This window comes from Hyperolius riggenbachi, chromosome 12 (genome assembly GCF_040937935.1).
Source record: "Hyperolius riggenbachi isolate aHypRig1 chromosome 12, aHypRig1.pri, whole genome shotgun sequence".
Classification (NCBI taxonomy): domain Eukaryota; kingdom Metazoa; phylum Chordata; class Amphibia; order Anura; family Hyperoliidae; genus Hyperolius; species Hyperolius riggenbachi.
Genome location: NC_090657.1, coordinates 222,941,663 through 223,013,751, shown reverse-complemented (window position 1 = coordinate 223,013,751; position 72,089 = coordinate 222,941,663). Strand labels below are relative to the sequence as shown.

General features: G+C 47.8%; 2 protein-coding genes across 2 annotated transcripts; one reads left to right on the top strand and one right to left on the bottom strand.

Annotated features, from left to right (window-relative positions):
• Nucleotides 1-22,358: 22,358 nt before the first annotated feature.
• On the bottom strand, nucleotides 22,359-44,311 carry LOC137540766 (manganese-dependent ADP-ribose/CDP-alcohol diphosphatase-like). Its single transcript, XM_068261916.1, has 4 exons — nucleotides 44,269-44,311; nucleotides 28,251-28,852; nucleotides 26,055-26,171; nucleotides 22,359-24,233 (listed from the first exon to the last, which is right to left on the bottom strand). Exons 2-4 carry the CDS (start codon nucleotides 28,849-28,851, stop codon nucleotides 23,905-23,907), a joined length of 1,047 nt encoding a protein of 348 aa, XP_068118017.1. The 5' UTR covers nucleotide 28,852; nucleotides 44,269-44,311; the 3' UTR covers nucleotides 22,359-23,904.
• A 15,261-nt stretch (nucleotides 44,312-59,572) lies between these two features.
• On the top strand, nucleotides 59,573-61,200 carry LOC137541369 (E3 ubiquitin/ISG15 ligase TRIM25-like). Its single transcript, XM_068262639.1, has one exon. It carries the CDS (start codon nucleotides 59,583-59,585, stop codon nucleotides 61,140-61,142), a length of 1,560 nt encoding a protein of 519 aa, XP_068118740.1. The 5' UTR covers nucleotides 59,573-59,582; the 3' UTR covers nucleotides 61,143-61,200.
• The last annotated feature ends 10,889 nt before the right edge of the window (nucleotides 61,201-72,089 follow it).

Sequence of the window (72,089 nt, the reverse complement as noted above, 5' to 3'; positions counted from 1 at the left end):
TGCTAGTGCGCTGCGTGAATTGTGGCGTGCCAAAAAATGGGCAGGTCCATGACCACGGTGGAGAAATGGGCATGTCCATGACATGGTGTGGGCGGAGCGAACTGTAATGCAACTCTGAGGGAGTGGGCCAGAGTTTCCTCCCGAAACCCAGATAGGCAATGTGACCCTAAAGGTAATTAGGCAATGTTCCCCAAACACACAAGAAAGCAGTGTTCCACAATGATGTAATGAAATGGGAGATTTGCATCATGGATGTCAGTCCATGACATGACTACATAGTCATGTCATGGACTGACATCCACTCTGCAAAGTGCTGCAGAAGATGCAAGTACTACATAAATACATGTACACATAATAATGATATGGCGGGACATTAGACTTTGACGATGGCCGGGATTAGATTGTGAGCTCCGCCAAGGACATGACTACATTCTCTGTAAAGTGCTGCCTTAGATGCCAGTGCTATATAAATACATAATAATATCATAGGACATTGGACTATGACTACGGTGGGGTTAGATTGTGCGCAAAATCTGCAGAAGCTGCTGATGCTACAGTATTAGCATACCATTTAATAATTATGAGCCCCCAAAATGCCAAATGCTGCAACAATAACCCCAAAGTAGCAAATGCAGTCTCATCAAATAATAACTGCAGCAACTGTTACCTCTGACTAGAGATGTGGCGAACGGTTCCCGAACCGTTCACCGGCGAACATCTCTGAATCCCGGGGGGGGTTTACTACTTCCGGGTCGCTCTGACCCGGAGTAGTACACCTGCGCTGCCCGGCGGAGCGCATCCTAGATCGCGCTCCTGTTGCCGGGCACTTTCTGCGCATGTGTGTGACATCAACGATCTAGGACGCGCTCCGCCGGGCAGCGCAGGCGTACTACTCCGGGTCAGAGCGACCCGGAAGTAGTAAACCCCCCAGAGATGTTCGCCCGGCGAACTGTTCGCCACATCTCTACCTGACACATGAACTGCAATAACCGTTACCTCCGACAAATGAAATGCAGCAACCGTTACCTCTGACTAGTGTTGGGCGAACAGTGTTCGCCACTGTTCGGGTTCTGCAGAACATCACCCTGTTCGGGTGATGTTCGAGTTCGACCGAACACCTGATGGTGTTCGGCCAAACCGTTCGGCCATATGGCCGAACTAAGAGCGCATGGCCGAACGTTCCCCGAACGTTCGGCTAGCGCTGTGATTGGCCGAACGGGTCACGTGGTTCGGACCCGAACGCGCTCTGATTGGCCGATCGGGTCACGTGGTTTGGACCCGAACGCGCTCTGATTGGCCGAACGGGTCACGTGGTTCGGGTAAACAAATACCCGATCCACGTCATTTCTCCGCCATTTGTCTGTGGGTTTAGCTTTGGGTAGGCAGGCAGGGTAGTTCTCTCTCCAGCCAGGCTAGCCAGGGTCCCCCCAGTCATTGTGTCGCTGCTGGGAACAGTAGTACACCGCTCACCCACACTATATAGCATTGTGTTTACTGCCACTCTGTGTACACCGCTCACCCACCACTGTATAGCATTGTGTTTACTGCCACTCTGTGTCTCTGCTGGGAACAGTAGTACACCGCTCACCCGCCACTGTATAGCATTGTGCTCTGTGTCGCTGCTGGAAATAGTAGTACACCGCTCACCCACCACTGTATAGCAATGTGCTCTGTGTCGCTGCTGGGAACAGTAGTACACCGCTCACCCACCACTGTATAGCACTGTGCTCTGTGTCGCTGCTGGGAATAGTAGTACACCGCTCACCCGCCACTGTATAGCATTGTGCTCTGTGTCGCTGCTGGGAACAGTAGTACACCGCTCACCCACCACTGTATAGCATTGTGATCTGTGTCGCTGCTGGGAACAGTAGTACACCGCTCACCCACCACTGTATAGCATTGTGCTCTGTGTCGCTGCTGGGAACAGTAGTACACCGCTCACCCACCACTGTGTATAGCATTGTGCTCTGTGTCGCTGCTGGAAATAGTAGTACACCGCTCACCCACCACTGTATAGCATTGTGCTCTGTGTCGCTGCTGGGAATAGTAGTACACCGCTCACCCACCACTGTATAGCATTTCTGTACTGCCACTGTACTGCTGCCAGTCAGCGTGTACTTTAAGGATAAGTGAAATGAAGAAGAAATCCTGTGAAAGAGGGAGGGGCAAGGGAAGAGGTGTTTCCCCTGACGGTTCACGTACAGGCCACAGTGGAGCACCGAAGAAAACCCACTCAATACCGCCCATGTTGTCCAGGAAATCAACCCTCACAAATCCAAAAGAACAGGACCAGATAATTAATTGAATGACCTCTCAAGCGTCCAGCAGTGGGTTAAGCAGAACCAGCACATCACGCACGAGGTCCGAGTCCTCAGCCAGTTACAAGGAGCCAGTGGGCACAAAGCTGACACAACCGGCAGCGACACCACGCACACAACTGCCAAATAACAAGTCCGAAGAATTTCCTCAGGACACAATGGGGTATTCGCAGGAGCTATTCCCAGCCCAACAAACTTCCACCTTCCAAAGGTCAATGGAACAGCCAGAAATGTTGTGCCCGGATTCACAACCATTTACTGTGGGAAATGCACCACGCACTGAAATGCAAGGCGAGTCCGAGGACTTTGAAACCCAAATCCCAGAGCAAGTTGGGCAGGTGGGGTTTCAATTGCAGGAGGTCGGCCGAGAAGATCTGGAAGACGACGTTGGAGTGAGCTGCGCAGAGGTTGTTCTGGGGAGCTCTACTCCACGGCGGCGGCCCACAATCACATATGACGAGTTTGAGGAGATGGAAGAGGAGGAGGGTATGGACAATGTGGACACAGACCCAGATTTTGTATGTGAAGGAGAACATCGCCGTCGTAGCAGCACAGATGAGTCTGTTGAAGAACCCACTGCACGAGTTCGCATTGTGCCACAAGGTAGGCGGCGCGAAATTTCAGGCACCACAAGCGTGGACGTTCAAGTGAGACGCAAAAGAGGCGCAAACAGAAATCGCCAGCAAGGCAGGTGCTCCAAAGTCTGGCCTTTCTTTGAAGACTGCAGTGAGGATGGTACCATGGTGATTTGCAAGGTGTGCAAGACCCGCCTGAGCAGGGGGAAAAATATTAACAACCTCTCCACCACCAGCATGACCCGCCACATGGTATCCAAACATCCCTCTCTGTGGGCAAACGTGGCAGGACAGGGTACCAGCAACACTGCCTCCCTTGGGGTCACCAGACTCACCACCAGACCCGCCTCAGCAGCAGCAGTAGCCCAGCCATTGCGTGGTTCACAACAACATTCACAAACATCAGACGACGCTGACACTGTCACTTTCCGGAATAGTGCTCTTGAGGTCTCCCAGTCTTCATCAAACACAACAACCAACAGCCCTTCAGTGTGCAGCCCTACGGTTCAGTTGTCTGTCTCGGAGATGTTTGAGCGCAAGAGGAAATTGCCAGCAAATGACCCCCGGGCTGTGGCACTAACAGCCAGCATAGCCAAGCTTCTGGCCTGCGAAATGCTGCCATATCGAGTGGTGGAGACAAACAGCTTCAAGGGCATGATGTCAGTGGCCATCCCACGTTACGTGGTTCCCAGCCGCTACCACTTTGCGTGCTCTGCAGTGCCTGAGTTGCATGAGCACGTGGTCAGCAAAATAACCTGAAGCTTGAAGAATGCCGTTGCCTGCAAGGTCCACCTCACCACTGACACCTGGACGAGTGCGTTCAGACAGGGTCGATACATCTCCCTTACCGCGCACTGGGTGAACCTTGTGGAGCCTGGCAGCGATTCCTCACCTGCTACGGCGCGGGTGTTGCCCACGCCGCAAACAGCTGCACCGCCGTCCCTCCCACTGGATAACAACAGCAGCACCTACCTCTCTGACTCCTTCTCCTCCAACGCATCTCAAAGCTGTACCTCATCCAGAAACGCTAACCCAGCAGCAGTAGGATCGTGGAAGCAGTGCAGCACAGCTGTTGGCATGCGTTAGCAAGCGTTGCTGAAGCTGATCTGCCTTAGGGATAAGCAGCACACAGGGGAGGAAATTTGGAGGGGAATAAAGGAACAGACGGATTTGTGGCTGGCACCGCTGGACCTGAAACCGGGCATGGTTGTGTGTGATAATGGGAGTAATCTCATTCGCGCTTTAAGGTTGGCTAAGCTGACACACATCCCTTGCCTGGCGCACGTGATGAACCTAGTAGTTCAGCGGTTCCTGAGGACATACCCAGGCGTGGCCGATCTTCTGTTGAAGGTGCGACGAGTGGCCAAACATTGTAGAAATTCCAGTACTGCTTCGGGGGCACTCGCCAAGATGCAGGAGCGCTTCAATCTCCCCCACCATCGCTTGCTGTGTGATGTCCCTACGCGCTGGAATTCTACGCTGCACATGCTAGCCCGCTTTTGCGAGCAGAAGAGTGCAGTGGTCCAGTACATGACGGCGCTGTACCGAGGCGCATCCGGACAGCTGCCAAGCTTCTGTGGATCCGATTGGGCCAACATGTTGGACCTCTGCCAAGTCCTCCAAAATTTTGAGCAATCCACGTTGCTTGTGAGCAGTGACAACTCTTCAGTCAGCATTACCATACCACTGCTGTGTTTACTGAAGAAGTCAATGTTGAAAATCAAGGAAACAGCTGTCATGATGCAACTGGGGGAATCTGAAGGAGAAAACGATCAGCGTGATGATACCAACATCAGGCCATCTGCCTCAGGAAACGCTGGCCCCAGCAGCTATGACGAAGAAGAGGAGGAGGAACAGCTGGAGTTGGAGCAGGAATTTCATGCCACCACTGACGAGGGTCAGAGCGGTGCACGTTGGACTTCCACAATTCAGCGCGAATGGTCAGCAGAAGCAGACCAGGAGGAAGGTGACGACTATGATGCATCACAACTATCGCAACGCTCACAAGAGGATGATGAGGATTCTGGCAGGACTCTGGCACACATGGCTCAATTCATGCTAGACTGCATTGAACGCGACCCACGCATTGTGCGCATTCTGGACAACACCAATTACTGGGTTTATACCCTTCTGGATCCACGGTACAAACACAATGTTCCAAAACTGCTTGAAGAAAGAGTCAGACAGGTCAAAATGGAAGAATACCAGCAGGCCCTTGTGGAGACTTTAGAGAGGAGACTGACATCCTCCCCCTCCTCTAGCCAGTTGTACGCCGACAGACTGACTTCCGCAAACCCAGGACGACCAGGAGGGCAGCAAACAACACAAGCCGCAGCTAGTGCTTAAAAGGGAATGGTATCGGCAGTGTCCTTGGAGTGGGAACATTTTCTGACACCCATGCAGCAGCCCACAGAACAGCAAGCGTGCAGATCCACCTCCAACACCGATCGCCTGGAGAAGATGGTCAAGGACTACATGTCAGATGGCGTAGCTGTGTTGAACAATCCATCTGCACCATTCAACTATTTGGTATCGAAGCTAGACACCTGGCATGAACTGGCAATGTACGCAATAGAGGTGCTGGCTTGCCCGGCAGCCAGCGTTATGTCGGAACGCTGTTTCAGTGCTGCCGGAGGCATCGTCACAGATCGGCGTATCCGCCTCTCCACAGAAAATGCAGACCGTCTGACTCAAATTAAAATGAATCAATCCTGGATTGGAAACGACTACGCAACACTCCCGGACCCCAACCAAGTAACATGAACAATGACCATCTGTGATGGGTTAGCGTTTCCGGTCCCTGTTTATTGAAACCTCTCATCTGTATTACATTTATGACTGCATGGCGACAAAATGCATTGCTATCCGCACGCTTCTTGTCCTCATGCAAGGCCTGGGTTGTTGTGTCTCAAAGCGTGGCCTTCTCCTCCTGCGCCGCCCTCCTCCTGTTCCATCACGTGTGCTGCTGCTGGGTTAGCGTTACCGGTCCCTTTTCCTGGAACCTCTTATATGTATTACATTTATGACTGCATGCCGACAAAAAGCATGTTACCTGTGCAAAGAAACATGACATTTTCCGCATTTAAAAGACATTTTTTCCTTTGAAACTTTACAATCAATTTTCTCAAAAACTATAAGCTCTTTTTCAAATATTTTTTTTCCTCTTGTACCCACTCCCAAGGTGCACATACCCTGTAAATTTGGGGTATGTAGCCTGTAAGGAAGCTTTACAAAGCACGAAAGTTCGGGTCCCCATTGACTTCCATTATGTTCGGAGTTCGGCGCGAACATCGCGGCCATGTTCGGCGAACGTTCGCGAACCCGAACATCCAGGTGTTCGCCCAACACTACCTCTGACACATGAAATACAGCAGAAAATTATTACTCCAACTCTGCAAATGGTAAATGAGGCAAACATTACCTCATGTGGCCACAGAGTCTCATGCCTGGGACACCCAGCGGGCAAAAGTGGGACATTACCTGGGACACATTGCAGCCTGGGACAGGGGACCCTGAACCTGGGACGTGTCCCAGGTAAAACGGGACGTCTGGTCAGGATACCTATGAGGAGATGGACTGGGCCAAAACCTGTCGGTTCTGTCAGATTTTAGCTGCATACTTTTTTCGCGATATTGGTTCTTAATGGCGGCTAGCTCAAACACTCTTTTGTGCACATTGGCCTCAGAGGAAGCTGAGTTTGCGAAATGGGCGTCCCCTGGTGCTCACTGCCATCATATTGTAGTACATGGACTGTTGGTAAGTTTGCATTTGAATGTAACTATCAGGGGTGTAACTAGAGGGGGCAGCACCTGCGATTGCAGGGGGGACCCAAGCTGTGGGGGCCCCTAGCTACTAGCCTGCCCTTCCTCCGATACAGGGCACTGTACGTCTGATCAGGTGTTTTGTGGCTACACTTGTTATGGGTGTAGAGATTATAATGGCCACACCTGTCATATGACTCTTGCAAGACCTTGTCTGTGAGGATCTCCAGGGGGAGGCAAGGGAAGGGGTGTGAACATTGGGGGGGGGCATCAATGTTTCGCTGGGGATTTATAGTTTTGCCCATGTATCCATGTCTGCTATGCTATATGTAGCAGCACTTTGCCTGGATAATAAATAGCTTTTATCCCTACGTCCTCCAGGATGGCCCTTAGTTGAGAGTACCCTGGCCACTCCCTACAAATGAAACACAGGCTCAGCATTAGATTAATTTGAGGAGGAATATAGGTCATGTGCTCCCCATTACACACCAGTTTTCACTGTGTTTCCTTCCTGCAAGGTTTCACAGGCTCTGAAGGGCTAGGGACCATGTGTGGAAGTCGTTGTGGTCTCTATGTCTTTATGTCCCTATGCCTTCCCCACCGACCATGTGACCCTGTACGGACTGTGGGCATGGTGGTGCCTGCAGTTGGACTAGGGGAATAAGGCTCTGAAGTGAGGAGCGGAGGAGAGTGCCTTACCTGGTCCGAAGATGGCGGGCGGCTGGGGCTGTCTGTGGTCCTCGCGCGGGAGCCAGGAGAAGGGTGTCTTTTACCCGGTGGCTGTCCGTGGGCTTGTGCAGGCGGGAGTCGGGGCAGCACGCTGTGCGGAGACGGGGACCAGAAGCTTGGCTGGCGTCCGGAAACCCGCCGCGTTAGGCCACGCCCCTTCATATCGGAGTTCCGCTTTCGGAGGGGGTCGGCACATAGCTTCCCCGCAAGTGTCCGGAGGCTGGGTCTGCGCGCAGACCATTACTGCCGCAGGACAGTTGCGGCTTGTGGACAAAGGGGGGGTCACTGGAGGCAGCCAGGCCTCGCATATAACCCCCTCAATGATGGGTAAGGAGGTAGGCTCTCCTTGCCATGTTCATAGATGGCGCTAGCAGCTCCTGGTAGCCAGGGGCGGAGCCACCAGCGGCCTCTTAAGGAGCTGAATCAGTTGGAAGCTGGCTCTCAGTCAGCATGGAGCAACCAGTTACTGCTGCGGTAGAGCCGGCAAGGAAGACAGATCCTTCTAACCAAGTGTCTGCAGGACAGGTATGAGATTAATTTTAGGTTTCTTTTCTGGCTAAGTCCTGTTTGGATACTTATGAGGGGGTTGTGTGTTTATCTTTTGATCCTTAGGCAAAAGACAATGGAAAGACATCCCTTAAACATAAATATAAGTCTAGAAGATGTAATAATTGTAACACAAAACTGCCTGACACTTGGCTAAAAAATTTATGTCAAAAATGCCTGGAGGATTCCGAAGAGCAGGAATCCTCCAAAGTAATTAAAAAGTGTCTTGCTTCTTTTACTTTAGAGATGCAAACTACTTTTCAAACGCTCAGGGCAGCTATGTCCGAGCAGACACAATCTGCCAAGTCCTCCCATACTATTACTACTACTTCTAAGGCGGTCCCTGTTCAGGACAGCCTGATTACTCCTCAGTGGAGGAAATTGAGGAGATGGAGGAGGATCCTTCTGAGACTGAATCAGGAGATGCTCATGTACTTACCAGAGCCTCTAAGTACCTGTTTAGCGCAGATGAGACGCCAGAATTACTCAAAGCTATTTACGAGCAGATTACAGTGACTGAACAAGCGACTTCTATACAGGATGAGATCTATAAAGGACTCCAGGTTCCTGTGGGCAGAGTTTTCCCAATTCATAAAGCTCTTGACTCTATTATTGATGACCAGTGGGAGGCACCAGAGAGGAGGCTTGTCATCCCTAAATCTTTTAAAAGAAGGTTCCCTTTTAAAGAGTAAGAGGTTGAGAGATGGGCAAAGTGTCCGAAGTTGGACGCTAGCCTATCTCAGTACTCGAAGGATGCAGATCTGTCCTTCGAAGATACTGGGGCCCTAAAAGACCCAATGGACAAAAAGGTGGAGGTTTTGGCCAAACGTGCTTGGGAAGCCATCTCCTTTTTGTGCAGACCCACCATTTCTTCTGTTTGTGTCTCCAGGAATCTAATCACCTGGATAGATGAACTGCAGAATCACTTGGTGTCAGGAACCCCTCACTTGGAGATTATAGAGTCTTTGCCAGTCATAGCGAGAGCTCTAGCTTTTCTGGCGGATGCTCTGGTAGAGTCCCTAAGGCCCCATTCACCCTTGCGTTTCTGTGCCAAACGGACCGGACCAGGATCGGAACCGTATGGTTCCGATCCGGATCCGGTTCGGTTGCATCAGGTATGTATACGGCTGCGATCCGGATCCGTTCGGTAAAAGTTATAAATAAAACTATATAATTGTTGGGGTCTGGGAGGTCAGCAGATGGTGCACCTGTAGAATCAGGCCCTCCGCTGTTTAGGCCTCACCTCCACCTCCGACATACTGCCAAACAGCTCCAGCACGTTGGGTCACTGCTGCTCCACTCCAGAGATGCTTGGCCCATGTGTCCCCATCCAAAATGGCTGTTAGAATACGCATAGGAAGTGGGGTAGAACGTCAGGTGTTTGTAGCCAGTGTGTTCTGTGCTTTCCGTTTCCCATTGGTTTCTATTTCCGGATGGTGCAGTCAGGCTCCGGTCCGGGTGCGTGGGCCGGATGATCTGGACCCGAAAAATAGCGCATGTTGGAAAAGTGTCCGGAGTCCGGATCCGATCCGGCTCCGTTCTGTACGGAACGGACGCATGTGAACGTCCGCAAAGACTTTGCATTGCTATGCGGAACGTACGTTCTGTTTGTACAGTATACGGTCCGGATCCGATCAGGCGAATCCGGACAGCGAACGCTAATGTGAACCAGGCCTAAGAGCGGCGGCTAAAGCTCTAGGCCTGGTAAATGCAATTAGGAGAGCCACCTGGCTCAAGACCTGGGAAGGTGATGTAACCTCCAAAACCCGACTTTGTGCGATGAAGTTTCAAGGAAGTCTGCTATTTGGGAAGGACTTGGACGAGGTACTTACTCGTTCTACAGATAAAAGGAAAAAATTCCCTGATAAAAGAAAAAGGGGACAGTTGAGAAGGTATTTTCGTGGGAGAGGGTCAAGTAATTCCAGAGGCAGGACCCAAGATCCCAAAAGGAACTGGTCTTATGCCAGAGGAAGGGGTAGAGGAACCTCTACGTCGCAGAGGCCCACTGCCCCTGGCAACAAAGACAACAAGTGACACGGTAAGGGTGGGGGGGGAGACTACTGTGTTTTCTAGACCAGTGGAGCACAGTATCACAAAGCCAATTTATTTTAAACGTCATAAAGGTGGGCTACAGACTAGAGTTCACGACCCCCCACCCCCCAAACAAGTTTTATGTAACCGGTCTGCCCAAGGATCAGTTAAAAGCAAAAGCATTAAAGGAAGCAGTGACTTCCCTCATACACCAGAGGGTGATCTCGGTAGTTGCAAAAGACCAACAAGGGAAAGGGTTTTATTCCCATGTGTTTGTGGTCAGAAAGCCGTCGGGAAAGTACCGCATGATCATCAACTTAAGGGGACTGAATGTTTTCCTTCGAGAGAAAAAAATTCAAAATGGAAAGCATTTATTCCGTAAGAAATGTCCTTACCCCGGGTATCTTTATGTGCACCCTGGACCTCCAGGATGCATACCTCCATGTTCCTATTTTGGAGGAACACCAAAAATTTCTTCGCTTTGCGCTAAAGGTCGGGGACGTGATATGTCACTACCAATTTCGTGCGCTCCCCTTCGGTCTCGCCGCGTCCCCGAGAATTTTCACAAAAATAATGGCGGAAGTCATAGCTTACCTTCATTTAAAAAGCATAAAAATTGTCCCGTATCTGGACGATTTTCTTGTGATGGGACAAACCGCAGAGGAGGTAGAGCGGGATCTACATCTCTGCATCCAAACCCTAACATTTTTGGGCTGGATAATCAATTACGAAAAGTCGGATTTCGTTCCAGCACAATCAAAAAATTTCCTGGGTTATATTCTAGACTCAGTGTCAAAAAAGATTTATTTGCCAGAAGAGAAGGTCAGGAAGGTCATCGGAAAGTCCCGGGACCTCCTGCTACTACAGAGAGTAACACTGAGGCAAGTGTTATCCTTGGTAGGGTCCATGACGTCATGTATCCCGGCTGTGCAGTGGGCTCAAGCTCACTCCAGAGTCCTACAACAATGGTTCCTGACAAACTGGGACAAGGATCACAGGTCGCTAAACCAGGTCAGGATCCTAGATGGTCCCACAAAAAAACTCACTGGAATGGTGGCTGGAAGCAGAAAACCTAGTCCAGGGACGTCCCTGGGTTCACAACCCAACAATTTGACTAACCACAGATGCCAGCGCTTGGGGCTGGGGGGCTCACTGCCAGGGAGTTCAGGTACAGGGAAGTTGGGGACCAGACGAAAAGGGAAGGTCTTCAAATTTCAAGGAACTCCTAGCAATCAAGGAAGCACTAAAGGCTTTCGAGGAACAACTGGTAAATCAGGAAGTACTGGTCTTGTCAGACAACATAGTGGCAGTGAGCTATATAAACAAACAAGGGGGGACAAGGGTGAGAGATCTTCTCGCTCTCTCTCTAGAGATACTAAACTGGGGCGAACTCCACGTGAGCTCTCTCACGGCAACCTATATAAAGGGCAGTCAGAACTGGCTTGCAGACAGTCTAAGCAGGAATCGTATTCGGGAATCAGAGTGGGAGCTGTGCCAGGAAGTTTTCGAGCAGTTAGTGGAAAAGTGGGGACTCCCAGACAGGGACCTTTTCGCATCACCAGGGAACAACAAGCGATCAAGCTATTGTTCCCTGATCGCTTCATCTTCTCAAGAAAGTCGAGATGCATTAACAATCCCTTGGGGGGAGGGCCTGGTATACGCGTTTCCCCCGTTCAATCTCCTGTCTAGAGTAGCAGGGAAAATAGCGGAAGAGAAAGCCACGGTTATTCTCGTTACTCCCTGGAGACCAAAAAGGGCGTGGTTCCCACTGGTCAATTCCTTCAGACTGCAGGAACCTTGGAGTCTGCCTATGAGACAGGACTTACTATCTCAGAGAGGTCAGTTCCACCCGCATTTGAGCAGACTACAATTGACGGCTTGGATCCTGAAAAGCAAGTACTGAGACAAAGGGGTTTCTCGGAGAAAGTAATAGCGACCATAGTCTCTAAAAGGAAGGAGGTAACCAGGAGAATTTATAACAAAGTATGGAAGACCTTTGGAGGTTGGAAGGCAAGGAAAGGACTGCTCTTGAAGGACAGTTCCCTACCGGTGATCCTAGACTTTCTCCAAGACGGTGTAGATATGAACCTGTCTGTAAACACCATTAAAGTTCAGATTGCAGCCCTGTCAGTCTTCCTGGATAGACAGTTAGCCAAAGATCGTCATGTGATAGCATTTGTTAAGGCAATTTCTAAAAATAAACCAGTTAAGATACTGACATTTCCTCCATGGGACCTCTCTCTAGTGTTTCAACAGCTGACAAAAACACCCTTTGAACCTCTAGAAGAGTCCTCGGACAAATTTCTGACGCTGAAGATAGCATTTCTAATAGCAATCACCACAGCGAGAAGAGTTAGTGACTTACAAGCTATTTCAGTAAAGGACCCCTACATGAGTTTTAGAGGACAAAATTATCTTTAGACCATACCCAATGTACTTACCCAAAGTAAATTCAGACTTCCATAGGAGGCAGGATATAATCATTCCGTCCTTCTGTGATAATCCTAGGAATGAAAAAGAAAGGGCCCTACATTCTCTAGATGTAAGAAGGGCCACTCTGATATACCTTAATCGAACAAAGGAGTGGAGGAAAAGTAATAATTTACTGATCAGGGTCAGAGAAAAGGCCAGGCGGTAACAAAAAACACAGTTTCTAGGTGGGTTAGACAGACTATAAACCTAGCATACGTCATGGCAAACCAACCAATTCCCAGTCAAGTATCAGCTCGCTCCACGAGGGCAGTCTCTACATCGTGGGCTGAGAGGGCTGGGGCATCAGTAGAACAAATATGCAAGACAGCAACTTGGTCCACACCAACGACCTTCGTCAAGCACTACAGGATAGACATTCTCTCAGGTCAAGATATGACGTTTGGGAGAAAGGTCTTACAGTCTATTGTCCCACCCTAAACAGGAGGTAAGATTTCTCTGTGGTCTCTCAACTAAGGGCCATCCTGGAGGACGTAGGGATAAAATACTCCTTAGACTTACCGGTAGACGGTATTTCTACGAGACCTCCAGGATGGCCCTCTTACTTCCCTCCCTATATCACGTGGTGACTGTTTCTTAAATATTACTTACACGGTGTGGTACTTCAGGGTGAATCACATAGAAGTGCTCTGTAAAAACTGGTGTGTAATGGGGAGCACCTGACCTATATACCTCCTCAAATTAATCTAATGCTGAGCCTGTGTTTCATTTGTAGGGAGTGGCCAGGGTACTCTGAACTAAGGGCCATCCTGGAGGCCTCGTAGAAATACCGTCTACCGGTAAGTCTAACAAGTATTTTTAGTGCCAGACCTTTCTTCTCTGTGTTGAGTATATCTGATCTGCATGTAATTTAGGGTCCATGGCTGGAAGTATTAATCATTTCAGCCCTCATTGATTTTTCAGTGCATGCATCAGAGCAATTGTTACCTCCCAATCAGTCGCCTATAACTTTATCACTAATTATCACAATTAATTGATCTATATCTTGTTTTTCCACCACCAATTAGGCTTTCTTTGGGTGGTACATTTTGCTAAGAATTATTTTTTTCTAAATGCATTTTAACAGGAATATTAAGAAAAAAATCATTATTTCTCAGTTTTCGGCCATTATAGCTTTAAAATAATACATGCTACCGTAATTAAAACCTATGTATTTTATTTTTCCCGGTTATTACACCATTTAAATTATCTCCCCATCACAATGTATGGCGCCAATATTTTATTTGGAAATAAAGGTGCATTTTTTTCAGTTTTGCATCCTTCACTATTTACAAGCTTATAATTGAAAAAATGTTTGCAATATACCCTCTTCACATGCATATTAAAAAAAAAAAAAAAGTTCAGACGCTTAGGTAACTATTTGTTTTTGTTTTTTTTTTTTTTTACTGTCATTTGTAAACAGTTATTTTTAAATGTAATAATGTGTGTTTAATTAAAAAATGTATGTGGATGTAGTTTCACTATTTGGCCACAAGCTGGCCACAGTCAAAAACATTTTTTTAGTCTTGGAAGCGGACGCTCTCGCTTCCAGGAAGCATAAAGAGGAAGGGAAACTTAGATCAATGAAAGGGAACTACTGTTTGTTCCCATTCATTGATCTCCGGGCGAATGGGGTGCGGCACGGGCACACGCGCGATAGTGCACACAACAGCGCAGCAGCAGCCTGGCCGTGACAATCACGTCCAGACGGCAGGAATGGTTAAGCTGTGTACACACACGTGATCAAAGTCATATGAGGTGGCCAGTAACGACGGGTTCAGCTGATAAACGTGTACAGTGCCCCCAAACACCGCTCCGCAAGTGATACATCCAGCGGCTCAACTTGGCCGAGTAACGGCCGACTCCTTTGTGCACACCACTACCCCGCCCGCCGCGTGATGTCACGCATGGGCCGGTCCGTTGTCCCTTCACCTAGGGTTACTGCCTCATCCCTTTAAATACCAGCACATATAAATTATACATGCCTTTTGGCTAGTTAGATGCAGTTTAGGCAATAATTATGTGTGAGTAGCCCCGGAACCTGTATAACTCATATGTGCCTGTATTTAAAGGGATGAAGTGGCAACCCTGCTCCCCCCTTAATGCAGATTTTATCACAATTTGTAAGCAGCTAGGAAATGGGCCAATCCAGATTGGCAGAAACGGCTTTGGACCGGCCCAATACACCTGACAACAGAAAACAGACAAGCACCTTTAAAGCGGACCTGAACTCAGAACTTCCTCTCCGCTCTAAAAGATAAGCAGCAGCATAATAAACTTTACAGAAAAACATGTGTTACAGCTGATACAAATCCTGCAATAAATCTGCAGTGTGTCTACTTCCTGCTTTCATGAAAGCAGACATAGTGTTTACACCCTGTGCTTTCAAATGAGTTTATCTGCCATGGCAGTCATGTGACACAGGGGAGAGATCAAATTACAGTTGTGATTACTCGCAGATGAGGGGAAATTAGAGAGGCTAAACTCTCTAAATAAATACAAAAGTGCATTTTTCTCGGTTTTCCTTCTGTCCTGTGCAAGAGTTCAGCTCCACTTTAAACAATAATCCACAAAATGATTTCACCTGTGCAAATGTCATGAATGCATCAGAACGTACAGAAAGACCTGTTACAGGAATGTCACAGCCAGGAAGAGAACAGAGGTCCAAACTCCGCCCCACATCAACATACCCAACTTTATTAATCCATGACAGTACAAATCATTAAAAACAAAAAGAACACACTGCGGTGGAGAGGCAAGGGGAAATTATAACAGAATAACACATAGGAAAATATACCATTATATACATTTACTCACAGCAAATATAGACAATATATTATTATATACATTTACCCAAAAGTGAATACAGAAAATAAATAAATAAATTATCACTTACACACAGTGCATACAGAAATATATAGGATTATATATACTTATGGTGAAGGTGTCCCCAATGCAAAGATAAGGGGGGGCAGTATACTAAGGAAAATGGATACTACAAAGACACATATAAAATATAAGTACTGTATATACTCCAGTATAAGCCTAATTTTTGGGCAAAAAAAAGTGGCCCAAAAGTGGTGATCTCGGCTTATACTCGAATCACTACTCATTGAGTAACCCCCACAGTGCCCCCACTATATGCACAGTAGTGCATCATCTGAGGAGAGACCACACACTTGACATTTCCATGGGAGGTCCCAGGTAGCCTCATCATGAGTTGTAGCCTGGAAGGCATACAAAGACAGTGTCTACTGAGTGGTGAGAATCCTCACATTCCTATAGCAAGCTTTACATACATGACTATGTGGCTCTGCAGTCCTTGCTTTATCTTTATGCCAGCCCACACCTTGCAACAGGAGTTCTTTGCATGTCCACCTCCATTGTAGGCCTATGTTCTGGCTTATTATTGCAATCTGCTGAATTTATGCTGCTTTTCTAATATATGGATGTTGCCGGCCATGGCTGTGAGTGGTGTTGTGGTTGTGGCTTTTGCCACCCCCACCCCACCCCTCTCTTTAAAGAGACTCTGTAACAAAATGTTGAGCCTTATTTCTTCTATTCCATAAGTTCCGATACCTGTTCTAATTTGCTCTGTCTTAGGCCTCTTGCACACTGCATGCATTTCAGATTCCGATTCCGCTTTTTAATCTGTTTTTACATCCGATTCCGATTCAGATTTTTAATCTTAACTGCATGCTGCGTTTTTTGATCCGTTTTTCTGTTGAATGTATTCTAGGAAAATCGGAAACGGAATCGGAATCGGAAAACGGATTTGCAGTGTGCAGGGAGCCTTACTGCAACTTTTCCTAGTTGCACTGTCTCTGTAATAAATCGTATCTCCTTTCCTCTGTCGTGTCTGTCGGGCTCAGGCTGGAATGTGTGGAATGTGCAGCACTGCTTGTCATTGGCAGAAGCTATACACACCCTCTCCAAGCTCTGCATGAGTGACACAGTAAGCTGTTCTCACTCTGGTTAGAAGCCATGTTTTTTGTTTGTAAACACTGCCTAAAACTCTCAATTACAAGCCAGGATTGCAGCAGGGAGTGGCAGAAACAGCACAGAGGGGCCCAGGAGAACATCATGAATAGAATGGTATGCTTTTTATTGTAAGAATTTTGCAGTACAGATTCTCTTTAAGGTTAAAGTTGGGGATCGGCTTATACTTGAGTATATACAGTAAATATCAGTGCTAAAGATTTATAGACTGGTTTCCAGAGCAGGATTATCCACCAGGTAACCTAGGCAGGTGCCTGGGGCCTAGTGGGTGTTAAGGTGCCCGACAGCCACCTTCTCTGACCTCTCTCCACTTCAGCTTAAAAAACAGACCACAAGGGAGCGCCAAATCCACTACCTTTCCTAGGGCGTCATTACATCTTAATCCATCTGTGGCCACATGAACACCACAGATGGTAAATGAAATAATAACCCCAGGGAATGTAATGCAAGTTGTATGTACGTTGGTATTTGGCCACAACCAGATAGAGAACAGAGGTCTAAAACCGCCCACACCTCATAGCATCGGAGGCCGCTATATCAGCCATCCTGTCCCTGAGGTAAGGTAATCATTTCTTGCAGTGGTGTAGTGGTTAGCAATCTCGCCTTGCAGCGCTGGGTCCCTGGTTCCAATATCAGCCAGGGCACTATCTGCATGGAGTTTGTATGCTGCCCCATGCCTGTGTGGGTTTCCCCTGGGCGCTCTGGTTTCCTCCCACGGGCCAAAAACATACAGAGCAGTTAAAGAGACTCTGAAGTCTCTTAAAATTCCGTTTTTTTATTTTAAAAATGTGTTTAACATCATTCTCCTAACTAAAAAGCCGCGTCCCAGCGTCTGTAATCCAACTAAATCCCCCCTAATTCCCCAGGGGGCAATCCGGGCAGCGCTTCCGTGTGAGGCAGAGCTATGAGCCGCAGCTCTGCCTCTCCACGCGTCTATCAGTGCGTATCTCCTCCTCTGCCCGCCCCTCTGTCTACCTTCACCGAGAGGGGCGGGGGATAGGCGGAGATGCTCTCTGATAGATGCGCTGAGAGGCAGAGCTGCGGCTCATAGCTCTGCCTCACACGGAAGCGCTGCCCGGATTGCCCCCCGGGGAGTTAGGGGGGGATTTAGTTAGTGTCCAGCCGCAGGGATGCGGCGTTTGTTAGGGGAATGATGTTAAAGCTAATGGGAACCGTTTAAAAAAAAAAAATCAGATACTCACCTAAAGGAGAGGGAGGCTCTGTTTCCCATAGAGCACTCCCTCTCCTCTCCCGGTGCCCGCTGCTGTCCTGGCTCCCCCATAGCGGTATTCAACCGTTTCGGTCAAATACCGCTGTCTCCCGGCCGAAGGGAAGCTTTGGAAATGCTTCGGGAGCCCGAGTGCTTCTGAAGACTCTACACTGCGCACGTGCCCTCTATGACGCACTCGCGTGTGCGCCGCCTGTCTTCGGAAGGACTCGGCTCCCGAAGACTTCCTAAGTCCCCTCGGTGGGGGATACAAACGGAGAAGCCAGTGCAGCACCGGAGCCACCGGGAGAGGAGAGGGATGGCTCATTAGGACCGAGCCTTCCCTCTATTAGCTTTAAACACATTTTTTAAATAAAAGGCTGAATTTTAAGACTTCAGAGTCTCTTTAATTGTCTTCCCCGTAAACTGGCCCTAGAGTACGATACGTACATTGCATGATACATACATAGACTATGACTATGGTAGGATTAGAGTGTGAGCTCCTCTGAGGACAGTCAGTGACATGACTATTTACTCTGTAATGTGCTGCAGAAGATGTCAGTGCTATATAAATACATAATAATAATAATATGGTAGGACATTACACTATGACTATGGGAGGATTAGAGTGTGAGCTCCTCTGTGGACAGTCAGTGACATGACTATGTACTCTGTAATGTGCTGCAGAAGATGTCCGTGCTATATAAATACATAATAATAATATAGTAGGACATTACACTATGACTATGGTAGGATTAGATTGCGAGCTCCTCTAAGGACAGCCAGTGACATGACTATGTACTCTGTAATGTGCTGCAGAAGATGTCAGTGCTATATAAATATATAATAATAATATGGTAGGACATTAGACAATGACTAAGGTAGGATTAGAGTGTGAGCTCCTCTGAGGACAGTCAGTGACATGACTATTCACTCTGTAAAGTGCTGCAGAAGATGTCAGTGCTATATAAATACATAATAATAATATGGTAGGACATCAGACTATGACTATGGTAGGATTAGATTGTGAGCTCCTCTGAGGACAGTCAGTGACATGACTATGTACTCTGTAATGTGCTGCAGAAGATGTCAGTGCTATATAAATACATAATAATAATATGGTAGGACATTACACTATGACTATGGTAGGATTAGAGTGTGAGCTCCTCTGAGGACAGCCAGTGGCATGACGATGTACTCTGTAATGTGCTGCAGAAGATGTCAGTGCTATATGAATACATAATAATAATATGGTAGGACATTAGACTATGACTATGGTAGGATTAGATTGTGAGCTCCTCTGAGGACAGTCAGTGACATGACTATGTACTCTGTACAGCGCTGCAGGAGATGTCAGTGCTATATAAATACATAATAATAATATTGTAGGACATTCGACTATAACTATGGTAGGAATAGATTGTGAGCTCCTCTGAGGACAGTCAGTGACATGACTATGTACTCTGTAATGTGATGCAGATGTCAGTGCTATATAAATACATAATAATAATATGGTAGGACATTAGACTGACTAAGGTAGGATTAGACTGTGAGCTCCTATGAGGACAGTCAGTGACATGACTATGTACTCTGTAATGTGCTGCAGAAGAGGTCAGTGCTATATAAATACATAATAATAATATGGGAGGACATTAGACTATGACTATGGTAGGATTAGAGTGTGAGCTCCTCTGAGGACAGTCAGTGACATGACTATGTACTCTGTACAGCGCTGCAGGAGATGTCAGTGCTATATAAATACATAATAATAATATGGTAGGACATTTGACTATGACTATGGTAGGATTAGAGTGTGAGCTCCTCTGAGGACAGTCAGTGACATGACTATGTACTCTGTACAGCGCTGCAGGAGATGTCAGTGCTATATAAATACATAATAATAATATGGTAGGACATTAGACTATGACTATGGTAGGATTAGAGTGTGAGCTCCTCTGAGGACAGTCAGTGACATGACTATGTACTCTGTAATGTGCTGCGGAAGATGTCAGTGCTATATAAATACATACTAATAATATGGTAGGACATTAGACTATGACTATGGTAGGAATAGATTGTGAGCTCCTCTGAGGACAGTCAGTGACATGACTATGTACTCTGTAATGTGATGCAGATGTCAGTGCTATATAAATACATAATAATAATATGGTAGGACATTAGACTATGACTATGGTAGGATTAGAGTGTGAGCTCCTCTGAGGACAGTCAGTGACATGACTATGTACTCTGTAATGTGCTGCAGGAGATGTCAGTGCTATATAAATACATAATAATAATATGGTAGGACATTAGACTATGACTATGGTAGGAATAGATTGTGAGCTCCTCTGAGGGCAGTCAGCGACATGACTATGTACTCTATGTACTCTGTAAAGTGCTGCAGGAGATGTCAGTGCTATATAAATACATATATATGTAAATACACATATATGACGATGTACTCTGTAATGTGCTATATAAATACATAATAATAATATGGTAGGACATTAGACTATGACTATGGTAGGAAAAGATTGTGAGCTCCTCTGAGGGCAGTCAGTGACATGACTATGTACTCTGTAAAGTGCTGCAGAAGAGGTCAGTGCTACATAAATACATAATAATAATATGGGAGGACATTAGACTATGACTATGGTAGGATTGGACCATGAGCTCCTCTGAGGACAGTCAGTGACGTGACTATGTACTCTGTACAGTGCTGCAGTAGTCAAATAATCAATGGCAACATAGTATAGACCAATCACTTCATATTCAGCCAGCGTCTGTATTATGCGTTCTCTGCCTGAAGCTTCTCATCCATGCTGCCCCCTGCATACTGCCACTAGAGGTGTCGTGAACCTAGAATTTTCCAATTGCAAATGGCGAACGCGAACTTCTGAAAATGTTCACGAACAGGCGAATCTAGCGAATTTCCATATACTTCAATGGGCAGGCGAATTGTAAAACCTACAAAGCCTGTTTCTGGTCACAAAAGTGATGGAAAAGTTGTTGCAAGGGATCTAACACCTGGAGAGGGGCATGCCAAAAGTCCCACCAGAAATTACGGAGTTGACACAAAGTCTGGTTTTAATCCCTAAAGGGCAGGAATCACATTATGCACAGCTCTGGGTGTCAGTGGGCTGTGGAGTGTCTCACACAGAGAAATGCAATAATATTATCAGAATAGTTACAGTAAAATAATAATGCACTGGAGTGGTTCTGTGCCTGCAACTTAATGAGGTAACAGCAGTAGTGCCCACACAGCTCTTGGTGTCAGTGGGCTGCGGAATGACACACACACAAAAACCACAGGAGACCGATGTGCTAGCCCTCAAAAGGGCTGATTGCTTTCACAGTAAGTGAGGAACAAGAACACAGGCCTAGCTAATGCTTTCCCTACCTATCTGCAGCAAGTCTGACCCTGCTCTCGCTAACAGTGAGCAGCCAGCAGATAATGAATCCAATATGGCCACCGCAACTGCTATTTGGTAGGGAGGTGGAGGGTCCAGGAGGAGGGGGTGCTAGCTGATTGGCTGCCATGTGTCTGCTGACTGTGAGGTAAGGCGTCAACATTTAGCTCAAGGATAATGTATAGGGGGCGAATCGAACACGCCAAATGTTCGCTGTTTGCTGCAAATGCGAAAAGCGGAAGTTCACAGGCGAACTGTTCAGGCCATCTCTGAATCATGTGATTCAGGCTGCTTCATGCAAGTTCCGGCCCTGGGGAAGGGATTACACTGAGTGGGGGAGGGGCAGGTTGGGTTTCAGGGAGGGGCTTACATTGAGTGGGGGAGGAGCGGGTTAGGTTTCAGGGAGGGACTTACATTGAGTGGGGGAGGAGTGGGTTAGGTTTCAGGGAGGGGCTTACACTGAGTGGGGGAGGAGAGAGTTAGGTTTCAGGGGGGGCTTACATTGAGTGGGGGAGGAGCGGGTTAGGGATCAGGAAGAGGCGTACAATAGTGATGGCCTAAACAGTGCACAGGCGGACGGTTCCCGGCGAATGTCGGCTGTTTGCCGTTCGCAATTAATGCAAGCTGTTTTGTCAAGCGTTTGCGTTCGCATTTAACATTAAAGTCAATCGCTGCCAACTTTAGCGGTTCATAGAAAGGCCCAAATTGCAGGGTGTGTTAAGGGAGACAGTGGGAACAAGATGATTTTTCTTTTTCAAAAACACCTTCTAGGTTTAGAGAAAATCGATTTTAAAGTTACGATAGGAAAACAGCATACATTTACAGAGATTCTGAAGTGCCCCAAATTACCTCCTTTTTATTTCAGAGTCCTCTTGAGCAGTAATAGCAAAGGATGATTTGCTGCGTCCCAGCGGCCATACGAGGTCTTTATCCCCCCAAATCCTGGGGCAAAATTCTACTTTCAAAGTTGCAGATTTTGCTGCCCAGGGGAGGCAGAGCTTTGGGCTGTAGATCCGCTTCCAGTCTATTCAATCACCGCTGATCGCCGCCTCTCCCCCCGCCCCTCTCAGTGAAAGAAGACTGAGAGGGGCGAGGAGAGGCGGTGTTCGGCGGTGATTGAATGGCCTGGAGGCAGATCTATAGCACAAAGCTCTGCCTCCTACAGGAAGTACCGGAGGATTCTGCCCAGGGGATTTCGCGGGGGGGGGGGGGGGATTTCTTGGGTGTTTAAAGACCTGGTACGGCCGAGGGGATGCTGCGAATTATCTTTGTTTTTACTGCTCAAGAGGACTCTGAAATAAAGAGTTAATTTGGGACACTTCAGACTCTTTAAGGGCTCATTCACACTTGAGGAGTTTTGGGCCAATTTTAAGCCCGGGCGTTTTTAAAAAATGCCCTGAAAACGCTTACACCATGAGACAGGTCTCATCTGAGCGGTTTGTTTCCGATCCGCTCAGAAAAGCGGTGCAGGAAGTGAAAAAACTCAATTGCTCGGCAAAACCGCATAGAGAAGCGGTTCACAAAAAAAAAAAAAAACAGTGTGCAGGTAATCGCCGGGAATCGGAAACAAAAAACACGTCAAACACCAAACGCGAACGGACACGCGAATGGAATGCAATGTGAACAAGGCCTCAATGTGGATAATGACAAATAATGTATCAACCTATCGGTACCATAAATTTACATGTACCAAAGGAAAGAGCAGCAGTGAATTACATGACAGAGTTTCCAGGGGGTCCCTGCGCACTGATCTATTTGGTGTTTAGGCTCTGCTATTAACCGTCGGTGACCTCACACTTTAAAAATAACCATTAAAAAAGTGTTTGCACAAAATGCGTATTTTTTTTGGGAGACTATTTTGCACTCGATCCTCCTCCGACATGCCACTGTCCGGGGTTGGTATACTTTTTACAGCTTTTTGTTTTTAAGAAACTGTGGTTGCAGGGATGTCCTGATAGTTTTGAAGTTCGCCTGCCCATTAAAGTCTATGGAGCTCGAAGCGAACTTTATGTTCGGCCGTCGCTAGTGTACATTAGAGGGCATGGGTGAGAGTCAGATGTCAGGAAACAGAAGGTGATTGGTTGGGGATAGCTGGGTAATAGGTTATGGATCATTGCATAGTTAATACAGAATAATAAGTGCTCTATACCAATGCCCTGACTATAAATGGTATTCAGTTGCCCAAATCAAGTGCCCCTGGACTCATAGCACCCCCTGGAGTACACCTGTGCAAATTATGGCTAGGAACACAGTTAAAGGACATCCGAGGTGAAATTAAATGGAGGAGAAAAACAATTGTATCTATTCTCAGTCGCCTAAAAATAACTTTTTTAGATATCCCACACTTTTATTTTATATTTAAATCTGGTTTTTAAGTTTTTACTGTTTCATTGTCTCTGCTCAATGACACCTTCATTGAAGTATGTCGGAGCTAAAAATCTATGAACTATTGACCCTTTTTATCTCTTTCCTGCTCTCAGAAGCCATTTTCTGCTAGGAAAGTGTTTTATGGCTGTAATTACTAATCAGTGAGGGTTATGCTATAGTACCGACCCAGACAGAAACTGTCACTTGCATACCTAATGTTTAACTCTTCCAGGCAGGGAAAGAAAAAAAGGAACACAGCCTAGTTATTTGTGTGCTAGACACTGTACATACATGTCTATCTCATCATGTCACATGTCACCTCGGGTATTCTTTAATACTCCACTGCTGCAAGGTAACATTGCTAACCACTTATCCTCCATATCTCCATTACCCGGATGTCCCCTAGAACAGCATACTGCAGCAGAGACCTATCCCAATGCTCCTATCAGCAGGGAGACACATCCCTCCATGTCGGATATTCCCCCTCATTTCTCAGCGGAGAGACACGAGAGGTTCCTCCAGCCGCCTTTTCTCCGAAAACATCAGATGGCGACTCCTCACCCTCCCCCTCCCCCGCAGGACCATCCTGTCCTCGTACACGTCCACCGTCCCAAACGCATTGGAGTCCGGCGGGGACTCCACCACCCCCTCCATGGTGATGTGATGGATGCCACGGGAGTCCAGGTGGTAGCCTCCGCTGTGGTCGTGGCCTGCAAAGTATGCCACCACACTGCGGTGTGACTGCAGCACCCGCAGGATGTCTCTGTAGTTCCACGCCAAGCAGTCGCTACGTTTCGCCTTAGGATGGACGGGAACGTGACCTGAAACACAGAATATCGCAGTGTTATGAGCTGGCGGACTACAGAGACCGCTGACATCATTCTCTACAAGAAAAAGGCTAATGATCTGACTGTCTGACCGAAATGGTTATTTTCAGTTTTTTTTTTTTTCAATTCTGAAAGATTTTTCCGCATGCGACCATTTTTCTGCAATTTTTCCGAAAATGCGTTAGAATGTGTGGAAAGTGCAGAAAAAAGTGTGGTATTTCAGCAGTAAGCATGCGGTAAATCAAAACAATAATCTTAACATCTGTATAGTGTTTTTCTCCTGTTGGACTCAAAGCGCTCAAGAGCTGCAGCCACTAAGAGGCCATCCTGCAGTGTTGGGGAGTCTTGCCCAAGGACTCCTTAATGAATAGGTACTGACCCTAGCCAGGATTCAAACCCTGGTCTCCCATGTCACAGGCAGAGCCCTAAACACAAACAAGGGTTACCGCTGAGGCAACCACTGTGAATGCAGGTGAGGAGATTAGACCTGTCCTCACTCAGGGTTAAGAAGTCGCTCTCTGTAGATAGAAGAGAGGTAGGGGTGGGTCCTCCTTCCACCAAGGGTGGACACTATAATGTCTTTGATGTACAGAGGCACCAGCAGAATAAAAACAATAATTACAAGTTTTAACCACTTTGTCCTCCTTGACGTATAAAAACATCAAGGAGGACATGCGCGCTCCCGCGGCCGATCGCGCACTCCCGGCCGCGGATTCATTAGCCCAGGAATCAATGAATCGGGCTATGGTGCCCGATCACTGATTCCTCTCCCCCGCAGAAAAAGCGACAGCTTCTCTCGGAAGCTTCGCTTTTTCTGACTCTATGTCCCTCTAAGCGTACATTGTACGCTTAGAGTGACGTCATGTAAACAAACTCAAGGTTGCCATCTTGTGGCCAAAAAGTAAAACTACATATAAAAGTTAAAAAAATTACAATACACAAATATTTCCCCAAATCAAACACTATTTACATCCCACCCTCCCAAAAATACCCACATAAAATGTTTAATAATAATTTAAAAAAATTACAATAAAAAAAAACACATAAATATTTACCTAAGGGTGTAAACTTTTTAAATATCTATGTAAAGATGAAATATTTCTATTTTTTTTATAAGCTTGTAAATAGTGATGGATGAAAAACTGAAAAAATGCTCTTTTATTTCCAAATAAAATATTGTCGCCATACATTGTGATAGGGACATAATTTAAAACTATAATGGCCGAAAACTGAGAAATAATGAATTTTTTCAGTTTTTTTCTTATTCTTTCTGTTAAAATGCATTTACAGTAAAGTGGCTCTTAGCAAAATGTACCCCCCAAAGAAAGCCTAATTGGTGGCGGAAAAAACAAGATATAGATCAGTTCATTGTGATAAGTAGTGATAAAGTTATAGGCTAATGAATGGGAGGTGAACATTGCTCGGATGCATAAGCTGAAAACGACTGAGGGCTTAAGTGGTTAAAATATGCTGGGGAGGCAGTGGGGGACTTGCCTCCGAAAGCAGACTAGACTACTTGTCTGATATAAACACTTTATTAGTACCCCAATAGATGCAATGCGTTTCGCGAGACCAAGCCCGCTTCATCAGGCAATAAAACAGGGCACAAACAGTAACTCTCAGGTAGCGTGTATATTATAGTGCCTCTGGGATATTTTTTTTATGTTCAGTATAGGTTCCCTTTAAGGCTGCTTTTTCACTTCATGGAGACCACACCTGAGAAGAACGCAGCTGTTGTTAAACTGACGCTAAAGATGAAATGTGACTGTGCCCCAAGTCCGGTGTAATGACCTAACATTGGCTGGCGGTACGTACCGGCTACAATCGCCCTCTCATCGTGTCTGTCGCAGTAACCAAGCCGTTCATCCAGCCAGGACAGCTGCTCCACCCCCATTCCACCATTAAACTCCACCAAGTGTCTGTCATCCAAACCTGCAGGAATATGAGAGGAAAATGCTCAGGTCAGTGTAATTCATGGCTGTACACCCCCATCCCCCCTTCCCGGTGCAGCTAAAACCTTGTTTCATGTGGTGTAATTAAATGTGATGTCAGGACCGTGGTGCTAACATCACACTGTGGGAGCCTTGTTGCATTGTGGGAAATACAGCTGTTTCCAACTGCCAAAAAAAGCAAGCAGCGTCTCCTTCCAGTGACATCACCTGCCAGCAGTAAAAATGTCACCATGTGATAAATGTCAGAATGTAAATCAGGGAGAGGAAAGATTTTACAATGGGGAAAACGCTGACTAAACCATGTATACATAATTTTTGTAAAAATTAAGCACTTTTTTATTACATTATTTTCAATGGGTCTCCTCTACGTTTTTGAATGCAAAAGCTATATACAGTGGCTTGCAAAAGTATTCGGCCCCCTTGAAGTTTTCCACATTTTGTCACATTACTGTCACAAACATGAATCAATTTTATTGGAATTCCACGTGAAAGAAATACAAAGTGGTGTACACATGAGAAGTGGAACGAAAATCATACATCATTCCAAACATTTTTTACAAATAACTGAGAAGTGGGGTGTGTGTAATTATTCAGCCCCCTTTGGTCTGAGTGCAGTCAGTTGCCCATAGACATTGCCTGATGAGTGCTAATGACTAAATAGAGTGCACCTGTGTGTTATCTGTCAGTACAAATACAGCTGTTCTGTGACGGCCTCAGAGGAGCAACAACACCATGAAGTCCAAAGAACACACCAGACAGGTCAGGGATAACGTTATTGAGAAATTTAAAGCAGGCTTAGGCTACAAAAAGATTTCCAAAGCCTTGAACATCCCTCGGAGCACTGTTCAAGCGATCATTCAGAAATGGAAGGAGTATGGCACAACTGTAAACCTACCAAGACAAGGCCGTCCACCTAAACTCACAGGCCGAACAAGGAGAGCGCTGATCAGAAATGCAGTCAAGAGGCCCATGGTGACTCTGGACGAGCTGCAGAGATCTACAGCTCAGGTGGGGGAATCTGTCCATAGGACAACTATTAGTCATGCACTGTACAAAGTTGGCCTTTATGGAAGAGTGGCAAGAAGAAAACCATTGTTAACAGAAAGCATAAGAAGTCCCGTTTGCAGTTTGCCACAAGCCATCTGGGGGACACAGCAAACATGTGGAAGAAGGTACTCTGGTCAGATAAGACCAAAGTTGAACTTTTTGGCCAAAATGCAAAACGCTATGTGTGGCGGAAAACTAACACTGCACATCACTCAGAACACACCATCCCCACTGTCAAATATGGTGGTGGCAGCATCATGCTCGGGGGTGCTTCTCTTCAGCAGGGACAGGGAAGCTGGTCAGAGTTGATGGGAAGATGGATGGAGTCAAATACAGGGCAATCTTGTAAGAAGACTTCTTGGAGTCTTCAAAAGACTTGAGACTGGGGCGGAGGTTCACCTTCCAGCAGGACAATGACCCTGAACATAAAGCCAGGGCAACAATGGAATGGTTTACAACAAAACATATTCATGTGTTAGAATGGCCCAGTCAAAGTCCAGATCTAAATCCAATCGAGAATCTGTAGCAAGATCTGAAAACTGCTGTTCACAAACGCTGTCCATCTAATGTGACTGAGCTGGAGCTATTTTGCAAAGAAGAATGGGCAAGGATTTCAGCTCCTCACCGTGTCAGCGGGGGCCGGCTCCTCGCCGTGTCAGCGGGGGCCGGCTCCACGTCGTGTCAGCGGGGCTGTCTGCTTGTTAGGTCAGTGGGGGCTGGCTCCTTCGTCATGTGTGTTGGGGCCGGCTCCTCATCATATGAGTGGGGGCCGGCTCCTCATCATGTGAGTGGGGGGCATAGCAATACAGAGGTCAACAAAGGCTTTGAATTTTTTTGATCTCTGTGTGAGCGCCTCCTAACATTTCTGTAGACACCACTGATTCAGGTGGGTTATGCACACAGTTTAATTAGCTGTGAAACAGTTATAACTGTGCTGTAAGTATTTACTTATAGCGCACTGGCTAATGTTTGGCCATCTTTAGCTGACCTGACATTCGCCTCATCTACATACCATTTTGGTCTTCCATAACTTGGTCAACGAAGTCCCAGGAATCAAGATACCGCTGGCAGTCCTGCCTTCTGCCGAGAACGCTTAAGTCGTAGGTGTCAACGAAGATGAAGCAGAACTTTGAGTGAGGACTGAAGTGATAGGCATAATAATCGGCATTGTTTGGGTTTTCGCTGTGGCTTCCCCCACACTCATCGCCCTGCTTCTCCTGAACCGGTTCAGTATTGAGTCTTGAATCTCTCAGAGAGTCCCGGTTAAAGTTGTAGAGCTCATGGTTCCCCCAGATGTGGTGAAAAGGCATTTTTGCTTGGCTAACATGTTTTAGAACCACCCCGAGGGCCTCTTGCGACAAACCATAACGTCTGTTGAAACTATCGATAATATCGCCGAGCTGCAGCACAAACTGGGGTGGAGGCTCCTCCTGGTTCCACTCTTTAATGGCCTCCTGGAGGTGGTGGAGGCTTTGCTGATAGTATCGCATGGTCTTCCAGTGGCTCGGTCCATTGGGTTTGTTGGCGTACTGGATGTCTGCTATCACCCCAAAAGAAAAATGTGGCTTTTGTACTTCGAGGAGATCTTCTGTCAATTCTTCATGTTCCTCCATACTGCATGAAAGACAATAAAAATGGTCACTAATATAATATTTCCAAGGCCTCGGGTACAGGGACTTAATACATTCAGCTCAGTGCCCATCAGACCTCTGATTAGAAAGATGTTATAGATGTTTTTGTCTGTAGTGTCCCTACAATATCCTGTTTTAATGTGCATGAGACGTCCGACCTTTACCCAATTCAACCAACTTTATATACTTATATCCAAACTTTACAACTAACCCTAATGTTCATGCTTTTCTTACACCCATTTCTTCCCTCACAGGAGGCTACCAAAATGCTGCTACATGCTCTGCTCATAGCCTGTGTTGACTGTAACACCCTACTCTGCAATCTACCAAAAACCAGAATGGCACCTATCCAGTGCCTACTGACCTCTTCTGCTGCTTCTTCCTCCCGCTCCTCTGAGGCAGCCCCTTTCTTCCAATCCCTACTGACCTCTGCTTGCCTCATGATCCACCTCTCCTCCCACTCCTCTGATGCTGCCCCTCTCTGCCAATCCGTACTGACCTCTGCTGCCCACCTCATCCACCTCTCCTCCCACTCCTCTGATGCAGCCCCTCTCTGCCAATCCTTACTGACCTCTGCTGCCCATCTCATCCACCTCTCCTCCTGCTCCTCTAATGCTTCCCCAACTCTGCCAATCCCTACTGACCTCTGCTACCCACCTCATCCACCTCTCCTCCGTCCTCTGATGCTGCCCCTCTCTGCCAATCCCTACTGACCTCTGCTGCCCATCCCCTTCCGGCTCCTCTGATGCTGCCACTCTCTGCCAATCCCTACTGACCTCTGCTGCCTGTCTCATCCACCTCTCCTTCCACTCCTCTGATGCTGCCACTCTCTGCCAATCCCTACTGACCTCTGTTGCCCATCTCATCCACCTCCCCTCCCTCTCATCTGATGCTGCTCCTCTCTGCCAATCCCTACTGAGCTCTGCTGCCCGCCTCATCCACCTCTCCTCCCGCTCCTCTGGTGCAGCCCCTCTCCGCCAATCCCTACTGACCTCTGCTGCTCATCTCATCTACCTCTCCTCCCACTCCTCTGATGGTGCTCCTCTCTGCCACTCCCTACTGACCTCTGCTGCCATAATCTTTCAACTCTCCTCCCACTCCTCTGATGCTGCTCCTCTCTGCCACTCCCTACTGACCTCTGCTTGCCTCATGATCCACCTCTCCTCCCGCTCCTCTGATGCTGCCCCTCTCTGCCAATCCGTACTGACCTCTGCTGCCCACCTCATCCACCTCTCCTCCCACTCCTCTGATGCAGCCCCTCTCTGCCAATCCCTACTGACCTCTGCTGCCCATCTCATCCACCTCTCCTCCTGCTCCTCTAATGCTGCCCCAACTCTGCCAATCCCTACTGACCTCTGCTACCCACCTCATCCACCTCTCCTCCGTCCTCTGATGCTGCCCCTCTCTGCCAATCCCTACTGACCTCTGCTGACCATCTCATCCACCTCTCCTCCTGCTCCTCTAATGCTGCCCCAACTCTGCCAATCCCTACTGACCTCTGCTACCCACCTCATCCACCTCTCCTCCGTCCTCTGATGCTGCCCCTCTCTGCCAATCCCTACTGACCTCTGCTGCCCATCCCCTTCCGGCTCCTCTGATGCTGCCCCTCTCTGCCAATCCCTACTGACCTCTGCTGCCTGTCTCATCCACCTCTCCTTCCACTCCTCTGATGCTGCCCCTCTCTGCCAATCCCTACTGACCTTTGCTGCCTGTCTCATCCACCTCTCCTCCCGCTCCTCTGAGGCAGCCCCTCTCTGCCAATCCCTACTGACCTCTGCTGCCTGTCTCATCCACCTCTCCTTCCACTCCTCTGATGCAGCCCCTCTCTGCCAATCCCTACTGACCTCTGCTGGCCATCTCATCCACCTCTCCTCCCGCTCCTCTGATGCTGCCCCTCTCTGCCAATCCCTACTGACCTCTGCTGCCCATCTCATCCACCTCTCCTCCCTCTCCTCTGATGCTGTTCCTCTCTGCCAATCCCTACTGAGCTCTGCTGCCCGCCTCATCCACCTCTCCTCCGTCCTCTGATGCAGCCCCTCTCCGCCAATCCCTACTGACCTCTGCTGCTCATCTCATCTACCTCTCCTCCCACTCCTCTGATGGTGCTCCTCTCTGCCAATCCCTACTGACCTCTGCTGCCCGCCTCATCCACCTCTCCTCCGTCCTCTGATGCAGCCCCTCTCCGTCAATCCCTACTGACCTCTGCTGCCTGTCTCATCTACCTCTCCTCCCACTCCTCTGATGGTGCTCCTCTCTGCCACTCTCTACTGACCTCTGCTGCCATAATCTTTCAACTCTCCTCCCGCTCCTCTGATGCCATTCCTTTCTGCCAAACCCTACTGACCTCTGCTGTCTGTCTCATCCACCTCTCCTCCCGCTCCTCCGATGCAGGACTTCTCACGAGCGACACCTCTCCTTTGGAACTCTCTCTCACAGCCTGTCCGTCCTTCAAGCTGGAAACCTTCAAATGTACTCCTAAAACACGCCTGTTCAGGCAAGCCTATAATCTGCTATAGGTAGCATTGGTGGCTCACTGCCTCATCCGCTCACCCCCATATCTCCTTCCCTATTGTTTCCACCACACTACCCTCTAGATTGTAAGCTTGTAGTGATGAGCAGAAATTACGCCTATGCTTAATTACACATCGTAATTCACAATTACACATTATAATAGTAATACAACATTTCTGGAAAAACGTAATTCATTTCGTAGTTAATTGTAAGCATTCGTAAATACGCATGAATTTACGCGTAATTTCATGCCGACTTTGGCGATTAATATCAAAGCCCCCATACATGCTATTGCTGCCACAATTGCTATATGTGTTAAGGAGAATAGTGGGTATAAGTTAAATTAAAAAAAAGAACTGTTCAAAAAGACCTTGTAGTTTTTGAGAAAATCTATTTTAAAAATACAAAGAAAAATGGTTATAAAACCATTTTTCTTTGCATTTTTAAAATCGATTTTCGAAGGTCTTTTTGAAAAATATTTTTTTACTTGTACCCACGATTCTCCTTAACAACTTGCCGACCGCCCACAGCCGATGGGCGGCGGCAAAGTGAATGCCGAATGGACCGCAATACGCCATTCGGTGGCGGCTCCCCTGGCAACAGGCTCCGCCCACCCGCGACATCATCCCGCCGGCCGTTCGTAAGCGGTGGCGGGATGTTAATTGCTCCATCACCGCATGCAAAGTGTATAATACACTTTGTAGTGTTTACAAAGTGTATTATGCAGGCTGCCTCCTGCCCTGGTGGTCCCAGTGTCCGAGGGACCACCAGGGCAGGCTGCAGCCACCCTAGTCTGCACCAAGCACACTGATCCCCCCCCCTTGCCCCCTGATCGCCCACAGCACCCCTCAGACCCCCCCCCCCCCGCCCACCCCTCAGACCACTGTTTGCACCCAATCACCCCCCTAATCACCCATCAATCACTGTCAACGCTATTTTTTTAATTAGGTCCTAATCTGCCCCCTGGGGGCTCCTGATTACCCCGCCACCCCTTAGATCCTCCCCAGACCCCCCCCCCCCCCCCCCCCCCGTGTACTGTATACATCTATCCTCCCCTATAATCACCCAATGGTCACCTGTCAATCACCCATCAATCACCCCCTGTCACCACCTGTCACTGCCACCCATCAGATCAGACCCTAAACTGCCACCTGCGGGCACCCAAACACCCGCCCACACCCTCAGATCGTCCGCAGACCCACCGTCATATCACCACCAAAGTGCATTGTTTACATCGGTTCTTCCCTCTAATCACCCCCTAATTACCCATCAATCACTCCCTGTCACTATCTGTCAGCGCTATTTTATAGATTAGGTCCCTAACTGCCCTCTGGGGGCTTCTGATCACCCCCCCCCCTACCCTCAGATCCACCCCAGACCCCCCCCCCCCCCCCCTGTGTACTGTATACATCTATTCTCCCCTGTCAATCACCCATTAATCATCCCGTCACCACCTTTCACTGCCACCCATCCGATCAGACCCTAACCTGCCTCTTGCGGGCATCTGATCACCCCCACACCATCAGATCGCCCGCAGACCCACCGTCATATCACCACCAAAGTGCATTGTTTACATCTGTTCTTCCCTCTAATCACCCACTTATCACCCATCAATCACCCCCTGTCACTGCTACCCATCAGATCAGACCCTAATCTGCCACCTGCGGGCAACCAATCGCCCGCCCACACCCTCAGATAGCCCCCCCAGACCCCCTCTGATCAACTCGCCAGTGCATTGCTTGCAGATATTCCCCCCTTCCCCTCTAATCACACCTTGAGACACCCATCAATCACCTCCTGTTACCTCCCTAGCACTCCTATCCATCAGATCAGGCCCTAATCTGCCCCATTTTAGAAAGAAGACACCCCAAGGTGAGTTCATGGAAGATTTTATTTTTTGTCACAAGTTAGTGTAAAATGACACTTTGTAAAAAAATAATAATAAAAATTTCCGCTAACTTGTGACAAAAAATAAAATCTTCTATGAACTCGTCATACACCTAACGGAATACCTTGGGGTGTCTTCTTTCTAAAATGGGGTCACTTTTGGGGTTCCTATACTGCCCTGGCATTTTAGGGGCTTTAAACCGTGAGGAGTAGTCTAGAAACCAAATGCCTCAAAATGACCTGTGAATAGGACGTTGGGCCCCTTAGCGCACCTAAGCTGCAAAAAAGTGTCACACATGTGGTATCGCCGTACTCAGGAGAAGTAGTATAATGTGTTTTGGGGTGTATTTTTACACATACCCATGCTGGGTGGGAGAAATCTCTCTGTAAATGACAATTTTTTAATTTTTTTTTACACACAATTGTCCATTTACAGAGAGATTTCTCCCACCCAGCATGGGTATGTGTAAAAATACACCCCAAAACACATTATACTACTTCTCCTGAGTACGGCGATACCACATGTGTAACATGTTTTTGCAGCCTAGGTGCGCTAAGGGGCCCAACGTCCTATTCACAGGTAATTTTGAGGCATTTGGTTTCTAGACTGCTCCTCACGGTTTAGGGCCCCTAAAATGCCAGGGCAGTGTAGAAACCTCACAAGTGACCCCATTTTAGAAAGAAGACACCCCAAGGTATTCTGTTAGGAATATGGTGAGTTCATAGAAGATTTTATTTTTGTCACGTTAGTGGAAAATGACACTTTGTGAAAAAAAACTATAAAAATCAATTTCCGCTAACTTGTGACAAAAAAATAAAATCTTCTATGAACTCACCATACTCCTAACTGAATACCTTGTGGTGTTGTCTTTCTAAAATGGGGTCACTTGTGGGGTTTCTATACTGCCCTTGCATTTTAGGGGCCCTAAACCATGAGGAGTAGTCTTGAAACCAAATGCCTCAAAATGACCTGTGAAATCCTAAAGGTACTCATTGGACTTTGGGCCCCTTAGCGCAGTTAGGGTGCAAAAAAGTGCCACACATGTGGTACTGCCGTACTCAGGAGAAGTAGTATAATGTGTTTTGTGGTGTATTTTTACACATACAGATGCTGGGTAAGAGAAAATTCATGTCTTTTTTGATGAATATAATAAAAACTAAAACTCGCAGCAGCAATCAAATAGCACCAAAAGAAAGCTGTATTAGTGACAAGAAAAGGAGGTAAAATTCATTTAGGTGGTAGGTTGTATGACCGAGCAATAAACCATGAAAGCTGCAGTGGTCTGAATGGAAAAAAAGGCTCTGGTCCTTAAGGGGTAGAAAGACTGTGGTCCTCAAGTGGTTAACGTATGTAGTGATTTTAATAGCAATAGCACGTATGTGAGATTTGTTATCCACCGCCAAAGGTGGCAAGAAATTACGCGTAAATTCATGCGTAATTACGAATGATGATAATACAAAGTCAACTGAATGAACAATTTGTAATTGCGTACAGGCTCAATTGTGAAAATGTACGCGTCATCGTAATTGGCAGATTACGGTCATCACTGTAAGTTCGTAAGAGCAGGGACCTCCTCCTATTGTTTTTTTATTGTGATGTAATTTATTATATGAACATGCAGCAGTATTGGTGATGTCTCAAAGCTCTCATCAGCCGTGTCTCATGTATCTGTTCCCGACTACTTGTTATATACTCTGTACAGCACTACAGAAGATGTTAGTTCTATAGTAATAAATAATGATAAAGCCATGTCGTCTCCTCACTGTAATCAGTTCCTTGTCATTTTATTCAATAGCTAAACTTAAAGCGCACCTGAACTCACAAATTCCTCTCGGCTATAAAAGATAAGCAACAGCATAATAACTTTTAAAGAAAAACATTTCTTTGTTACAGCTGATACAAATCCTGCAATTCATCTGCAGTGTGTCTACTTCCTGCTTTCATGGAAGCAGACATATTGTTAACATCCTGTGTTTACCAATTAGGTCTATGGTGTGGCAGTCAGCTGACACAGCTGAGGGATCAAATTGCAACTTGTGATTAGACATACATGAGGGGGAATTAGACAAGCTAAACTATCTACATACATACAGCATAGCTCCCAACTGTCCCTCTTTTGGAGCCCTGTCCCTCTTTCCTCCTCATTTGTCCCTCTTTCAGGACTTTGTCCCTCTTTCTATGTAAATATATATATTTCTCTACTACAAAATGTTTGACTCTAAACTTTATTCCCATCCTTTAATTTGATATACAACTAATTTTAAAATGTTACTATGAAATAAAATGAACCAGGATAGAAAGGGTCAGTGTAGTTCGAATTCTAAAACAACATATTTTTCTTATAAAATCGTCATGGTATGCGTGACTAGGGGTGTGATGGGGGCGTGGCCAGGGCTGTGGCAGGGGCGTGGCTCAAGTGTCCCTCTTTCTCATCTCGAAAAGTTGGGAGGTATGATACAGGGTGCATTTCTCTGTTTTCCTTCTGTCCTGTACAAGGGTTCAGGTCCACTTTAACCTACTGCCTAAACTTACCCCTTCTCTGCCTCATGTTTATTCCTAACCACCCCCCAATTATTCCTAGCCTTAAAGGGAACCTAAACCGAGAGGAATATGGATGTTTCCTGTTAGACAATACCAGTTGCCTGGCTGTCCTGCTGATCTCTTTTGCTGCAGTAGTGGCTGAATCGCACACCTGAAACAAGCATGCAGCTAATCCAGTCTGACTTCAGTCAGAGCACCTGATCTGCATGTCTGTTCAGGGGCTGTGGCTAAAAGTATTAGAGACACAGGATCAGCAGGGGAGTCGGGCAACTGGTATTATTTTAAAAGGAAAATCCATATTCTTCTCAGTTTAGGTTCCCTTTAACATCCACCCCTTAACCTCCTGCTGTGGTACCAACCCTCTCCTTATCCGATACTTTCCTGTGATCCTAAACGATACACCCATCCTAATCCAAGTCTACACTTCCGATATCGCTGGGCACTCAGCATAAAGACCTGACCCCTGACATCGCTGTGTAATTGTTTAGAGGGCTACTCAGCAGCAGGGCCGGGTCTAGGCAGAGGCGAGAGAGGCTCCAGCCTCAGGGCGCAGTGTAGGAGGGGGCAGGGCTGGGCCGAGGCAGAGGTGAGAGAGGCTCCAGCCTCAGGGCGCAGTGTAGGAGGGGGTGCAGGCCGAGGCAGAGGCGAGAGAGGCTCCAGCCTCAGGCAGCAGTGTAGGAGGGGGTGCTGGGCCGAGGCAGAGGTGAGAGAGACTCCAACCTCAGGGCGCAGTGTAGGAGGGGGCGCAGGCAGAGGCGAGAGAGGCTTCAGCCTCAGGGTGCAGTGTAGAAGGGGGCGCAGGCTGAGGCAGAGGCGAGAGAGGCTCCAGCCTCAGGGTGCAGTGTAGGAGGTGGTGCAGGCAGAGGCGAGAGGGGCTCCAGCCACAGGGCGCAGTGTAGGAGGGGGCGGAGGCAGAGGTGAGAGAGGCTCCAGCCTCAGGGCGCAGTGTAGGAGGGGGGCATGGGGCTGAGGCAGAGGTGAGAGAGGCTCCAGCCTCAGGGTGCAGTGTAGGAGGTGGTGCAGGCAGAGGCGAGAGGGGCTCCAGCCTCAGGGCGCAGTGTAGGAGGGGGCGGAGGCAGAGATGAGAGAGGCTCCAGCCTCAGGGCGCAGTGTAGGAGGGGGGTGCAGGGTGGGCAGAGGCAAGAGAGGCTCCAGCCTCAGGGCGCAGTGTAGGAGGGGGCGCAGAGCTCACTCAGCTATCATTCCCCTATTGTGTTTGAAGCAGAGAGAAATAAGAAAAGGGGATACATGGCAGTGACTGCAAGCCAGATAACTAGATATTAAGGTGTTGGGGAGGTTGTGGGCCCTGTGGCACCTCTTAGTCTAATAGCAGTTAGTGTGTGACGGCTGGGGTGGGAGGGATGGAGGGGCCTCTTAGTGTAATAGCAATCAGTGTGTGACGGCTGGGGTGGGAGGGATGGGGGAGGGGCCTCTTAGTGTAATAGTAATCAGTGTGTGACGGCTGGGGAGGGAGGGATGGAGGATGGGCCTCTTAGTGTAATAGCAATCAGTGAGTGATGGCTGGGGTGGGAGGGATGGAGGGGCCTCTTAGTGTAATAGCAATCAGTGTGTGACGGCTGGGGTGGGAGGGATGGAGGAGGGGCCTCTTAGTGTAATAGCAATCAGTGTGTGACGGCTGGGGTGGGAGGGATGGGGGAGGGGCCTCTTAGTGTAATAGCAATCAGTGTGTGACGGCTGGGTGGGAGGGATGGAGGAGGGGCCTCTTAGTGTAATAGCAATCAGTGTGTGACGGCTGGGGTGGGAGGGATGGGGGAGGGGCCTCTTAGTGTAATAGCAATCAGTGAGTGACGGCTGGGGTGGGAGGGATGGGGGAGGGGCCTCTTAGTGTAATAGCAATCAGTGTGTGACGGCTGGGGTGGGAGGGATGGGGGAGGGGCCTCTTAGTGTAATAGCAATCAGTGTGTGACGGCTGGGTGGGAGGGATGGAGGAGGGGCCTCTTAGTGTAATAGCAATCAGTGTGTGACGGCTGGGGTGGGAGGGATGGAGGGGCCTCTTAGTGTAATAGTAATCAGTGTGTGACGGCTGGGGTGGGAGGGATGGAGGAGGGGCCTCTTAGTGTAATAGCAATCAGTGTGTGACGGCTGGGGTGGGAGGGATGGGGGAGGGGCCTCTTAGTGTAATAGCAATCAGTGTGTGACGGCTGGGTGGGAGGGATGGGGGAGGGGCCTCTTAGTGTAATAGCAATCAGTGTGTGACGGCTGGGTGGGAGGGATGGGGGAGGGGCCTCTTAGTGTAATAGCAATCAGTGTGTGACGGCTGGGTGGGAGGGATGGAGGAGGGGCCTCTTAGTGTAATAGCAATCAGTGTGTGACAGTTGGGGTGGGAGGGATGGAGGGGCCTCTTAGTGTAATAGCAATCAGTGTGTGACGGCTGGGTGGGAGGGATGGAGGAGGGGCCTCTTAGTGTAATAGCAATCAGTGTGTGACGGCTGGGTGGGAGGGATGGAGGAGGGGCCTCTTAGTGTAATAGCAATCAGTGTGTGACGGCTGGGGTGGGAGGGATGGAGGGAGGGGCCTCTAAGTGTAATAGCAATCAGTGAGTGACGGCTGGGGTGGGAGGGATGGAGGGGCCTCTTAGTGTAATAGCAATCAGTGTGTGGCGGCTGGGGTGGGAGGGATGGAGGGGCGCACTTTGGTGTCTCAGCCTTGGGTGCTGGAGGACCTTGTCCCGGCTCTGCTCAGCAGTTTGTACATGTGGTGGGTACCCTCTTATTGAGATCTCCTGTCCCAGCGCACTTTTGGGGTCTCTCCACCAATACTATCACACTGAGCATAATATACAATAAATAGATGATCCAGCAGATGGAGGGGAGCCCCTTTGAGATGGATGCAGCAGGTGGAGGGGAGCCTCTTGTGATGGATGCAGCAGGTGGAGGGGAGCCCCTTGTGATGGATCCGGCAGGTGTGCAGAGCTGGGAACTCAGGAAAAGATAACTTATTACCAGAGAGGTAGAAGAAACTGATGGTTTTACTCTCCAGTTTCCACCAAACATTAAAATCTCAGTTCCGGGTGGAATGACTAAAGCAGGATCATCCACCAGGCAACCTAGGCAGGTGCCTGGGGCCTAATGTGTGTCAAGGGGCCCATCTACCACCTTCTCTGACCTCTCTCCGCTTAAGCTTACCAAAAAGACCTCAAGGGCCCCCCACATCAACTACCTTACCTAGGGCCCCATCACATCTTAACCCATCTCTGGGAATAACCCTGTAGAGAACCAGAGATGGAATAAGATGTAATGGAGCCCTAGGTAAGGTAGTAGATGTGGGGCCCCCTTGTGGTCCTTTTGGTAAGCTGAAGTGGGGAGAGGTCAATGAAGGTGGCAGTTGAACCCCCTGATGCCCACCACGCCCCAGGCACCTGCCTAAATTGCCTATGGAGGAGAAGTACCTGAGAGATATTAGTAAATATAATGCTGCCTCATTGCCTGCAGTGATCATATCAGGAGATTCACACGGAACATATACACAGAATGCAGCACACTGCGCCAACCAGAAGGGGCGGAGCCTCAAGACGCACTCGCTTACGAAATGTATCATCTGCCTTCTGGAATGTGTAGAATCTCACCTCTGCTTTCTGGGCTGAGAATGAGGAAAACCCCAGAAAACTTCCAGTCATACAGCAACACAAGGAACCAACTTCCTCCTCACACCTTCAGTCCGAACACTGGCAATCCAGCGCAGGAGATTTGGGCGCAGCCGGCGCCACCATAGGCCGTATTATGAATGACGTTTATAGCGGCCCACAGTGAGTAACTTTGGCGCCGTCAGAAGACGGACCTGAAGTTACTTTTAAAACACTGTAATTCGGCCGTCAGCAATAGCTGGAAGCCAAATTACATCACTCCCTACCATCCACGTGGACCTGGAGGGGGAATAGTAATTACTGCCGCCGGGACTTGTGCACCAGCAGGGGGAGCCGTATATCGGCTGTATCCTGCGCCCATGTCTCCTGGCAGCTTTTTAATCGATACGCCCTTAGTCACTCCAACTGTCAAAAATTCACATATTCACCAACCATATTTTAGGGTTTTTTTTTAATCACAATAAGGCTTAGAACCCTCTACAAACCTCTAGCGCAATCGCTAGCGTTTTTATCTAGCGTTTAGTAAGCGATTTCATGAGCATTTTCTGGCGATTTTGGGAGCGATTTTAAAAAGTGTAAGCTTTTTGCCAGCGATTTGCGATTAGCGGTTTTAATTCTGATTGGTCCTTTCTATTCATAAATAATTTTTTTTTTTTTTTGTACATTTTGCAGTAATTTAAAATCGCACACAAAGTGCTATGTGTAGCGATTCATGAGTGATTTGCCAGCGCTTCAATACTTTACATTGATGCACAAACGCTCCCAAAATGCCGCATGTCCTGCGATTGTGATTTTGCTAATCGCAATCGCTACTGTGGAATTTGTTACATTTATTTACATTAGCAGAGCGTTTAGGGAAATCGCTCGTGATTTAAAGCGCTCCCTAAAGCTCAAAAAATCACTCTAGTGGGTTCCAGCCCTGAAGGAGTTTGTTAATGTCATCATGCATACATACACAAGAATCAAAGTAAAGGTGGCATCTAACGATACAATGTGCTGAACGATCGTTTACAAACAATTCTTCATGTGCATTTGCATGAATGATCGGAAATAATCTTTTGCTACCACTAATGGACAAAACTCTCCTAACCAATCCAATCAGATTAATGAAATAAATCCAGAAATCGGATCAATATCTTTGTCTATTAGTGATCCCAAACGATCATTCATGCAAGTTCATATGAAGAATCATTCGTAAACGATCGTTCAGCAAATTGTATTATTATTGGCCACCTTTACTGGCCCAAAAGGCAGGGGCAAAATGCTGGAAATAACATAGATGAGATAGTGAGCTCCTCTGAGGACAGTCAGTGACATGACTATGTACTCTGTAATGTGCTGCAGAAGATGTCAGTACTATATAAATACATAATAATAATATGGTAGGACATTAGACTATGACTATGGTAGGATTATATTGTGAGCTCCTCTGAGGACAGTCAGTGACATGACTATGTACTCTATAATGTGCTGCAGGAGATGTCAGTGCTGTATAAATACATAATAATAATATGGTAGGACAATAGACTATGACTATGGTAGGATTAGAGAGTGAACTCCTCTGGGGACAGTCAGTGACATGACTATGTACTCTGTAAAGTGCTACAGAAGATGTCAGTGCTATATAAATACATAATAATAATACATAATAATATGGTAGGACATTAGACTATGACTATGGTAGGATTAGAGTGTGAGCTCCTCTGAGGACAGTCAGTGACATGACTATGTACTCTATAATGTGCTGCAGGAGATGTCAGTGCTATATAAATACATAATAATAATATGGTAGGACATTAGACTATGACTATGGTAGGATTAGAGTGTGAGCTCCTCTGGGGACAGTCAGTGACATGACTATGTACTCTATAATGTGCTGCAGATGTCAGTGCTATATAAATACATAATAATATGGTAGGACATTAGACTGTGACTATGGTAGGATTAGAGTGTGAGCTCCTCTGAGGACAGTCAGTGACATGACTATGTACTCTGTACAGTGCTGCAGAAGATGTCAGTGCTATATAAATACATAATAATAATATGGTAGGACATTAGACTATGACTATGGTAGGATTAGAGTGTGAGCTCCTCTGAGGACAGTCAGTGACATGACTATGTACTCTGTACAGTGCTGCAGAAGATGTCAGTGCTATATAAATACATAATAATAATATGGTAGGACATTAGACTATGACTATGGTAGGATTAGAGTGTGAGCTCCTCTGAGGACAGTCAGTGACATGACTATGTACTCTGTAATGTGCTGCAGAAGATGTCAGTGCTATATAAATACATAATAATAATAATATGGTAGGACATTAGACTATGACTATGGTAGGATTAGAGTGTGAGCTCCTCTGGGGACAGTCAGTGACATGACTATGTACTCTATAATGTGCTGCAGATGTCAGTGCTATATAAATACATAATAATAATATGGTAGGACATTAGACTATGACTATGGTAGGATTAGAGTGTGAGCTCCTCTGAGGACAGTCAGTGACATGACTATGTACTCTGTACAGTGCTGCAGAAGATGTCAGTGCTATATACATACATAATAATAATATGGTAGGACATTAGACTATGACTATGGTAGGATTAGAGTGTGAGCTCCTCTGAGGGAAGTCAGTTACATGACTATGTACTCTGTACAGTGCTGCAGAAGATGTCAGTGCTATATACATACATAATAATAATATGGTAGGACATTAGACTATGACTATGGTAGGATTAGAGTGTGAGCTCCTCTGAGGGAAGTCAGTTACATGACTATGTACTCTGTACAGTGCTGCAGAAGATGTCAGTGCTATATACATACATAATAATAATATGGTAGGACATTAGACTATGACTATGGTAGGAATAGATTGTGAGCTCCTCTGAGGGCAGTCAGTGACATGACTATGTACTCTGTAAAGTGCTGCAGAAGATGTCAGTGCTATATAAATACATAATAATAATAATATGGTAGGACATTAGACTATGACTATGGTAGTGTGACAGAGTGTCACAGGCTCTTATAGGAAAGGTTATGGATGGTGTGTATGTAGCACCTCGTTTAAGGTGCTTGGTAAAATAAAGCTCCAGGAAAAAAAAAAAAAACTGTGTGTGCTAATTTGGCTTTTTAAAAAGCCGGTTAAGGGTCCTGGAGCTGGCCAGGGAAGTGTGGGTGGGTTCCCTGGCCACCTGGCCCAGTCCAGGTATTACACCTGTGCAGGGTGGAGCACAGGTGCTGAATAAAGGTCAGCCAGTCTGACCAGGAAGGAGCTCACTTGGTTCCTGTACTCTGGAGGGAACAGAGCTCTCACATGGGAGAAAAGGCTAAACTCTGCATGTACAATGTAAGTTGCCATGTTGCTTGGATGTTTTGCTACAATACTGTTTATGTATAGTCAGTCAGGGACTGGAGTGAGACAGGTAGTTGCTCAGCCGAGCTAGGTTTTGTTTTGTTTGATGGACTGTTTGTATTCACTGGCAACTGTTTAATTTTCATAAATAAACCAGGCAGGAGCCTGACTTTTACAATATTGGAAGCCTGCTGTCTCTTCTATGAACTGTCTTAACCCTGTTGCTATGGGTAACCGCTACAGTAGGATTAGATTGTGAGCCCCTCTGAGGACAGTCAGTGACATGACTATGTACTCTAATGTGCTGCAGAAGATGTCAGTGCTATATAAATACATAATAATAATATGGTAGGACATTAGACTATGACTATGGTAGGATTAGATTGTGAGCTCCGAGGACAGTCAGTGACATGACTATGTACTCTGTAAAGTGCTGCAGAAGATGTCAGTGCTATATAAATACATAATAATAATATGGTAGGACATTATACTATGACTATGGGGGGATTAGATTGTGAGCTCCTCTGTGGACAGTCAGTGACATGACTATGTACTCTGTAATGTTCTGCAGAAGATGTCAGTGCTATATAAATACATAATAATAATATGGTAGGACATGAGACTATGACTACGGTAGGATTAGATTGTGAGCTCCTCTGTGGACAGTCAGTGACATGACTATGTACTCTGTAATGTGCTGCAGAAGATGGCAGTGCTATATAAATACATAATAATAATATGGTAGGACATTAGACTATGACTATGGTAGGATTAGATTGTGAGCTCCGAGGACAGTCAGTGACATAGCTGTGTACTCTGTAATGTGCTGCAGGAGATGTCAGTGCTATATAAATACATAATAATATTATGGTAGGACATTAGACTATGACTATGGTAGGAATAGATTGTGAGCTCCTCTGAGGACAGTCAGTGACATGACTATGTACTCTGTAATGTGCTGCAGATGTCAGTGCTATATAAATACATAATAATAATATGGTAGGACATGAGACTATGACTACGGTAGGATTAGATTGTGAGCTCCTCTGTGGACAGTCAGTGACATGACTATGTACTCTGTAATGTGCTGCAGAAGATGGCAGTGCTATATAAATATAAATTAATATGGTAGGACATTAGACTATGACTATGGTAGGGATTAGAGTGTGAGCTCCTCTGAGGACAGTCAGTGACTGTAAAGTGCTGAGGAAGGTGTCCGTGCTATATAAATACATAATAATATAATTTACACATTACATACAACTGTAGTTTGTAAACTTTACATAGAGTTTAGCATAACATAAATATTCTTTGTAAGTAAAAAGCACATGAATGAATATACACCGCCCGGTATATATCTGTGAATCAGAGCTAGGAAGAGACAGATGAGGAGGACTGGGGGGATTTGGTTGTAGAGTCACTGTATTTGGGATCTGCAGCGAGTTGAGGCAGTGTGACAATGACGATCTGTAGACACACAGTCAGGGGCTATCCTCACATACCTGTTACTCGCAGCCTGTCGCGGGGTCCGTAGGCTGAGCAGCTCTGTGCGATCTGTACGACTTCCTGAAACTAAGAGATCTACTTTTACTGTCACGACACGCCTATCCCTGTCTTGTCATACTTAAAGAGCCACACACAGCAGAACAGTGACACAGCCAATCTGCGGAGAGTTAACCCTCTCATGACAAAAGTATTCTGCTGTGTTAGCCATCAGTAAAAGCAAGAGGTTTAGAATCGTTATGAAACCATTTATTGGCTAACTTAAAAGAACATTGCTCACTACAGTCCCTCTTTGGGAGCTCTGTCCCTCTTTCCTCCTCATTTATCCCTCTGCAGGACTTATGTACAGACCTGTGCAAATATATGTATTATTCTACTGAAAAAAAATGTGTTTTCCCAGAACGTCATTTCGGACAGCACCCCTGGATGAGACTTGTCTCCCTCCCCACTGTGGACAGGAAACTGTTAAAAGAAGAATTTGCATAAGCAATAGGCAGCCACATATAAGATACTACACCTGCCACAGTACCTCAGTTTAGTTTCCTGTCCCGGACGGGATGCATGGGAGAGGTCTCCAGGAGTGCCATCCATGTCAGGCGGCAGGGGCAGCGTTTTCCAGGGCTCCAAGCAGCACTGTTCAGTGAACAGTCGGAGCCCTGCAGCGTGGAGGAGGCTTCTCCATCGGAGGCAGCAACTTTATGTGCGCAGGTGCGTGCATTGGAGAGAGTTCACTTCCGGTTGAACCGGAAGTAGTCACGCGCTGGCGTCCCGCGTGATCTGAAGTCTGAGCCGGGCGGCAGGGGCCGCGGCGGTGATTAGGAATCGGCATACAGCTGATTCCTTAAGGTAAGAAGCTGATTAAGCATATGCTTAGCCGGCAGGGGCCGCATGCATAATTGGATCAGCTGCATCAAATCAGCAGCACAGGTAAAAGTTTGTAGAGTCCATGATGCACTCTGGTTTGTGGCTGGGATCATGGAGGACGCCTCTGGGTCAGCTCCTGCACAATCTGCTGAATCTGCCCAGGATCCCTCTCTGGCAAGTAGATGTGATTATGTTTCTTCTGCTTGGCTGGATGTATGTTATGTATAGAGGGATTTGTCTAATGGCTGGCTATCATTTATTATGTTTTATACCCCAAAAGACATAAGACTGAGAAGGTTGAAAAGTCTGAAAAATCTTCTACTCAGTCCAGTCAGCATGGATTGGCAACTCTGAATGGAAATTGTTCCAGTATTGTACAGAGAAGGTCCACAGCAATAGGAAATTAAAGATTCTGCTATTGCTTCTACCGCCTCAGCTGCTTCAGATGGGCCTGGGACTAGTACTGCTAAAAATGTGTTTTATTGACTCTAAACTTTATTCCCATACTTTAAATTGATGTATTTCTTCTTTTTTTTAAATGTTAATATGAAGAAAATGGACCAGGATAGAAAGGACTAGCGTGGTTTTAATTACAAAACAACATATTTTTCTTATGAAATCTTTATGGTATGTGTGACTAGGTGTGTGTCAGGGGTGTGGTTAGGGGTTTGGCAGGGGTGTGGCTGAAAGAGACACTGAAGCTGAAAAAAAAATGATATAATGATTTGTATGTGTAGTACAGCTAAGAAATAAAACATTAGGAGCAGAGACATAAGTCTAATATTGTTTCCAGTACAGGAAGAGATAAAAAACTCCAGTGGTTATCTATGCAAAAGAGCCATTAAGCTCCACCACTTTCAAAGTCGCAGAGAACTCTGTCTTCTGAAGGTTGTTATCTCAAGTGTCTGTCACTATATTGCTTTTTCTTCTGCACAGGCCAGGTTAAAAGTTCACAGCCTGCTCTGTAAAATCATTTAGAATGCTGAGTAGTGTGTAAACTGCAAATATTAGAGAATGATGCATTGTTATGATAAACACTATATAACTGAAAATAAAAATGAGAATATTGTTTTTGGCTTCTAATATTCTAGTAATTATCCGCACCACGCAACCAATTAATTATATCATATTTTTTTTTTCCCGCTTCAGTGTCTCTTTAAGTGTCCCTCTTTCTCATCTCAAAAAGTTGGGAGGTATGAAAGAATGAGCGTTTGGCTGTGAAGCCTTCCTCAGCCGGAATCCTGTATGCTGACAAGCTGTTGAAGCACACAGCTACATACACATACAACATCAAAAGGGGATACTTGGATTTTTGTGGAAACATAAATACATGCCATTACCATGCCTTAATTGAAACAAGACATCCAAATAGGGTCTTGAGAGGATGTTGGCTGATTTATGACAAATAGATCTGCCCCTTTGTTTTCTTAATCCTCACTTAACTGAGACTCTGCCTGGCACAAGCATGTACATTCCGAGTTCAAGAGTTAGCTGGAAGAAGAACGGATGCAGTTTGTCTAGTCTGAAAAAAAATCAGGACATTAACCACTTCAGCCCACATGCCCTTTTACTCTTACCGCCAAGAGCTACTTTCTACTCAGCTCCTTCCATTCATTTGACCATAACTTTATCAATGCTTCTCACACCTGAATGATATATATCTTGTTTTTATCTCACCATAAATTAGTCTTTTTGTGAGCGATACTTTTTTACAGTAATTACTTTTTCTATGCATTTTATAGGGAAAAACAAGAAAGAAAATTAAAAGATACACTATTTCTCCAATTCCATTCAGCAATGCTACTATAAATTAAACCCACCCATTTTTTTGCCCGTTAGTCCTGGTTATCACAACAGTTAAATTATGTTCCTAGTACAATTTATGGCGGCAATCGATTTGGAAATAAAGGTGTCTTTTTTTCTGTTTTGGGTTTATTTGTCTGGTTAATAATTACAAGCCCTTATTTGCTAACATAACAGTAATTATACCCTCATGACATATGTATTAAAAAAGCTGAGTCCCTAAAGGCGTGCGTACACACGCCTGGCTCCTTCAAACGACGGGTCGTTAGACACGCCCGCGGGGCGGCCGTTCTGACAACAGTTTGCCCGTGTCTACAACTCCATTCATCATTCTACTGTGTGTATGTAATTCACATGTACTTGCCAATCTCTCACATTCATATATAGTCATATACAGTGGGATGCGAAAGTTTGGGCAACTGTGAGGAAACGCGGAAAAGCCGCCGCGTGTACTAACGGCAGGACGGCTGAGTCCGCGTCCAGCACAGCAGCGGGCATGCGGAGACATGCGCCTGGCACCACGAGGGAACGCGGAAAAGCCGCCGCTGGTACTGACAGCGAGGCGGCTGTTTCTGTGTCCAACGCGGCGGTTTGTACGCAGCGTGTGGTTGGTGTGGCTGGGTCTGTTGGTTCATATGGACGACATGGAGAGCTACGCGCGCGGCCCAGATGTCAGGACCTTTATACCAGCAGAGGAAGTGTCAGCTGATCAGGAGGCTCAGCTGATTCCTGCTGGACTCACGATTGGCTGAGTGGCTTGGGCGGGACGGCAGACTCCAGCAGCTATATATACTGCTTGCTTGCCAGTTGCTGGTTGTCTGCCATTGCAAATGCTTTATGTGTTAGCACGCAGACCTCAGTCAGATCCTACAGTGTGTTTGAACCAGGAAGGACCTGGGAATTCACACTGAGCCAGATTACTTGTATTGTCAGTTCTATGTTATGCTTTAGACCAGTTCCAGGGTGTTGTGACTACGGACCTCACACCCAAGACTAGGATACTGTGTCAGTTCTACGTTATGCTTTAGACCAGTTCCAGGGTGTTGTGACTACGGACCTCACACCCAAGACTAGGATACTGTGTCAGTTCTATGTTATGCTTTATACCAGTTCCAGGGTGTTGTGACTACGGACCTCACACCCAAGACTAGGATACTGTGTCAGTTCTATTTTATGCTTTAGACCAGTTCCAGGGTGTTGTGACTACGGACCTCACACCCAAGACTAGGATACTGTGTTATTTCTATGTTATACCTTAGCCCGGTTCCAGGGCATAGAGAATAGGCCCTCACACCTAGTTAGGGCAAGCCTGTTTATATTCGCAGCAGGGCTTCCTGCAACCCAGCCTGGGTCCCACTTCTAGGGAGTCCTCAGGCTACAGGAATATTCCCCACAGTCAGGGGAGTATTCCTCAAGTCTCTCAGGCCACCAGGGTCCCTGGTGGTCTATGCTCAGAGTAGTACTGTTACTCCAAACACTCACATCACTCAGGTGTCCAGAGGTTAGACATACCTGGATTATTAGTGATTCTGCAGATCATTCATAATCTGGTGTATATCTGCATTACTGGTGAATCTGCAGTTCACCAATAATCCGATTCTCTCTGCGTGTTGACACCAATCGTTACAGAATGGCAGACCCAACCCAAATGGACGCACTATGTAGACATGTTGAAGTCCTGACCACTGCGGTAAACCAGCTCTCCGGGATAGCTTTGAACCAGCAGAATCAGATCAGTCAGCTATTTGGGGCTATTCAGGAACTTCAATCTGCTATAAACATAGTGCGATCTCCTCTTGTTACAGACTTACGTATGCTTGTGCCCGAGAAGTTTTCTGGTCACAGATCTGACTTTCGAAACTTTAAAAATCGAGTGTTGTCTTACTTTGAGTTAAAACCTAATTCTTCAGGTACTGTCGCACAGAGAATTACCTTCATTAAGACACTGTTGACGGGGGATTCTCAGACCTGGGCATATAGCCTTCAACCTGGGGATGGGGCCCTGACTTCAGTTGAGGAATTTTTTAAAGCGATGGCCATAATTTATGACGATCCGGATATCGCTTCCACCGCTGAGCGGAAGATTAAGTTGCTCAGACAGGGTCGTAAATCAGTAGATGTTTACGCTGCTGAGTTTAGGAAGTGGTCTGCTTCAGCGAGATGGGGGGATTATGCCTTTTTAGACTGTTTTATAACAGGATTGTCAAATGAAATTCACGATGTTATGATTGGATATCCTGAGCCTGAATCTGTGGACCAGGCAATTTCTTTGGCCATACTGATAGATCGCCGTTTGCGATACCAGAGACAGATTCGAGGTAGAGATACGGGAAGGACTATCCTACACGACTCTTCTCGGTCTCCCTCACTCCCAGCCGAACCAATGCAAATTGGGTATACAGGGCTGAGTCTAGGGAAGAAGAGTCACAGGAGGCCAAAGAGAAACGCTTTGTCAGGTTCTACTAGGCCAGACAAATGCTATCGCCTGGGATTAGTCAATACCACAGGTGAGCAGGTTTCGTCTCTGAACAATGGTCGGTTGTTCCTTCCCTGTTCGGTTACGTGGGAGGGTTGGACAGGGTCCGCAGAGGCCATGGTGAATTCGGGTTCAGCAGCGAACCTCATGGATTATGATTTTGCTAAAAGTTTGGGAATACCTTTGTCTGCACTTGACCGGCAGATCTCGGTCACTGCAGTGGATGATTCTCCATTGCAGAGTGCTCAGTCTCTTTTCCAAACTCCCCTGCTGTCTTGTCGTTTAGGGACATTGCATGAAGAGAGGTTACGGTTCCTGGTCCTGCCAATGAACAGCTCGCCTGTTGTTCTCGGTATGCCCTGGTTACAGCTTCACTCTCCGCTGATCGACTGGGCTTCAGGACAGTTACTGAACTGGTCAGCCCATTGTCATGAGCACTGTTTGAAGAGAGTTGATGTGGGTAATACCAAGGTACAGGTCGGAGGAAAGGCAGGACAGTGTACAGAGTCCTCTAACGGATCCGGTTCCTCACGGTTACCTCGCAGGTATAAATTAGATAGCAAAAGCTCCAAGGCAGACGCTTCAGATAGGGGTTTTGGGCCCAAACTCATTTTGCCATTGAGAAAACGGGCTGACAAAAGTTCATTCCCTGTGTCCGTGCCTAAACCGGCGGTGCACATGGGTTCCGCTCCCTCCCTCCCCATGATGGTTAGTCATTGGAGGATACTAAAGCCTATAGATTCTCGGCTTGAGTGTCCGGAGTCCACTCCTCAGGGGGGGTTCTGTGAGGAAACGCGGAAAAGCCGCCGCGTGTACTAACGGCAGGACGGCTGAGTCCGCGTCCAGCACAGCAGCGGGCATGCGGAGACGTGCGCCTGGCACCACGAGGGAACGTGGAAAAGCTGCCGCTGGTACTGACGGCGAGGCGGCTGTTTCCGCGTCCAACGCGGCGGTTTGTACATGTGGTTGGTGTGGCTGAGTCTGTTGGTTCATATGGACGACATGGAGAGCTACGCGCGCGCGGCCCAGATGTCAGGACCTTTATACCAGCAGAGGAAGTGTCAGCTGATCAGGAGGATCAGCTGATTCCTGCTGGACTCACGATTGGCTGAGTGGCTTGGGCGGGGCGGCAGACTCCAGCAGCTATATATACAGCTTGCTTGCCAGTTGCTGGTTGTCTGCCATTGCAAATGCTTAATGTGTTAGCACACAGACCTCAGTCAGATCCTACAGTGTGTTTGAACCAGGAAGGACCTGGGAATTCACACTGAGCCAGATTACTTGTATTGTCAGTTCTATGTTATGCTTTAGACCAGTTCCAGGGTGTTGTGACTACGGACCTCACACCCAAGACTAGGATACTATGTCAGTTCTATGTTATGCTTTAGACCAGTTCCAGGGTGTTGTGACTACGGACCTCACACCCAAGACTAGGATACTATGTCAGTTCTATGTTATGCTTTAGACCAGTTCCAGGGTGTTGTGACTACGGACCTCACACCCAAGACTAGGATACTGTGTCAGTTCTATGTTATGCTTTAGACCAGTTCCAGGGTGTTGTGACTACGGACCTCACACCCAAGACTAGGATACTGTGTTATTTCTATGTTATACCTTAGCCCGGTTCCAGGGCATAGAGAATAGGCCCTCACACCTAGTTAGGGCAAGCCTGTTTATATTAGCAGCAGGGCTTCCTGCAACCCAGCCTGGGTCCCACTTCTAGGGAGTCCTCAGGCTACAGGAATATTCCCCACAGTCAGGGGAGTATTCCTCAAGTCTCTCAGGCCACCAGGGTCCCTGGTGGTCTATGCTCAGAGTAGTACTGTTACTCCAAACACTCACATCACTCAGGTGTCCAGAGGTTAGACATACCTGGATTATTAGTGATTCTGCAGATCATTCATAATCTGGTGTATATCTGCATTACTGGTGAATCTGCAGTTCACCAATAATCCGATTCTCTCTGCGTGTTGACACCAATCGTTACAGAATGGCAGACCCAACCCAAATGGACGCACTATGTAGACATGTTGAAGTCCTGACCACTGCGGTAAACCAGCTCTCCGGGATAGCTTTGAACCAGCAGAATCAGATCAGTCAGCTATTTGGGGCTATTCAGGAACTTCAATCTGCTATAAACATAGTGCGATCTCCTCTTGTTACAGACTTACGTATGCTTGTGCCCGAGAAGATCTGACTTTCGAAACTTTAAAAATCGACCTTGTTAATCGCTATTATTTTCCTGTATCGTTGGTTGCTAGGATAAAAAATGTCAGTTAAATATATCATATTGGAGACACACACAGCGATATTTGAGAAGTGAAATGAAGTTTATTGGATTTACAGAAAGTGCGCAATAGTTGTTTAAACAAAATTAGGCAGGTGCATAAATTTGGGCACCACAAAAAAGAAATGAATTTACTATTTAGTAGATCCTCCTTTTTGCAGAAATTACAGCCTCTAAGTGCTTCCTGTAGGTTCCAATGAGAGTCTGGATCCTGGTTGAAGGTATTTTGGACCATTCCTCTAGTTTATTTATTTAAGTATTTATATAGCGCCAACATATTACGCAGCGCTGTACAGAGTATATTGTCTTGTCACTAACTGTCCCTCAGAGGGGCTCACAATCTAGTCTCTACCATAGTCACATGTCTATGTATGTATCGTGTAGTGCGTGTATGGTCTAGGGCCAATTTTTTTTGGGGGGGAAGCCAATTAACTTATCTGTATGTTTTTGGGATGTGGGAGGAAACCGGAGTGCCCGGAGGAAACCCACACAGAGACGGGGGAAACATACAAACTCCTTGCAGATGTTTACCTGACTAGGATTCGAACCGGCGACCCAGCTCTTGCAAGGCGAGAGCGCTAATCACTACGCCACCGTGCTGACCCCTCAGGTTTGATGGCTTCCGAGCATGGACATCTTTCTTTAACTCACACCACAGATTTTCAATTATATTCAGGTCTGGGGACTGAGATGGCCATTTCAGAACGTTGTACTTGTTCCTCTGCATGAATGCCTTAGTGGATTTTGAGCAGTGTTTAGGGTTGCTGTCTTGTTGAAAGATCCAGCCCCGGTGCAGCTTCAGCTTTGTCACCGATTCCTGGACATTGGTCTCCAGAATCTGCCGATACTGAGTGGAATCCATGCGTCCCTCAACTTTGACAAGATTCCCAGTCCCTGCACTGGCCACACAGCCACACAGCATGATGGAACCACCACCATATTTTACTGTAGGTAGCAGGTGTTTTTCTTGGAATGCTGTGGTGTTTTTCCTCCATGCATAACGCCCCTTGTTATGCCCAAATAACTCAATTTTAGTTTCATCAGTCCACAACACCTTATTCCAAAATGAAGCTGGCTTGTCCAAATGTGCTTTAGCATATCTCAAGTGGCTCTGTTTGTGCTGTGGGCGGAGAAAATGCTTCCTCTGCATCACTCTCACATACAGCATCTCCTTGTGTAAAGTGCGCCGAATGGTTGAACGATGCACAGTGACTCAATCTGCAGCAAGATGATGTTGTAGGTCTTTGGTGCTGGTCTGTGGGTTGACTCCGACTGTTCTCAGCATTCAATGCTTCTGTTTATCCGAGATTTTTCTTGGTCTGCCACTTCAAACCTTAACTTAAACTGAGCCTGTGGTCTTCCATTTCCTCAATATGTTCCTAACTGTGGAAACAGACAGCTGACCTCTCTGAGACAACTTTCTGTATCCTTCCCCAACCATGATGGTTAACAATCTTTGGGCTTGATTCACAAAGCGGTGCTAACTGTTTAGCACGCACTTTTGCGCGTGCAATTTGCCACGATTTGCGTGCGCAACAGTCCGCGATTGCGCGAATCGTGGCACTTTGCGCGCGCAAAAGTCCGTGAACGGCACTTCGCATGCTGTTTAGCACACTCGTGATAAACAGTTAGCACCGCTTTGTGAATCAAGCCCTTTGTCTTCAGGTCATTTGAGAGTTGTTTTGAGACCCCCATGTTGCTACTCTTCAGAGAAAATTAAAAAAGTAGAGAAACTTACAATTGACTCCGTTAAATACTCCTTTATAATTGGATTCACCTGTGTATGTAGGTCAGGAGTCACTGAGCTTACCAAGCCAATTTGAGTTCCAATAATTAGTTCTAAAGGTTCTGGAATCAATAAAATGACAACAGTGCCCAAATGTACGCACCTGCCTAATTTTAGTTAAATAATTATTGCGCACTTTCTGTAAATCCAATAAACTTCATTTCACTTCTCAAATATCACTGTGTGCGTCTCCTATATATTTAACTGACATTTTTTATCGTAACAACCAACGATTTGTACAGGAAAATCATGACAATTAACAAGGTTGTCCAAACTTTCGCATCCCACTGTATTCACTACTTTTATGTACCTCCCGATCTCTCACATTATATATTTTTTCAGAATTTGTGCATCACATTTATTCAATTTTTATTTTTTGTTACCCATTTTTGTCTTTTTTTTTTTTCTATATTTTTTTTTTCAGTTAATTCACTAACTGTATTTATTTTTCTTTGACACAGCCTTGTGATTTTTTGCTATTTGCAGTGGTTAAGAGGAGCTGTTAGGTATAAGGTCTCAGAGAAAATAAACACATATATCAGTAGCTAAAGATTGGCTGTACTTACATTACATATGCATTTCACTGTCCACGTTTGGATTTCACAGAATTTTTATATAGTATATGCAGAGAATGATGCTCCTGACAGCTCATGGCAGGCTCCATGTTTGTGAAGCCAAATGTGTCGTCATGTCCTGCCTGCTTCTGATCACAGAGGAGCTCCTACAGAATAACACAGTGTGCAGTGAATATTAATGAGCCATGTGGCTAGGAACAATAGCGGACTCCTGCAGTGTACGCTGCCCCGAGATTTATCTGTGCTGTGGCTGGACTGAGTTTTAGAAGCTGCTGAAACTTGATCCCGTCTTCTCCTTAGCAGCCGAGGGGAGGGCCCCAGAATGCTTTGCAGTATGTTATGCGGCTTGCGTCCTGCTTAGGTCTAAGCTTTGCTGATAAGCATACATCAAAGGTAAGAGAGATCTTTATCTTCAGTAATGTCTTTTTGGCTTCCTTCTAAACTGTTTAACACAGGAGACTAGAGGTTTAAATTAGCTTCTGCAGCCTGACAGTTACTCTTTACACTTTTTGTTTGGGTAACAACTATATACAATTTTGCACAACTGCATATTTCATATTTTATGATACATTTTTGCACAACTGCATATTTCATATTTTATGATACATTTTTGCACGGTTGCATATTTTTCCCATTTCTTCCCCACTTTGTTCTTTTTCTCTTACCAAGGGATCCTATACACAAACAATACATATTATTAATATAATCCCAGCAGAGGTATGATTATATTCATGACCAGGGAATTTTATTCGTTTTTAATTGTTTTTATTGTCAGAGTGTATATTAAAATAAAGGTTTTTCTCATTTCTGCATATATTAGTCTTGCCTCATAATTGAATACACAAGTGGGGATTGCGGATCGGTCAAAACCAGCCTTATTAGCCTGCCGACGGACTTTACACACTGGCAAACTGTTGTCAGAATGTCCACCCCGCGGGCGGGTCTTACAATCAGTCGTTTGAAGGAATCGGGCGCGTGTAAGCGCCCAACTATTTATGTATTTTTTTTTTTTTAACTGTTAGTCTTCTGTTTTTGTTTTTTGCAAGTCTTTGTTTGGTAAAGGGAGGATGGAGGGGGGGGATTAATTTATTTGTGTATATCCTGTGAGTTTACTTTTTAGACGCTAGATGGTGCTATAAACACTATCTTGGGTTACCAGCATGTGTTCACATTTTTTTTTTACACTTTGTTTAAACTTTCGCTATTATGGGTGTGTGTACGGCTGACAAACAACCAGATGACAAACTGATAACAGGTGGTTTGCCAGATCCAACCGGTGGATCAATCTGCCCAACTATCATGCAGGTTGGGCTGTGTACAAGTCTCTTAAAGAGACTCTGTAACCTCGAAAAGATCCCCTGGGGGGTACTCACCTCGGGTGGGGGAAGCCTCGGGATCCTAATGAGGCTTCCCACGCCGTCCTCTGTCCCACGGGGGTCTCGCTGCAGCCCTCCGAACACCCGGCGACAGGCCCGATTGTAAGATCAATATTTACCTTGCTGGCTCCAGCGGGGGCGCTGTGGCTGCTTTCCGCTCCGAACTACACGGAAATACCCGATCTCAGTCGGGTCCGCTCTACTGCGCAGGCGCCGGAAACTTGTAGAGCAGACCCGACGGCGATCGGGTATTTCCGTGTAGTTCGGAGCCGACAGCCGTCAGAGCGCCTGCGCAGGGGCTGGGAAGGTAAATAATGACGTCATCTTGTACGGAGGGCTGCAGCGAGACCCCCGTGGGACAGAGGACGGCGTGGGAAGCCTCATTAGGATCCGGAGGCTTCCCCCACCCGAGGTGAGTACCCCCCATGGGATCTTTTGATGTTACAGATCCTCTTTAAGGGTTACCCGAAGTGACGTGACATGATGAGATAGACATGGGTATGTACAGTGCCTAGCACACAAATAACTAGGCTGTGTTCCTTTTGTTTCTTTCTCTGCTTGAAAGAGTTAATTATCAGGTTTGTAAGTGGCTGACTCAATCCTGACAATTCAGACAGGAAGTGACTACAGTGTGACCCTCACTGATAAGAAATTCCAACTATAAAACACTTCCCTATGGCTTCTGAGAGTAGGAAAGAGCTCTGGCATACTTCAATTAATGGGTCATTGAGAAAAAACAATAAAACAGTTAAAACAAAAAGTAGATTTAAACATAAAATAAAACTGTGGAATGTCTTAAAAAGTCATTTTTAGGGGAAGGAAGATAGATACAATCATTTATTTCATTCGTTTATTTTCGCTTTGGGCGTCCTTTAACCTCCTGAGCGTTACTCCGCTCAAGAGGTTTTGCTGGCCTCAGGAGTCACCCCCTATAAAACTATTAGGTTATCTGGCTGTATAAGATGTTAGCTAGTACTAAGCTAGCTAGTATAGGTGGCCGGCACCCCCCGATTGCCTCTAATCCCCCCGGATCCAGCCGCTTATACATTACCCAGCTCGGTTCCAGCGATCGGCGCAGCCTCGTCGCACAGCTCTGGTCTTCTCTATGGGGAGGATCGTACATGGCGTCACAGACATCATGACTTCATGCACAGACCCGATCCTCCCCATAGAGAGGACCGGAGCTGTGCGGGAGGCTGCGCCGATCGCTGGAACTGGGCTGGGTAGTGTATAAGTGGCTGGATCGGGGGGATTAGAGGCAATTTGGGGGGTTGTGGCCACCCATACTAGCTAGCCTAGTGACTTCTGAGGCCAGCAAAACCTCTTGAGCGGCATGCCCGACACAGTGTTGGGCATACCGCTCAGGAGGTTAAAAACCGTTTTTGAATGCGGACATGTTGTGCGGTTTGTCATTTAGCTTGCACGCAGATTATTTAAGTGCATTGGTTGTTTAGTTGGTTGGCGTGTGTGTACGTACTTGTCAGGTAGACAACTTGTGTGGTTGGTCATGTAGTGCGGTTGGTTGTGCATTAAGTTGGACGTGTGTATGAGCCTTAAGATTTCCAGGTGAAGGCTGTAGGTGACGACCATTGGGACACAGCTCTCTTCCTGGTTTTGCATATATTTCAGGAGCTGAGTCCTGGGGATGATGTTAGCTGTCCTGATCTGGGCCTAAGTCATAAGAGGACTGCAGCCTTGTTTGATGTGTCACGAGTGATGAGAAAGAGCGCAGGCCACGCCCATTGCACGCTATGTCAAAGACGGTTTGGTGCTCTTTAAGTTTTGAGCCCATCCTGGTGGGGGTGTGTTGATTTATGTATTCCATCCTATGATCATTAGTAATGGTCCAAAATTTTTGATTCCCCAGAAATTCTGCCGATTACTGTTTCCTCTCTCCACATATTTCCTGATTTCCACCAAAATGTCGGCATTCTCTAATTGGCTTATTCATTCTGAGTCTTCTGATTAGCTTAAAATTACAGCATATCGGTAAGCAGATTTTACCACAGTTTCTGCGGAAATCCACTTACCGCATTAGTATTTCCGCATTCCGATGCATCATCTGAATGAGCATCCTTAATGATAATCTACTGATTAAATATTTAAAGGATTACTATAACAAGAGTTAGACGTCCTGTGCCTGCGCTGTGATAAACCGATCCTCCGGTCCCTAACCGCTGCAGCACACTTCCGGAATTTGAGACTTTAATGTCGCAAGCCACTGCACCTGTTCGGCCCTGGCAGCATGCGTCCTCGCTCCCGCTCACGTCACCGAAAGCACTGTTTAAGTAGGGCAGTGCATGTGAGTCAGGCGCAGATGACCCGACCCCGCCGGTGGGTTGCTATCCTCGCGGGAGGCCAGCGGGGACACCGAGAAACGGGGCTGCGGCGAGGGACTGAGACAGCTGCTAGGGGCTGGAAGAAGCCCCAGGTGAGTAAAAAAATAGATTTTAAACTTCGCCTCAGAAGTCCTTTTAGGCTGCTTTCACAGTGGGACGTTACAGGTGCACGTTAGAGCAGCCTGTAACGCAGCCCACCACACAGTAATGAAAAATCAATGGGCTGTTCACAGTGCCCACGTTGCGTTACATTGTAACGCAGCAAGTTAAAAGAAAGTGCTGCATGCTTGGACGTTATACGCGGCTAAGCCGCGTTAGACTGTGTGCACATGCTCAGTGATGTTGGAGGAGGAGGTCTCCCCTCCTCCTCCGCGGCCAGCCACATGGCTAATTAATATTCACTGCACTGTGACGTGCAGTGTTTACTTCCTGGAGCGTCCGCTCTGTGCGGCGATTGGCTGGCGGGACCACGTGATGCGGATCACGTGGTCTCCGCATCGCACAGCACAAAAAAGGCGCACCAAGAGCTGCATAGCGCAGCTCTTGGTAGCGTCGTCCTCCAGCACCACCAGGCGTTGCGTTAGGGGCACGTTATGCGACCTATAACGTCCCCTAAAACACAACGTCCTGGTGGGAAAGAAGCCTTAAACAGAAGGTATTTGTGATAATTCAGGTTGGAGTGAGCATATGGTGCCTCCCATGATGCATCACTGCTGAATATGCAAATCACCCCATGTTGTCCCTGTAAGCTAACCACTTCTTGCGTGTAAATACACAATAACATCCATTGGCAATTAAAGGGAACCTTAACTGAACGGGGGGTAAAGAGTTTTACTTACCTGGGGCTATTACCAGCCCCCTGCAGCAGTCCTGTGCCCTCGGCGCTGCTCTGGAATCCTCTGGTCCCCCGCTGCCACTTAGTTTCGTTTTTGACGACTCACCAGTCGCCGGCCGCCATGCGTATTATTGGACGCATTCACCAATGCAATTAGCGCTATTGCGGACCGCAACGCGTACAAAAATACGCGTTGCCGCATATCTACGCGTGCGGAATGCGGCAACGCTTATTTTTGTACGCGTTGCGGTCCGCAATAGCGCTAATTGCATTGGTGAATGCGTCCAATAATACGCATGGCGGCCGGCGACTGGTGAGTCGTCAAAAACGAAACTAAGTGACAGCGGGGGACCAGAGGATTCCAGAGCAGCGCCGAGGGCACAGGACTGCTGCAGGGGGCTGGTAATAGCCCCAGGTAAGTGAAACTCTTTACCCCCCGTTCAGTTAAGGTTCCCTTTAAGCATTAAATCTAGGTGAGGTCGCAGATCTTTACTACAGTGCCTGGATTGCCCCATGTGGTTCAGGGGCTTCTGGAGAACTCCTTTGTATGTTGAGTCCTCCTGGTTGCAGTGTCTGTTGGGCATTGATTTTGACTTTGCACACTTTTGAGGCAGTTTTGTCACATGATGAACAGCCCTTCAATATACAGTGTTCTTCAATGGTTGGTGAAGAATGCAGGAGAGCCTCTCATAAACATGGGTGATGTTCAAAGGTGGTGCAGATAGGGCAACAGACTATTGGTCAGGAACAGTAGCCAACCCCATATAGGCCGATGTTGCAAGCCACACCTGTTTATTTGTTTTCACATTTATGTGACCGGTTGAGTTGAAAGGTCTTATGACGCGGTTATAAAGATTGTGCTTCTGTAAACTGTTTTGCCGCGAGAGAAACTGTCCACACCCTGCAGTGAGGTGGCATAGCTGTAATACTTCAGTTACACACAGTTCTCTGTTCGTGCTCCTGTGTACAGTAATGGCCTCTGCTACTGTGAGAGATGAGATAACATGTAGTGTCTGCCAAGAGGTTTTCAAAGATCCGGTCACTCTATCGTGTGGACATAATTTCTGCCGAAGCTGCATCACTGAGGTGTGGGACCATCAGGAGGACAGAGAATCTTCTTGTCCTGAATGCATGCGGAGATATATTAATAGACCTGATCTGCAGGTGAACACAAGACTGCGCAACATTGTGGAGGCCTTTCAACTTGAGCTGAAACACAATATAAAGTGTACTTACTGCATTGACTCTCCTGTCACTGCTGTTAAGACATGTCTTCGTTGTGAAGCTTCACTGTGTGATAGACACCTGAAAGTCCACAGCAAGTCTCCAGAACATGTCTTATGTGACCCCACCGCTGACCTGGAGAGCAGAAAATGCGCCAAACACGGCAAGGTTCTGAAGTATTACTGCCAGGAGGAATCCATCGGTATCTGCTGCAAGTCTTGTTTACAAGAGAACAAACATCGGGGACGCACAATAAGACCCCTTAAGGAAGAGTCCAAAAAAAGAAAGCAAGAATGTCAACAAACCTTGGAGAAGCTGACCACAAGGAGAGATGTTGCCGAGAAAAAAATCCAGAGTTTGCAAAACCAGAAAGGGCAAGTTGAAGAACACACTTATGTTGTAAAAGAGAAAGTTATCTTGCTATTCAAAATACTCAGAAGGCAGCAAGATGACCTTGAGAACCGAGTCTTGAAGGACATCTCCAACAAGAAAGAACAGATTTCAGGGTCGTTATCTCAGCAGGTCCATCAGCTGGAAATGAGGAAGGACGAGCTGTCCAGAAAGCTGCGTCACTTGAAGGACATCTGCAACACAGCAGACCCACTGAATGTCGTATGGGAATCATACAGGGAAGACTCAGGAGTTTATGATAAAGACAATCATGAAGAAAATGAATTTGAAAAAAACCAAGATATTGTTAATGTGGATGAGACTCTGATCGCGCTGAACATACGGAAAGAGTTAGGTGATATCTTGAACAATGCCATGAAAGCTCTGCTGACTCCGGAGAAATCGGATATATGTTTGGATAAAGACACTGCGGCTAATAATGTGCAAGTATCTAGAGACCTGAAAGTTGCATTTGGACTAGAAAAATATGAAACTGATGAAAAAAAACCTGAAGAATTTGACTCCTATCAGGTTATAAGTAGCACAGAATTTCACGCAGGAAAACATTACTGGGAAGTGGATATTTCAGGTGATAATAACTTTAGAATAGGATTGTGTTATTCCAGCATAGACCGTGAGGGCCTACTTTCTGTCATAGGCAACAATGATGCCTCCTGGTGCTTTGTACATTCAGGGAACGGATTTTCATTTAAGCATTCTAATACTGAGCATGGTCTTTCTCAAGAAACTTTCATCAGAAGACTTGGAATCTATCTGGATTATGAGGCCGGCCGGATCTCTTTCTATAAAGTGGATGATCAGATTAAACATCTCCACACCTTCACTGCCGTCTTCACTGAGCCCCTCCGTGCTGCACTTCGAGTGGGCTTAGATGTCTGGGTGAGGATTAGGAATTAGGAAGAACATGTAGTTAAAGGGACTCCGAGCTCAAATTAAAATAGAAAATGGTACTCACCTGGGGCTTTCTGCAGCCCGGTGTAGGTCGGGACGTCTCACGCCGGCGTCCTGGCTCTTCTCCCATCACCTCCTCAGAAATGGCTAGACAATTAAACCGCGCATGCGCCGTACTGTCACGCCGGCCGCCGTGATGACGCGAGGCAGCCGGCGTGGTGACATTAGCCATGACATTTGAGGAAGAGGAGCCTGACACTCGGGGCTAGTGTCACCCGGCTGCCGCCGTCCGGCCATTCCTGAGGAGGTGATGGGAGAAGAGCCAGGACGCCGGCGTGGGACGTCCCGACCTACACTGGGCTGCAGAAAGACCCAGGTGAGTACCATTTTCTATTTTAATTTACTGTAGGGGGGTCGGGGGAAAATGAGTTGAACTTACCCGTGGCTTCTAATGGTCCCCAGCAGACATCCTGTACCTGCAAAGCCACTCACCAATGCTCCGGCCCCGCCTCGGGGTCACTTCTGGAATTTCAGACTTTAAAGTCTGAAAACCACTGTACCTGCGTTGCCGTGTCCTCACTCCCGCTGATGTCACCAGGAGTGTACTGCGCAGGCACAGACCACACTGGGACTGTGCAGTGAACCGGAGGCGGGGCCGGAGCATCGGTGAGTGGCTTTGCAGGTACAGGATGTCTGCTGGGGACCATTAGAATCCACGGGTAAGTTCAACTCATTTCCCCCCGACCCCCTACAGTATTCCTTTAAAGAGGATCTGTAACATCAAAAGATCCCCTGGCGGGTACTCATCTCGGGTGGGGGAAGCCTCCGGATCCTAATGAGGCTTCCCACGCCGTCCTCTGTCCCACGGGGGTCTCGCTGCAGCCCTCCGTACAAGATGACGTCATTATTTACCTTCCCGGCTCCTGTGCAGGTGCTTTGACGGCTGTCGGCTCCGAACTACACGGAAATACCCGATCGCCGTCGGGTCTGCTCTACTGCGCAGGCGCAAGTTTCCGGCGCCTGCGCAGTAGAGCGGACCCGACTGAGGTCGGGTATTTCCGTGTAGTTCGGAGCGGAAAGCAGCCACAGCGCCCCTGCTGGAGCCAGCAAAGGTAAATATTGATTTTACAGTCGGGTCTGTTGCCGGCTGTTCGGAGGGCTGCAGCGAGACCCCCGTGGGACAGAGGACGGCGTGGGAAGCCTCATTAGGATCCGGAGGCTTCCCCCACCCGAGGTGAGTACCCCCCAGGGGATCTTTTTGAAGTTACAGAGTCTCTTTAAGGAGATGGGGGATTATCATCCAGTGGGATATCTAGTGGGAAATAAAAATACAAAATAACATTGAATATAATTATTAGCCTATTTTTCAAAAGTGCCATCATATTCTACGGCGCTGTACTAGAAATGATTTGGGGGTGTAGATTACAAATGCGAGATAAACCACCACAAAAACAGGACACAACAGAAATACTAGAGAACAGGAGGCCATTATGTTCTACAATCAGGTCTGTTCCCAGTGTAAATAGTCCTATGTTCATGTATGCCATATATAGTATAACTGAATAATACCAGCTAGATAGCCAAATACTTGAATATGTTTAAATATCTGGAGTGTCTTTACTAGTGGTGATCACAGAGATGCAACTGGGCCAGTCTAATCCAAAAATAATGTACTTTAATTTTAATTGATGCCATGTGATTACTTTTATATGATTTAATGTAATCATTTTAATTAACTATATAAATTGTGTACTTAAATAATAATACTACTTCTGCCAAATGATGCCCGAGTTATTGATTTATTCTTGTATGTATTTTGTGGAATGCTATTTTGAACTAATTGTACATAACAATATTTTTGCAAAAAAAAATAAAAAATGGTATTTTTCACCTGCTGCCCCTAATTCATGGATTTTTATGTCCTCAGTAACATCCTCTGTCCCTAAAGACTTCACTTACAAACCAGGGGTATATACAGTATATTTAAAATCGGATTTGTGTATGTGGGCGTATGTGCTGCCTTCACTCAAAACTTGTTGATTGATATCAGTGAAACTGGGATAATATGTTCTGGGGGTCTCGCGGCCCCCCTGCACACCTGGGCGGAGCAACGAACAGCAAATCAGATTTCACCCATTCATGTCAATGGAAATGTAAAAGGCTGCCATTCTCACAGTAATCAAGCAAGAGTCCCCAAACTTTCAGTTGGTCGCTTGCTGACCGATGTGAAAAATTTTGGAAAGTGGGCGGAGCATAAAACAGCCAATCACATTTCAGCAATTAATTTTCACTGAGAAAATGTAAACTGCAGTCACTGTTAATGGCAGGGTTTTCAAATTTGGCACAGTTAGTCACTGGGTCTGGGTGACTGGGATTAATATTCAGGAAAGTGGGTGGAGCCTACAACAAACAATCAAAATTCACCTATTCACTATCAAGGGGAATATTTAAAGAGAACCTGTACTGAGTAAAAATATTTAAAATAAACACATGAGGTAACTTCAAATAAAAATTACAGAGTTACCTCGCCGTCAGTTCCTCTCAGAAGCTCACCATTTTCTTCTGACAATAATCCCATCCAGTTCTGACAATAATTTGTCAGATCTGAAATATATCAGTTGCTGTCAGTAAAATATCAGTTGCTGTCAGTTATAGCTGAGAGGAAAACGGATGTACCAGGCAATGTCCATGTTTCCCTATGGCTCAAGTGGGCGATGTTACAGTTTAACTGTGTGCTGACCAGAAAGCTGTTATGGGTAATGGCTATTTTCAAAATGGAGGACGGAAAATTCCCTTGATCATAGTGAACAAATAGGACGCAGGACAGGAGAAAGACACTGAGGAGTAGACTACATGGAAGGTAAGTATGACTTGTGTATGCCCATTTTGAATTTTATTTTCAGTACAGGTTTTCTTTAAACTGCTGCCATTCTTACACTATTAATGGCAGAGGCTTCAAACTTGCTACAGTCGGTCATTGGGTGACTGGGGCTCGAATTCACTAAAGGGGGCGGAGCCAAAAAGAGCCACTCAGATTTCCTTGCTGAATTAACTGCTTCCATTCACACATTTTTGTTGCCAGGAACCTGAAAACTCACAAACTTGGTCATTGAGTGATTGTGTTAATTGCCTAACGACTGCTCCCCGCCGATTGGTGTGAGCAGCGCGGCAGCCCCAGGACTACTACCCGCTGATTGGCGTGAATGGCTGGGGGCAGAGATTGCAGGGGATCGCGCGCGCATCCCCGCTTAAATGATGGAGCGGAGGGAATGTCGCCACTAGGGACTGTTAGATGTCGAAACCGCCATCTAGTAATACTATACAGCGCTGCGATCTAAGGCAGTGCTGTACTGGGGACAGCCGTGTGACACAGCTGTCCCCCTGGGAGGCAAAAAGTGATTCAAAGCCTATGACAGCCGATCATACTGATTGGCTGGCGGGGAGAGGGAGCGGGGGAATTGAAAAAAATTAATTAAAAAAAGTAAAATGTATTTAAAAAATAAAGCGATAAATCTTTATATAGAAATAAACACTGAGGGTGGTGTGTGAAATCACTTGTGCGCTGAGTTGTGCAGCCCTGCAGCGAGGCCTTAATGCTGCTGTGGCCTATTTTGTTAAAAATGACCTGATCACTAGGAGGGTTTAAGACCGCGGTCCTCAAGAGGTTAAAGAGGTTCTGTGGACTGCTCAAATAAACAAAAACCAACACTTACCTGGGGCTTCTATCGGCCCCCTGCAGTTGTCATATCCAGCACCGTCCTCCTCCCATCCTCCATTCCCCACCGCCAGTCCCGGTCTAATCAGGCGTCTAATTAGACTGCGGCTGCACATGCTCGCTCCCGTGTGCATCATCAGGAGCTTACTGCGCAGGCACAGTACAAGAGAACTTCATACTGTACCTGCGCAGTGACCGGGGGGCATCTAAGAGCAGTACTGGGGGCTATGGAGGGCAGTACTGGGGGCATCTGAGGGCAGTACTGGGGGCTATGGGGGGCAGTACAGGGGGCATCTGAGGGCAGTACTGAGGGCTATGGAGGGCAGTACTGGGGGCTATGGGGGCAGTACTGGGGGCTATGGAGGGCAGTACTGGGGGCTATGGGGGGCAGTACAGGGGGCATCTGAGGGCAGTACTGAGGGCTATGGGGGGCAGTACAGGGGGCATCTGAGGGCAGTACTGAGGGCTATGGGGGGCAGTACAGGGGGCATCTGAGGGCAGTACTGAGGGCTATGGGGGGCAGTACAGGGGGCATCTGAGGGCAGTACTGGGGGCTATGAGGGGCAGTACAGGGGGCATCTGAGGGCAGTACTGAGGGCTATGGGGGGCAGTACAGGGGGCATCTGAGGGCAGTACTGAGGGCTATGGGGGGCAGTACAGGGGGCATCTGAGGGCAGTACTGAGGGCTATGGGGGGCAGTACAGGGGGCATCTGAGGGCAGTACTGGGGGCTATGGGGGGCAGTACAGGGGGCATCTGAGGGCAGTACTGAGGGCTATGGGGGGCAGTACTGGGGGCTATGGGGGCAGTACTGGGGGCTATGGGGGGCAGTACTGGGGGCTATGGGGGGCAGTACAGGGGGCATCTGAGGGCAGTACTGAGGGCTATGGGGGGCAGTACAGGGGGCATCTGAGGGCAGTACTGAGGGCTATGGGGGGCAGTACAGGGGGCATCTGAGGGCAGTACTGAGGGCTATGGGGGGCAGTACAGGGGGCATCTGAGGGCAGTACTGAGGGCTATGGGGGGCAGTACAGGGGGCATCTGAGGGCAGTACTGGGGGCTATGAGGGGCAGTACAGGGGGCATCTGAGGGCAGTACTGAGGGCTATGGGGGGCAGTACAGGGGGCATCTGAGGGCAGTACTGAGGGCTATGGGGGGCAGTACAGGGGGCATCTGAGGGCAGTACTGAGGGCTATGGGGGGCAGTACAGGGGGCATCTGAGGGCAGTACTGGGGGCTATGGGGGGCAGTACAGGGGGCATCTGAGGGCAGTACTGAGGGCTATGGGGGGCAGTACAGGGGGCATCTGAGGGCAGTACTGAGGGCTATGGGGGGCAGTACAGGGGGCATCTGAGGGCAGTACTGGGGGCTAGGGGGGGCAGTACAGGGGGCATCTGAGGGCAGTACTGAGGGCTATGGGGGGCAGTACAGGGGGCATCTGAGGGCAGTACTGAGGGCTATGGGGGGCAGTACAGGGGGCATCTGAGGGCAGTACTGAGGGCTATGGGGGGCAGTACAGGGGGCATCTGAGGGCAGTACTGGGGGCTATGGGGGGCAGTACAGGGGGCATCTGAGGGCAGTACTGAGGGCTATGGGGGGCAGTACAGGGGGCATCTGAGGGCAGTACTGAGGGCTATGGGGGGCAGTACAGGGGGCATCTGAGGGCAGTACTGGGGGCTAGGGGGGGCAGTACAGGGGGCATCTGAGGGCAGTACTGAGGGCTATGGGGGGCAGTACAGGGGGCATCTGAGGGCAGTACTGAGGGCTATGGGGGGCAGTACAGGGGGCATCTGAGGGCAGTACTGAGGGCTATGGGGGGCAGTACAGGGGGCATCTGAGGGCAGTACTGGGGGCTATGGGGGGCAGTACAGGGGGCATCTGAGGGCAGTACTGAGGGCTATGGGGGGCAGTACAGGGGGCATCTGAGGGCTATGGGGGGCAGTACAGGGGGCATCTGAGGGCAGTACATGGGGCATCTGAGGCCAGTACAAGGGGCTACGGGGGGCATCTACTGTGTGTACAACATCCACAAAGTGTCGCTGAGAGATCCAAAGCGTCTAATCATCTCAACCAGAGGCGGAGCTCATTGTTCCTTTATTCACCCCTCCATTGTGTGCCACACCATCATCACTCCTCCCCCCTAGTAACAGAATGCAACACTAGCTCATAGGCTAGCGACGTGTCTGTACAGCGATCAGCCCACATCTATCGCCCACTGTTGCGCCAAGTCCCAAGCGATAGCAGGTGACAGTAATTGTGTGTGCTTTGCTCACTGTAATGCTCTGGATCTCTCAGCAACACTTTGTGGATGTTGTACACACAGTAGATTCCCGACAGACCCACCTGACCACCCCTCAGCCCAGAGCAGTCCAGCGTCTGTACATTGCGGAAGGCTGCGTTCCCACTAGAGCGCAGAACGGTCATTTCTTGTCTGTTCCGTTCTCATTGCAAGTCGGAGAGTGAACCTGTGTTATACATAAAAGTCGCTCACACTTATCCCTCTGCAGCGGATCTGCGGGATCCATGGCTGTAAGCAGGCCGCACGTCTGTGCAGATCGCGATAGGCCAGGGCACATGAATGTGTTCCCCATAAGGGGGGGCACATCTGCCCCGGGCTCCAGCCGCATCACTGCGGACCATCACAGAGGACATTACTACTATAGCGCTAACATCTTCTGCAGTGCTGCACAGAGGGGCTCACAATCTAGTCCCTACCATAGTCTTATGTCTATGTATGTATTGTGTAGTGTATGTATCATAGTCTAGAGGGAAGCCTATGAACTTATCTGTATGTTTTTTGAATGTGGGAGGAAACCGGAGTGCCCGGAGGAAACCCACACAGACATGGGGAGAACATACAAACTCCATGTAAATAGTGAGCAGGCTGGGATTCGAGCCGGGGACCCAGCACTGCAACGCAAGAGTGAACACAATGCTGCTCCATGCTCTGTACACACACTGCTGCTCCACGCTGCTGCTCCATGCTCTGTACACACGCTGCTGCTCCATGCTCTGTACACACGTTGCTGTTCCATGCTCTGTACACACTCTGCTGCTCCATGCTCTGCACACACGCTGCTGCTCCATGCTCTGTACACACGCTGCTACTCCATGCTCTGTACACACGCTGCTGCTCTTTGCTCTGTGCACACGCTGCTGCTCCGTGCTCTGTACACACGCTGCTGCTCCATGCTCTGTACACACGCTGCTGCTCCATGTTCTGTACACATGCTGCTGCTCCATGCTCTGTACACACGCTGCTGCTCCATGCTCTCTACACACGCTGCTGCGCCATGCTCTGTACACACGCTGCTGCTCCATGCTCTGTACACACGCTGCTGCTCCATGCTCTGTACACACGCTGCTGCTCCATGCTCTGTTCACACGCTGCTGCTCCATGCTCTGTACACACGCTGCTGCTCCATGCTCTGTACACGCTGCTGCTCCATGCTCTGTACACACGCTGCTGCTCCATGCTCTGTACACACGCTGCTGCTCCATGCTCTGTACACACGCTGCTGCTCCATGCTCTGTACACACGCTGCTGCTCCATGCTCTGTACACACGCTGCTGCTCCATGCTCTGTACACACGCTGCTGCTCCATGCTCTGTACACATGCTGCTGCTCCATGCTCTGTACACACGCTGCTGCTCCATGTTCTGTACACATGCTGCTGCTCCATGCTCTGTACACACGCTGCTGCTCCATGCTCTCTACACACGCTGCTGCGCCATGCTCTGTACACACGCTGCTGCTCCATGCTCTGTACACACGCTGCTGCTCCATGCTCTGTACACACGCTGCTGCTCCATGCTCTGTACACACGCTGCTGCTCCATGCTCTGTACACACGCTGCTGCTCCATGCTCTGTACACACGCTGCTGCTCCATGCTCTGTACACACGCTGCTGCTCCATGCTCTGTACACACGCTGCTGCTCCTTCCTCTATACACAACCTGCTGCTCCATGCTCTGTACACACACTGCTGCTCCATGCTCTGTACACACACTGCTGCTCCATGCTCTGTACACACACTGCTGCTCCATGCTCTGTACACGCGCTGCTGCTCCATGCTCTGTACACACGCTGCTGCTCCATGCTCTGTACACATGCTGCTGCACCATGTTCTGTACACAGGCTGCTGCTCCATGCTCTGTTCACACGCTGCTGCTCAATGCTCTGTTCACATGCTGCTGCTCCGTGCACACGCTGCTGCTCCATGCTCTGTACACACGCTGCTGCTCCATGCTCTGTACACCCCCTGCTGCTCCATGCTCTGTACACACGCTGCTGCTCCATGCTCTGTACACACGCTGCTGCTCCATGCTCTGTACACACGCTGGTGCTCCATGCTCTGTACACCCTGCTGCTCCATGCTATGTACACATGCTGCTGCTCCATGCTCTGTACACACGCTGCTGCTCCATGTTCTGTACACACGCTGCTGCTCCATGCTCTGTACACACCCTGCTGCTCCATGCTCTGTACGCACTCTGCTGCTCCATGCTCTGTGTGCACACTGCTGCTCCATGCTCTGTACACACACTGCTGCTCCATTCTCTGTACACATGCACTGCTGCTCCATGCTCTGTACACATGCTGCTGCTCCATGCTCTGTACACATGCTGCTGCTCCATGCTCTGTACACTTGCTGCTGCTCCATGCTCTGTGAACATGCTGCTGCTCCATGCTCTGTACACACGTTGCTGCTCCATGCTCTGTACACCCCCTGCTGCTCCATGCTCTGTACACACCCTGCTGCTCCATGCTCTGTACACATGCTGCTGCTCCATGCTCTGTGCACACGCTGTTGCTCCATGCTCTGTACACGCTGGTGCTCCATGCTCTGTACACGCTGCTTCTCCATGCTCTGTACACACGCTGCTGCTCCATGGTCTATACACACCCTGCTGCTCCATGCTCTGTACACACACTGCTGCTCCATGCTCTGTACACATGCACTGCTGCTCCATGCTCTGTACACATGCACTGCTGCTCCATGCTCTGTACACATGCACTGCTGCTCCATGCTCTGTACACATGCACTGCTGCTCCATGCTCTGTACACACGCTGCTGCTCCATGCTCTGTACACACGCTGCTGCTCCATGCTCTGTACACACGCTGCTGCTCTATGCTCTGTACACACGCTGCTGCTCCATGCTCTGTACACACCCTGCCGCTCCATGCTCTGTACAAACGCTGCTGCTCCATGCTCTGTACACACGCTGCTGCTCCATGCTCTGTACATCCCCTGCTGCTCCATGCTCTGTACACACGCTGCTGCTCCATGCTCTGTACACGCTGTTGCTCCATGCTCTGTACACGCTGCTGCTCCATGCTCTGTACACACGCTGCTGCTCCATGCTCTGTACACACGCTGCTGCTCCATGCTCTGTACACACGCTGCTGCTCCATGCTCTGTACACACGCTGCTGCTCCATGCTCTGTACACACGCTGCTGCTCCATGTTCTGTACACACGCTGCTGCTCCATGCTCTATACACACGCTGCTGCTCCATGCTCTATACACACCCTGCTGCTCCATGCTCTGTACACACACTACTGCTCCATGCTCTGTACACATGCACTGCTGCTCCATGCTCTGTACACACGCTGCTGCTCCATGCTCTGTGCACACGCTGCTGCTCCATGCTCTGTACACACGCTGCTGCTCCATGCTCTGTACACACACTACTGCTCCATGCTCTGTACACATGCACTGCTGCTCCATGCTCTGTACACACGCTGCTGCTCCATGCTCTGTACACACCCTGCTGCTCCATGCTCTGTACACACCCTGCTGCTCCATGCTCTGTACACACCCTGCTGCTCCATGCTCTGTACACACGCTGCTGCTCCATGCTCTGTACACATGTTGCTGCTCCATGCTCTGTACACACGCTGCTGCTCCATGCTCTGTACACATGCACTGCTGCTCCATGCTTTGTACACACGCTGCTGCTCCATGCTCTGTTCACACGCTGCTGCTCCATGCTCTGTTCACATGCTGCTGCACCATGCTATGTGCACACGCTGCTGCTCCATGCTCTGTACACACGCTGCTGCTCCATGCTCTGTACACATGCACTGCTGCTCCATGCTCTGTACACACGCTGCTGCTCCATGCTCTGTACAGACGCTACTGCTCCATGCTCTGTACAGACGCTGCTGCTCCATGCTCTGTGCACACGCTGCTGCTCCGTGCTCTGCGCACACGCTGCTGCTCCGTGCTCTGCGCACACGCTGCTGCTCCGTGCTCTGCGCACACGCTGCTGCTCCATGCTCTGCGCACACGCTGCTGCTCCATGCTCTGCGCACACGCTGCTGCTCCATGCTCTGCGCACACGCTGCTGCTCCATGCTCTGCGCACACGCTGCTGCTCCATGCTCTGCACACGTGCTGCTGCTCCATGCTCTGTACACAGACTGCTGCTCCGTGCTCTGTACACACGCTGCTGCTCCATGCTCTGTACACACGCTGCTGCTCCATGCTCTGTACACACCCTGCTGCTCCATGCTCTGTACACTCACTGCTGCTACATCCAAAGTCATCAGTAGCAAGGAAAGAAAGGGGGCAGTGCTGTGAGCTGCAGGTCTGAGGGGGGATTCTGGGCGGCTGTAATCCCCCCCTGCGTTTGCTTATGCTATGTTCTGATATCACCCTGGAGAGGTTTTCAGACTTATTCCAACTTAAACATATTATTAAAGGATACCAGAGCCGAAAACGGGGGAGGGGGGGGGGGCAGGCATGTATGGGGAGCTGTCCTGATGGCCGTATACTGTGCTTATTTGTGACTTACAAACATACATGCCTGCTCCCCCTCTTTCTCCTAATGTTTTCAGCTCTGCTATCCTTTAAAAAGTAAACCTAATATCAGTCCAGGTTTGTTGGATGAGTTTTGTTCTCCAAACTTTGCAGCAGATGGCAGCGTACAGACTGATCGTGCCATATGAAAACTCCAGCAAGCGTAGATCCATTCTACACATCAGGGAGGAAACATCACAACCAGGGACACTGGAGCATGTCCTCACATCAATGACTGGTCACAGCAAGGACATGCTTTCCCACAAATTGTCTGTGCACTGCTCTGTTCTAATATAACCCAGGTGGAGAATGCAAACTGGGGTCAAACTGGGCATTTGTCTAGGGCCTCACGCTCTGCAGGGGCCCCACAAATCATTGACTGTAGAGTCAGAAGTTTGCTGTCAGTGCAGTATGAGCATGGACGGGCCCCGGG

Bases quoted from the DNA above. Each gene is read 5' to 3' on its own strand.
- LOC137540766 (XM_068261916.1), bottom strand. From the start codon at position 28,851: ATGGAGGAACATGAAGAATTGACAGAAGATCTCCTCGAAGTACAAAAG. The intron at 26,172-28,250 runs GTATGTAGATGA...ATATTCCTGCAG, and splicing joins AGTTATGGAAGACCAAAATG to GTTTGGATGACAGACACTTG. The intron at 24,234-26,054 runs GTACGTACCGCC...TCTGTGTTTCAG, and splicing joins TGAGAGGGCGATTGTAGCCG to GTCACGTTCCCGTCCATCCT.
- LOC137541369 (XM_068262639.1), top strand. From the start codon at position 59,583: ATGGCCTCTGCTACTGTGAGAGATGAGATAACATGTAGTGTCTGCCAA.